This window comes from Chelon labrosus, assembly GCF_963514085.1.
Source record: "Chelon labrosus genome assembly, chromosome: 16".
Taxonomy (NCBI): Eukaryota; Metazoa; Chordata; class Actinopteri; order Mugiliformes; family Mugilidae; genus Chelon; species Chelon labrosus.
The window spans coordinates 7,335,670-7,404,906 of NC_140349.1; the positions used below are offsets into that span (position 1 = coordinate 7,335,670).

The 69,237-nt window shown below is 43.5% G+C and overlaps 6 protein-coding genes across 12 annotated transcripts in view; 3 read left to right on the forward strand and 3 right to left on the reverse strand.

The window, feature by feature from the left end:
• Nucleotides 1-14,854: 14,854 nt before the first annotated feature.
• Nucleotides 14,855-18,435, reverse strand: c19h1orf216 (chromosome 19 C1orf216 homolog). 3 transcript variants are annotated; one of them, XM_084562792.1, is made up of 2 exons: nt 18,126-18,435; nt 14,855-16,533 (listed from the first exon to the last, which is right to left on the reverse strand). In XM_084562792.1, exon 2 carries the CDS (start codon nt 16,509-16,511, stop codon nt 15,450-15,452), a length of 1,062 nt encoding a protein of 353 aa, XP_084418918.1. In that variant the 5' UTR covers nt 16,512-16,533; nt 18,126-18,435; the 3' UTR covers nt 14,855-15,449. The 3 variants fall into 3 exon arrangements, with proteins under 3 accessions (XP_084418918.1, XP_084418917.1, XP_084418919.1); XM_084562791.1 differs by having other exon boundaries at nt 17,998-18,435; XM_084562793.1 differs by having other exon boundaries at nt 17,751-18,435.
• A 6,310-nt stretch (nt 18,436-24,745) lies between these two features.
• clspn (claspin) lies at nt 24,746-35,807 on the reverse strand. Of its 2 annotated transcripts, XM_084563141.1 has the most exons (24): nt 35,456-35,807; nt 34,545-34,662; nt 33,523-33,950; nt 33,290-33,439; nt 33,148-33,204; nt 32,991-33,063; nt 32,785-32,887; nt 32,088-32,683; nt 31,805-31,993; nt 31,481-31,644; nt 31,185-31,387; nt 31,022-31,074; nt 30,417-30,610; nt 29,591-30,134; nt 29,380-29,413; nt 29,193-29,268; nt 28,963-29,108; nt 28,684-28,845; nt 28,413-28,534; nt 28,104-28,234; nt 27,857-27,977; nt 27,015-27,094; nt 26,498-26,659; nt 24,746-25,349 (listed from the first exon to the last, which is right to left on the reverse strand). In XM_084563141.1, the coding sequence occupies exons 1-24, from the start codon at nt 35,480-35,482 to the stop codon at nt 25,227-25,229; spliced, it is 4,056 nt and encodes a 1,351-aa protein (XP_084419267.1). In that variant the 5' UTR covers nt 35,483-35,807; the 3' UTR covers nt 24,746-25,226. The 2 variants fall into 2 exon arrangements, with proteins under 2 accessions (XP_084419267.1, XP_084419266.1); XM_084563140.1 differs by lacking the exon at nt 35,456-35,807 and having other exon boundaries at nt 34,545-34,993.
• Nucleotides 35,808-39,234: 3,427 nt separating this feature from the next.
• Nucleotides 39,235-58,139, forward strand: ago4 (argonaute RISC component 4). Of its 4 annotated transcripts, XM_084563333.1 has the most exons (19): nt 39,235-39,361; nt 45,993-46,167; nt 46,239-46,359; nt 47,147-47,328; nt 47,918-48,054; nt 48,676-48,810; nt 49,231-49,318; nt 49,434-49,581; nt 49,708-49,827; nt 49,987-50,148; nt 52,644-52,792; nt 53,283-53,467; nt 53,552-53,711; nt 54,028-54,199; nt 54,290-54,433; nt 54,588-54,722; nt 54,813-54,914; nt 55,140-55,339; nt 55,462-58,139. In XM_084563333.1, the coding sequence occupies exons 1-19, from the start codon at nt 39,343-39,345 to the stop codon at nt 55,568-55,570; spliced, it is 2,643 nt and encodes an 880-aa protein (XP_084419459.1). In that variant the 5' UTR covers nt 39,235-39,342; the 3' UTR covers nt 55,571-58,139. The 4 variants fall into 4 exon arrangements, with proteins under 4 accessions (XP_084419459.1, XP_084419456.1, XP_084419457.1 ...); XM_084563330.1 differs by lacking the exon at nt 39,235-39,361; XM_084563331.1 differs by lacking the exon at nt 39,235-39,361 and having other exon boundaries at nt 52,659-52,792.
• Nucleotides 58,140-62,557: 4,418 nt separating this feature from the next.
• cldn35 (claudin 35) lies at nt 62,558-64,370 on the forward strand. Its single transcript, XM_084563739.1, has one exon. The coding sequence runs from the start codon at nt 63,384-63,386 to the stop codon at nt 64,071-64,073; it is 690 nt and encodes a 229-aa protein (XP_084419865.1). The 5' UTR covers nt 62,558-63,383; the 3' UTR covers nt 64,074-64,370.
• Nucleotides 64,371-64,507: 137 nt separating this feature from the next.
• On the reverse strand, nt 64,508-66,871 carry airim (AFG2 interacting ribosome maturation factor). Its single transcript, XM_084563740.1, has 4 exons — nt 66,288-66,871; nt 65,589-65,768; nt 65,326-65,444; nt 64,508-64,886 (listed from the first exon to the last, which is right to left on the reverse strand). Exons 1-4 carry the CDS (start codon nt 66,554-66,556, stop codon nt 64,846-64,848), a joined length of 609 nt encoding a protein of 202 aa, XP_084419866.1. The 5' UTR covers nt 66,557-66,871; the 3' UTR covers nt 64,508-64,845.
• Nucleotides 66,869-69,237, forward strand: part of LOC311501750 (borealin-like) — a 2,883-nt gene continuing 514 nt past the window's right edge. Inside the window, exons 1-10 of the mRNA XM_084563737.1 lie at nt 66,869-66,920; nt 67,246-67,338; nt 67,460-67,588; nt 67,866-67,906; nt 68,043-68,118; nt 68,207-68,286; nt 68,389-68,471; nt 68,557-68,655; nt 68,770-68,899; nt 69,069-69,155. Of these exons, the coding sequence (XP_084419863.1) occupies nt 67,248-67,338; nt 67,460-67,588; nt 67,866-67,906; nt 68,043-68,118; nt 68,207-68,286; nt 68,389-68,471; nt 68,557-68,655; nt 68,770-68,899; nt 69,069-69,155 (816 nt within the window). The 5' untranslated portion in view covers nt 66,869-66,920; nt 67,246-67,247. The remainder of the gene's footprint in view (nt 66,921-67,245; nt 67,339-67,459; nt 67,589-67,865; nt 67,907-68,042; nt 68,119-68,206; nt 68,287-68,388; nt 68,472-68,556; nt 68,656-68,769; nt 68,900-69,068; nt 69,156-69,237) is intronic.

A 69,237-nucleotide genomic window follows, 5' to 3' on the forward strand; every position in this document is an offset into this window, starting at 1 on the left:
ATGTCACATTGTTTAACCATTTCTTCTATCTGCTGACTCATGCCTGGCCAAAACATAACGTCCCGTGCTCTGTGCTTGCTTTTCTCCACTCCAAAGTGTCCAGTGTGTATGCAGCGTAACATGTGAGGTCTGAGGCTGTGTGGAATGATGATCTTCTCACCTTTTAGAAGGATGCCCTCAGCCTCAGTGATTTCATCACGGTGGTTCCAATACTCACTGACATGTGGGTGGCACTTTTTTCTTGTCTCCGGCCAGCCTGACCAGATGACCTGCTTGAGAGTGGACAGTTGCTCGTCTTGAGCAGTTGCTGTTCTGATGTCGTTCATCCTGTCTGCGCTTACAGGTGCTGCACTGATGACTGTGTGTATCTGAGTCTCCATAGCTTCAGATAGTGAGCTGTCCTCATCATCCATGGACTTCCTGGACAATGTGTCGGCCACCGGGATTTCCTTGCCCGGCTTGTGGATGAGAGTGATGCTGTATTTCTGCAGTGCCAGCATCATGCGCTGTAAACGTGGTGGTGCAAGGGCTAGTGGTTTTCGGAGTATGGACTCCAGTGGTTTGTGGTCTGACTCCACAGTTACATTTCGCCCATAGAGGTACTCGTGAAACCTCCTACACCCAAATAAAACTGCATACAGTTCCTTCTCTATTTGGGCGTAATTCTGCTCTGTCTTATTAAGCAGCTTTGATGCATATGTAACTGGCCTGCCTTCCTGCATGATGGTTGCACCCAGGCCATTTTTTGATGCATCTACTTGCAGTGTCACTTCTTTTTCAGGATCGAAGTAGGCCAACACCGGCCCTGGCTCCGCTGTGATGATCTCCTTCATCCGCTGGAATGCACTCTCGTGTGTATTGTTCCACTTGAACTCTGTGTCCTCCTTCAGTAGCTGTCTTAGTGGTGCTGTTACCTCAGATAGATTGGGAGCAAACCTAGCTAAGTAAGTCACCATACCAAGAACAGTGTCCAACTCTGCCTCACTTTTGGGCTGTGACATCTCTCTGATTGCTTTCACTTTAAGTGGGTCTGGTCTTAGGCCGTCTGCTGTCAGCCTATGTCCAAAGTAGCTCACTTCAGGAACGCAGATGCGACACTTCTCGGGATTCAGTCTCATTCCTCGCTCTCTGGTCCTGCTGAGCATTGCTCTGAGGTTGCGGTCGTGTTCCTCCTTTGTTTTTCCAAAAACAACGATGTCATCAACTATCCCAGCCACGCCCCTAAGGCCTTCATATGTCTCATCTACTCGCCTCTGAAACTCATCTTGGGCTGATACAATGCCAAAGGGTAGCCTGAGAAAGCGATATCTACCGCATGTAGTGTTAAATGTGGTGAGTAGCGATGACTCCTCGCTTAACTTAATAGCCCAATAGCCTGATCTCGCATCTAAGATGCTGAAAAACTTTGCCCCTGCTAACTTGGATGTTACATCCTCAAGTGTGGGTAGGGGGTAGTGTGGCCTCATTATTGCCTTATTTAAGGGTCTTGGGTCCAGGCATATTCTAAGTTTGCCTGTCTTTGGTTTCTCACACACTACTAAGGCATTAACCCACTGTGTAGGCTCAGTTACTTTACAGATTATGCCTTCTCTCTCCATGTTGTCTAACTCTGTTTTTAGACGATCTTTTAGTGCAAATGGTACTCTGCGTGGTGGACAAACCACTGGTGCTACCTCTGGGTCAATAGTGAAACTACATTCACCTGGGAATGTGCCGATGCCTTTAAAAACATCTGCATACTCACTAAAAATGTTGTCTGACTGAGTGGTTCTCTCTTTGTCACTGCTCACTGCATATATTACTTTAATTAGCCCTAGCGCTTTACATGCTCTGAAGCCTAGGATAGGGGGGCCATTACAGTTCACTACATAGAACTTCTGGATGGTTGACCTCTCTTTATACCTCCCTTCTATGTTGCAGTAGCCTTTCACTTCAAGTGAGTGTCCCCCATAGCCTGTTAACCTATGATCTGGGGCTTTTAACTGTGTTTTGGGCATGAGCGTGGCAAAGACAGCGGCTGGGATTATGCTGGCTTGAGCTCCAGTGTCCAGCTTGAACTTCAGCTGTCGGTTCTGTGGTCCCAGTCCGATGTCTGTATATGCACTTTCCTCATCCTCTTCCTCTGCAGTAACAGTGTCCACATACAGCTCAGAATCGTAGTCCTCATCGACCTCTTCAACAGTGTGAACGTTCTTGTATCTTCCTCTATTCTGAGTCTGAGGCTTTGTTTTACACACTCTTGCATAGTGGTTGAACTTCTTGCACTTCATACACTGCTTGCCTTTTGCAGGGCACTCTGCTGTGTAGTTGTGGTTTCCTCCGCACATACTACAGGCTTTCTCCTGAGTTTTCTGGTAGTCATTTGCCTTGTTACTAGCACCTCTCCTGGCCCCTGGCTTTACCATCTTGTGGTGGACTGCATGCACTTGACATTCATTTGCCATAGCCTTTAACTGTGCTTGTGATAGTTCATGGGAGCGCGCTATGTCTATTGCTTTCTCCAGCGTCAGCTCCGGTCCGTTGCTAAGCAACTTCTCTCGCACTCTAGGTGAGTTGGTGGCGAACACTATACGGTCCCTGACCATTTCATCACTGTTTGCGTAGCCACAGTCCTTCACAAGCAACTTCAGTTCAGTCACAAAATGTTCAAAAGACTCACTGCTTCTTTGTGTCTTCTCATGGAACTTGTACCTGGCAAAGATGGGGTTTGCTTTAGGGGTGAGGTACTCCGTGAATCTGTCGTAGTACGTCTTTAACGTCTTCGCCTCGTCAGCCGTTAGTGTCCAAGTGTTGCTGATGTCGCGTCCTTTATCACCGATCCACAGCAGAAGAAAGCTGCATTTCTCCTCTTCTGACTTTGCCTTAAGTGGTCCGGTAAACATGAGCTCGACGTGTTGTCGAAATCTCCGCCATCCATCCGGTAAATTGGTCGAGTCCCAATCCATTTTGGGGGTAGGAACACCGAAGGCTTCCATTTCTTCTTACCGTTGTTTTTTTCTTTTCAGCTACTCTTTATTTCCTTCATCACTCCGGCAACAGTAACCATGGACATACATTTGTAACATTCTACTCCGGTACTGGAGTTTCAGAATAAAAGCATAGCATGGAACATCATGGAATATTACAGTATTTATTCATCTTTATAGGATATAAAATGAGGCTTTATTAACCTGTAAATCTGTAAGCTAGTTACTGCTCTCTGCTTTTGTAGCAGCGGCTGTCATAAATGTCCATTTCTGTTCATGAAGACAACACAGCGACAGATTCAGCGACACAATATCAGGCGTATTTTGTAAAACTTTCAGCTGAACTGTTTGGGGAATGTGTTAAATAAACCTTAAAGATCTTTATGTAAATTTAAAGAAGTGATCCACACTGTTGCACAGGAAGCTGACAGGTACATCGTCACCTCTTATACCCACCATGGGTGAGGAGGAAAAAAAAAAAACACCTCTGAAATAAGCTATGAAGTTAGATGTTTACCCCTGCTTTGAGCACATATGCTGACAGTATTTGTGCATATGAGGAAGAGGCACGGAAGAAATAATGAGTGTGTCTTTGAGTGTGTTGCAGCGAGCGGGTAAATCCACAATTTGCTCATGCATTTTAGGGCCGTGCAAAGTGTGCTCTGTTTTCTCTTTTTTTTTTTTTCCTCAGGTGCCATTTCATGTTTCATACCCAGCCTTCATTTCATTTCAGCTTTCAGACGCCTTTCTGCAGAGCACAACACTGTATTTTTCTTTTTTCTTTTTTGTATATTTTTAACAAGATGTTCGTGTCTACTTGTCATTATGAGTGAAAGTTACAAACGGAGTGAAGTGAGGAGCTGTCACTGCCAGAAACAGTTATTGATTTACACTTCTGCTGCTGCTGCTGCCTCCACTTCTGCTTGCTTTAGCTGTTGAGTCTGTTCATGCTGATTCTTTTAATATATATATTTTTTTGGGGAGGTTTTATACTCATATTCATGTGTCTCCCCCCCCCCCACCCCAATCTCTTCCCCTTGCTTTTCCTCTCCTCCTCTCCCCCCCCTTACATTTCACTCACGGCAGTTGTCGCTGGTTCAGCTTGACTGCTTCGTTAGGGCTCATCATTTGCATTCAGATTAATTATCTAATTACCGACAAATGTCCGGCGGCCACCCCACACTCCGGCTCGTCAGCTCTCAGCCTGTAATTATTTTAATCATTTACTTTCATCTGGAGCGTTCCTGCCATACTCCTGTGTTTAGAGGCCATTCTTAATTACCCTGCCAAGACACTCTTTTCATGAGAAAGGAGGGGAGGGGAGGAGATGGGGTTGGTTTGAGGGAGAAGAGAGCAATTGGGTGAGGAAACGTGTGTGTGTGTGTGTGTGTGTGTGTGTGTGTGTGTGTGTGTGTGTGTGTGTGTGTGTGTGTGTGGAGGAGAAAGACCAATGGGGATGTGATCCAGAGGCTTTGACAGCACAGAGGAAGCTCCCTGCTCTGCTGGATGCTCTTTCCTCTCTCTCTCTCTCTCTCTCTCTCACTTCTTTCTTCTTTCTCTCTCTCTCTTTCTCTCTCTCTCTCTCCCCCCACAAACACCCCCCCACAACCAACTTCCTCATCTCTCCTCTCACCCACCCACCCTCACCCCCTCCTCAACGCCCCGCTTCCCCCGTTATACTTCCTCCCTTTTTCCCTTTATCGCAAGCACACACAGGAATCGCCCGTGGGCTTCAGTGCTCTGACTGCTAATACACTGACACACACAGAAACAGGCAGACGAGAGAGAGGGAGAGATGGAGGGAGAGAGAGAGGGAGTCATGTGCCCTGTTTGTGGCACTCATCAGGATGCACACATCTTTCCACTATCTGCCTGGAAAATCTATACCCCTCTCAGCTCGTCTGTCTGCTTCTGTCTCTTCCTCCGTCTCTGCACGGCCGTCCCTCTCCATCCATCAGAACCTGCACGGCTCCACACAGCTGTCCCTCTCTCTCCATCTCCTCGTCTCCTCCTCCCCTTATCCCACTATTTGGACAGGCCCGCGTCAGGCCTGCTGCTGCCTGTCCCCCGACGAGGGACGACGACGGGTCATCTCTGTAGCCTCCCCCCCTTCTCCCTCTCCCTCTCCCTCTCCCTCTCCCCGTGACCACTTCATAATGATGCTCTCGCTCATCCCTTTAAGCCACTCACCCCCTCTCTCCCTGACTGCTCTTGTTAAGAAAAGCGAGGGTGAGGGAGAACGAGAGGGAAAGGGAGAGAGAGAGAGATACAAGCTCTGTAATTGGGCTCTTGAATATTTAAGTCACTGGGGATGAAAGTTTAATGAAAAGATGATTATCTACCAGTTTATCACACCACTGTTTCATATTTCATTTTCACATTCTCATTCCGAGCAGCATTGTCCGGAGTTATGATCCGGGCACATGTGCAAGGAAAAAGGAGGTACGTGGAGGTCTGTGATGCATAGGAGACACTTTCAGGAGATGCACGGGAGGCGTTTTGTCACTCAGGGCCCAGAGTGTTCACCCATTTGTTGGAGGGACCTGGTTATTAATGTTGATTTGTCACCCCGATCATCGTTTATTTCTCCTAAGAGAAACCTTGCTCCAGTACGTGACTCCATGAATCATCGTCATTAAACGAGGCTCCTGATCCCAGACGCACTGTCGTTTTTGGCAGACGAGGGAAAGCACGGAGAAGATGCGAGGCAGAGAAATGCCAAGGCCACGGCACAGAGAAGACATTTTAAGGAGATGTAAAGGGTTCAATATTCAATGATACTGAATGTAAGATGTTGAAATCTGTTAAAACCTGTTGTCCTGCGTGAAGATTCACATTCAGCTTCAACAATGCAAAGTGAGTTAAGACTAATATACTAATCAAATATACTAATCAAAAAAAGGGAAGAGATGCACAGAAGAGATGCACAGAAACAAAATATTCGGATCAAATAAAGCATAATTTTTAGATTTAATTTAATCATACTAATCCTAAAAGGCAGATTGCTCCTGTTATTGGGTGTTGATCCTAGAAGGAGGTGCAGAATGCATCACATTTATCATTTATCAGCAAACAAGGCTCAATTTGAAAATTCAGATTGTGTGCAGGTGTTAGTCTTTCTCTCTCTATTCTAGCTTGTGAATTTCTTTACATGAATGCTGCATCTTCTGTTCTGGCAATAAAGTTATGATCAAGTGTAAATCAACCCACAGAAACCCCTACGCTCCTGGTTCTACTCCTGGCTCTTGGTAGCTTCACATACAGATGAAACTTTGGATAATTTGGAGAACCTTGCCTAAACAGGTCTCTACGAAAACTGATCTGCTTCTGTTTTTTTTTTTTTTGGATCAGTCTTGGTACAGGTCATGACCTTTAATATAAGACAAATGACCACAGTTACATAAATAAACCCATAAATAAACTGCTCAGATGCGGTCCATTCATTTTTGGGTTTGTTTGAAAGATAAAATTGAAAGAAGAGACGATGCAAACGCTTAATTTTGTCCACTTGTAAGACAAATTTTTGTAGATATGTTCATCATTATTTTATTTCCAATGAGGTCAATGCACGCTCACATGAGTTATCAATGTAAGTGGAATGAAGATGTTACATATCATGACTTTAACTAAACAGCTGTCTCTGCAGTTGTGAAACGCATCTAGCTACAAGGTGCTAAATGCTGAGATATAAATAGTGCATACATAGTTAAAAATGTAGAATAAGTGGAGACGGGTTTCTCAGCTGTTTCTGCTACTTCAAGGCACATGGGCTGCTTTTATGATCTACATGTATGTTTCCTTTGTAAGTATTGGTTATTTCTTCTTTCAAATGTCATCTCTAAGAGCTGCAGATGGATCAAACCTTTTATTTAGTTCAAACTTGTGTGATATTTAAGATCCCACTGAGCATCAGTTGAGTCTGTGAAGGTTCTCGGTCATTCGGGATGTGGTAGATCGGAAAAAGAAACTGAAACAAGGTTCGACTGGACTTGTAGATGTTCTTGAAGACATTTCACTGTTCATCCAAGTAGCTTCTTCAGTTTCTGGAAGAACTGAACATTGCACACATCCCATACTGGCAGGTTGTCCTTTAAACAGTCCTCTATCTCCCTCTGCACCACCTTCAAATAAAACTCCAAAATGTCAGATTTTTTGCAAATCCCGCTTTTTATTTATTCACTTAAATGTTATATATTTTTAGTTAAATTTGTGTTTCAAAACCTCCTCCACATTGACACTTACTTCACTGGACTCAAAGCACTGATCTCAACATGCTGAGTCTAAAATATTGGCATTAAAGTGTAAAACACCAACCATGTGTAGTTTTTTTAAAGAGTATCTTGCACACTCAGATCTACCAGGTGGTTAAATATTACATATACAAAGACATACATACAATATTAGCCAAGCTGTGTCAGGTTTTTCATGACTTTTTTGCACATAAAATAGACAGAAACAAAATTGATCAGTTTAGACTTTAATAAAATAGGAAATCAGTGCCAACAGTTTGTATTAAAACATCGTATCATAACTAAACCCATTGACTTCACTCCATTTTGTCCCTTCTATACGTGACCTCCGCAAACACCCAGAAGACGTTTCAATAAAAAAGCACACGGACACTCTTCCCCTTTATTTAATGGAGTGGGCTAAACAGAAGACTGTTTATTATTCATTCTCATTATTCATAATGGTGAGGACAATAATCCCCCTTTTTGCTGGAAGACGGTGTGAAAAAGCATTGAGCTTTGTGCCGCTTTGACATGTAGCACTTTTTCGCCAAACCCCAGTGGAATAGCGGGGACTGCAGAGTTTTAAAGGAGGGGGATTATGTTGAGGTCCCACACATAGCCTTAGGCCACAGTTTGGAGAGGAGACACAGTTTGGACGGCGGAGATTAGACACCGAGGTTTGGTGCAAAGAGGCCGTTTCCAGGCAAAGATACGGCCAGCGTGGGTCAACGTGGGGGACGACTGTCTCCTTTGATAAATGCATTCTGGTAATAATACTTTACTGTGAATGCATGAAGATAAGAGGTGATGATTTCATGAGGGGAAAGTATTCGCATTAGAGGGGTGGTGGGGTGGGGGGGGGTTGCAATTTGCGATTTCTTCGTTATATTGTTAAATCTTTTGGCAAAGTTGCGGAGATAAATTCATGAGGTGCATTATTAAAGAGCTTCTGCTGCGTCTGGAGGCCGCCATATGTTGAACTTCAAAAATCTAAAATCCAATAACCTGTGTGAAAGAAGCCTCTGGGGACTACAGTGAGTTAAACAGTGTGTTAACCCAGCCTTGGCATTCATTTAGTCCCATAAAACAGCCCCCCCCCCCCTAAAAAAATGCAGGATCTGTATCATTCTTCTTTGCTTATCAGTTTAATCCACAATTTCACGGCGCTGGGGCGGAGACGACCCATGCAGCTTGTCGCTTTTGTGGACAGGGTGTCACCGTTTAGCCCTATCTCTGCGGCTCGGGAGGTGGGAGTTGGAAAACCTGGGAGACCAGCTCCCTCTCTGTGTCGGGGTGGGAGGGAGGGAGGGAGGGGAGGAGAGGGAAGAAAAAGAGCAAGTCAAATGGAAGTGACAATCTGCAAACATTCCTGCCGGCAGCTGCGCAGCATTCTCCATAGTTCACCACCCTCCACACGGTCACCGGACCCCCCGTGACCCCCCTACGTTTGGCACACGCACCTGCCGCTCCCAGCCGGGCTTTCACCGACAGCCAGATAATCTATGGGCGGATCCCGGCCGGGGCTCCTCTCAATGCGCTCTTGAGAAAACCCCTTATGCGTGAAAAAGCCCCCTTTTGTTCCCAACAGTTTTATGGGACAACATTGGGCATTATGAGGTTTGGGGGATTTTTCACGGGACTCTATAGAAGGGTATAATCCTTTCAAGCACGGGACGAATGAAAAAGTTTTAACCTGCTGTTTTCATATTTATTAGCTGGTTATAGCGGACGAGGCAGCTGAACCGTTGATGCACCCCTCCTCCTCCTCTGACCCACCGCACACAGGCTTCAAGTCCTGGAATCAGAGACGCTGCAACACAATGGACCCGATGGCTTCCACTGAATCAGTCAACAGAGTCAAGTGGCTGAGTGACACCGGGGTCATGAAGGCCTCAGAAGCTGAGAGGTTTCTGTTCCTGTCAACAGGTTGTTCAGTCAGACATGTTGGTCCATCAGGGTTTGACCTGGTCTTGTCTTCTCAAGATAATGTTTAATTTTATTAACCAGTTTCTATTAATGTAACATTTAGAGAACAGTGGGGAACAGGAGATCTATCTATCTATCTATCTATCTATCTATCTATCTATCTATCTATCTATCTATCTATCCAATCCTCCAATTGTCCATCCATCCATCCATCCATCCATCTATCTATCCAATCCTCCAATCGTCCATCCATCCATCCATCTATCTATCCAATCCTCCAATTGCCCATCCATCCATCCATCCCTCCATCCATCCATCTATCTATCCAATCCTCCAATTGTCCATCCATCCATCCATCCATCCATCCATCCATCTATCTATCTATCTATCTATCTATCTATCTATCTATCTATCTATCTATCCAATCCTCCAATTGTCCATCCATCCATCTATCCAATCCTCCAATTGCCCATCCATCCATCCATCCAACCCTCCAATTGTCCATCCATCCATCCATCCATCCATCCATCCATCTATCTATCCAATCATCCAATTGTCTATCTATCTATCTATCTATCTATCTATCTATCTATCTATCTATCTATCTATCTATCTATCTATCCAACCCTCCAAATGTCCATCCATCCATCCATCCATCCATCCATCCATCCATCCACCCATCCATCATCTATCTATCTATCCAACCCTCCAAATGTCCATCCATCCATCCATCCATCCATCCATCCATCCACCCATCCATCATCTATCTATCTATCCAACCCTCCAATTGTCCATCTATCTATCTATCTATCTATCTATCTATCTATCTATCTATCTATCTATCTATCTATCTATTTGTGTGTTATTTCTCTTCTGACGACAGGTCTTTCTATCCAGTTCATCATACGCAGGCCTCGGGCCGCAGCCCACCCTCACCCCTCCTCACCCCACCCTCTCCCTTCATCCCTCCCTTCCCTCCCTTCCCTCTCCTCTCCCTCCCTCCCTCCCTCCCCACCACCACCACCACCACCCCCTTTCTGTCAAAGCTGATTGTTTCCACGCCAGCAGAGTGCTGCGGGCGAACACACTGTCACACTACATCAGGCAGCGGGAAGGAGGGGAGAGAGAGACCATGATAGGGTTTGTATGTATTTCTGTGTTCAGAAAAAAAAAAGAGCCCGACACAACAAGCTAAAGCCGCGGCTGCAGCAGGGACTCCCGAACTTTTCCATGTCAAGGGCGTCTGAATACACGAGACCTCCGATTTTGTCCCGAGGAATCTGAGTCTGAAAGGACCAGAGTGACTGTGTGAGGCTAATGCAGTCAGGAAGGTAAATCTGACAGCAGGAAAGAGTAAAGCTTTACACAACTGTGAATCCACAAACATGAGGGAGGGCTTTCAGTACAGTACAGAAACGAGGTGAATCCAAGCAGAAGACATCACCTTTTTACTCATATTTATCAATGTGCAGACAGAAAATAAAAAAATTATCTAGTTTAGAGAGGCATTTTTAAACTTTTAGGCAATTAATTATGGAGAATGTGAACCCCTCCACAAACTAATGCAGCAGACTAAACATCACAGGGAGTAAATTGACCCAGTTAGTGTCAATACAGATAACAAATAGGATTTTTTACCCCCTTAAATTGGGTTATTTATGCAAACTGGGTCAGAATATTCACACAAAAGGCTCAAGTTTGCTCTTAAAAGTGTCTCAAATGAAGTAGATGCTCAAAAAATTGTGTTTGTGGCATTTAAATCTGCAGCAAACACACACGTTAGTAACAGTAGCAACAACAAACCACAGTTTGAAGGGAATAAAAATGTGGTTATTTGAGTGTTACTTAAAGAAATATACAGTTAGATGAATAAAACATTTAAATCTGCCATGAATGCACACATATTCATAACGGTAGCAACAATAAAAACAAGTACTCTTTAATGTTTCCACTCAATTATGATTAATTTGAGTGTTAGTTCAGGATTTAACTTAAAACTTCCACAAATACACTGTTAGATTAAAGAAAAGGCACGAATAAACCGTTTAAATCTGCAGCAGATGCACATATAATTAACAATAAGGACAATAAATCACTAATAATTAGTGACATGTCAGTTTAACTTCAGATTTTAACGGGAAGATTTTGTATAAAACAATGAGGAGACGGCGTTAAAAACTGCAAAGGATTCACATATTGCTAATAAGCTGTAAAAAACACAACATATAAGCTTAAAGAATTTGTTTTAAATTACTTATTAGAGGCTCCTATTATAATTTAATTAAACACATTCCAGTTTGGGTGTAATGCAACAGTATTAAAGATAAACAACCTAGAGTTTGGGGTGGTTTTCTTCCCACTGATAGTGGGTAAATTCAGCGCTTGGTAAAATGAGATCCCTGGATTATATATATATATATATTTCTTATGGTTATTTTGACACAAAAATGCTCAGGTGTGGCACAAAACCTGTCGAAAACAGTTAATTTGTGTAAAACAATGTACATATTACAATCTAAAACGGTCACAGATACACGTATTAAGTTACAACCATAGTTTTAGTTTAAGTAAATAACCCAACTGTGATATAAAAAAAATCATAACACAGGGTCAAAGTTCTCTTTTCTGCGTGTGTGTAGGGAAATTTGGCTGCAGAACTTTATTTTAAATTGCAGTGTGTGCGTACGACACATGTGTGCTTCTTAAGTTTAGAAAAAATATAAGTAAAAATATTTACCTCAGTGTAAACATCATAAAGCTTCAAGACAAAGATGGAACAAGCTAGCCCGCTATCAGATGTTTAAATCCATTTTTAGTGTTAAAATTTCTGTAAAATTAGGAGAAAAAAATAGAATTGATCGTGGATTACACAGTAGCTTTAAGCTTTTGTTTCTTCTTTCTTTTGAAGCAAGTTGAAACCTCAATTTTTTTGGTATATTCTGAAATAAAAAACATGAAAAGGAGTCTTTACAAGCAACTATACTCATAAATCAACCACTCTCCTATATCAATTCAACCAAAAGTGAGTTTCCTAATTTCCCACAGCAGCAAAATGAAAGATTAAAGTTTGAAACTGTCCTGTCTTATTCAGCATGTGGTGAAAAACAATCCTTCTCCTCCCAATGGGAACCCTCCACCTGATCCCAGGTGATTCCCCCCCGTTCAGCGCGCCACCTTCTCCGTGTGCACGCTGCTGCCCCCTGGTGTCAAGACACGGAAACGGGCGCAGGTGACAGTGTGGTCTGTGAGGTGTGTGATGGAGTATCGCCCCCCAGTGGAGGCAGGGGTCTGAAGAGAGAAACCTCTGCGAGTGGTCTGCAGGTTAAACGAGTGTGTATCTGGGTTCATGAAGGCGAAAGGAAAAGCAGCTGCGCATATTTTCAAGGGGTTTTTCATTTCTTCTTGAGAAAGGTCGGTTAAAGGATGTTGCAGTTTACACGTCAACCCATACAGGTCTTGTTAAGTTAAGAATAAAAGCTAAAATAACTCAAATGAATATATAAATTACAAGAGAACCTCTATTTTAAGTAGATAGTGTTATTTTTATTTTATTTTATTGCTTCATCAGGTGAAAATATTGCACTTTTGTGTTGTCCCTCCACATTTTTGATCATATAATATGTATTGGCAATTGATTAGTTGCAGGTTTCACCTTATATTTGTTTATTATTTTTCCTTGCACAGTGAATTGGTGGAGAGAAAAAAAAATAACCATGCTAAAGAGTAGAACAATGTTTTTTTTTTTACGTTCACGTTTTGTTTTAACGTGATAAAAATAGGATTTATTATGATTTCAACCTACTGTCGTCAATCAATAGGCAGATAGATCAGGTATGAAACATATTAATAAGCTAGGTAAACGTTTCTGTGAAAGGAATAACACGTGTCTGTCATTAGAATATATAAAGATGGCACCAAACATAAAAATAAAATAAAATAAAAACACTGTCAGATTGTTTCTTCAGTGACACCTGAGATTAGAAACCCTGAAGAACAATCCTTTGTCTGACACTGACACTTTGCGTTTTTGAGCTGTCTGTTGTTCTGAGACACAGAAGGTGAAGTGTATTACAAAACAAAATAATACAAAATAACAAAAAATGCACACGCTCCTCCTAGCGCTGCATGTCGCCACAGGGGTGCCACAAGGCCCAGCTGTGCGCACCCCCTCTGCTCCTCTGGAAGTTTAGCTTTGGAGAAAAAAAGGAAACACAATACCTGTCATTTCCATGTCTCGTTTTCGTTTTTCTTTCTTTTTTTATTTTTTTTATTAACTGACTGAATTAGCAGGTGTGCAGAGCTGAGACAGAGGTGTGCGTAATGCTCCTCTGCCAGTGCGCACGCAGCAGGGGCCCAACACCAACACGCAGGAGTGTGTTCATGGTAAAGAAAGTATACAGTTTATGATAGCTGAATATAAATACTCATTTTAAACTTGCAAATAATTGCTTTCATTTTGATTTATACATGCATTTTATAGCTGATAAAAAATAAAGTGACCTTCAAGTTTTAGAAGAAAATGCTGGAAAATGTTTATAATTAACAATTCACTGTAAAAAAAATGTGTTGATTTCTAATAATGGATAACCTACTAACCTTTGCTATTACAAACACTTATTTTGCCCTTATTTCTTAACCTTATTATTAATTACGCTGCTTAATAGCATCCACGTCTGCAGGTTTGATAACATAATGGCATTATATTTTACCTACTGAGGCACCTTGAAGTGTTTCTGAACACTTTTAACACAAGCCTATACCGTTAGTTAACTTCTAGACTAACATGCCTGCCACCAGAGGATATTGTATGACTAAAATATTTCTAAAATATTGTCACATGTAGTAAAAATACTCCTATATCTTGAGGCGAGCTCCTATTCTTCTTGCGCGCCCCTGCAGCAGCTTCCTTTATCTTATTGTTTCATGATCTCTGAATTCGTTTATTAACCCTAACCACCTTGAAATCACGCGTCAAAGCCGTGTTTGTTCCTCTGTGTCGCTTTGTGAGAGGTGGTTTTTCCTCATACCGCGTTGTTTACAAGTCACCATTCCGCTGTAAACGTGTTATCCGCTCAGCTTAGACGCCTCGCAAGCATCCACCTTCAGCCAGCGAACAAGGGATCAATATGTAAATTGACTCAGACTTTCAGCGCGATGCCTGCGTCCAAGACAGGCGATAAGCTTCGGAAAATAAACGAGAGTTGGTTGCGAGGCATAGCCGGGGATTATCCCAAACTTGCCGCGGGGTTTGGCTGCATGCGCGCAACCGGACCGGCGTCTGTTCGCAGCGACCGGATAGGACCTGCAGGGCCCCGGGGCGCAGACTTGACAGACTCCCCGGGGGCCCTACTCCGCGGCCAGGGTCCCCACGACTCGCTCAGGATGGAGATTATAGGGTGGCAGCGCGGCTGGTATCTCTCTGAACACACACACACACACACACATATATATATATATATATATATATAGAAAGATGAGGTGAGATGATCTCGGAGTGCCCGGCGGCGGCAGCAGCAGCTCTGCCCATGAAGATTGACGCTTGAGCCTCACACGGCTATCACACACCCCACAGAACACACAATCCCCAACCCTTGTGATGAGCAGATACAAAACAACTTTGTTCATCTGACAAAGAGGCAATTGTGCACTCAAAGGTCATTCGCCGGGGGGCTCGAGTACAGAAAGTACATCTAGAGAAGATAAAAAACTGCTCTTCTTTAGTCACATCTACTCTGAGTGAACTTTGATAAACCGGTTCCTTGAAACTACCATGCTGATCTGGAATGAAAAGAAGGATCTCCTAAAGTGGGACAAATCAGCCCTGGATGTCTTCTCAGATTAAAAAAAATAAAGAAAAACTCTTACGCATAGTTAAGATTCTTCATTCTTTTAATTTATTATAATTATATACAGCATCTCAGGGTATAAATCTTCTCTAAGACAATTAAATCTGTGATATTTTCCAATGCTTTTTGATGTTTTCTACTCACAGGTAAAGACAAGCAACAGCAGCATACACACGGAGATAAAAACATCACATCAATTTCATGGTCAAGTGTTGAAGTTTGACCAGAATAGATCCTAAGTCATTTGGGATTTTGGGTTTGGTCCAGTTTCTGACGAGAAAGACATTTATTGATGCTCTGGGTGGGGCACCGGAGAATAAACTCGACAAAAACACAGGGTTTTTGTGTCATTACAATCAGCAACATGAGTGTGGGGCTTTAAAAATGTCAGACAGGATGAAGGGACACAGTTGTTTTTCAGAGGACATGGCTTCTTGATGGAAACAAACTGAGCAAAAGAGTTTCAAGTGCCTCTCTGTTTATGATTGGCTGACAGCGGTGGCAAGAGTGGCGTTGGCCACAGCGTTGGCCGCGCCCATTCGCAGCAGTTCCTTCCTTTGAGTGAGGATGACATCGAAGGTGGACTGGAGGCGGTCCTGCTGCTCCTGGACGCGGCTCTGCAGAGTGCGGACCCAGCGGATGAGAGCCAAGCGGCGGTACATGGTCAGCTGCACCTGGTGCTTCTCCATTTCCTGGGCCTTGAAGCGCTCGCGGTCCCGCAGCGTCCATACGGTGTCCATCAGCTCTGGCATCTCGCCGTCTGAGTCTGTGGATCGGTCGTCATCGTCGTCTTGTTCTTCCGTTCCTTCCTCCAGCAGGTTTCCCAGGTGGCTTCCTGACAGGGACTTGCGGCTGAAGCTTTTTTGCCGCGGAGGTGGATCTCTGTTGATGTTTCTGGTTGGGTTGCTTTCCTGGTGGTTGGATTTTGGTTCCCCAACTCCGATACGGTCCCAGCCTCCCATGAGCATCCCCTCACCTCCACATTCCATGTTCAGGGAGGACATGCTGCCACCAGACCGGAGGCTGTACTCGGACTCAGAGTCGCTGTCCCCCCATTCGTCGTCGTCCTCCAGCGGTATCTCCTGCTCCTCTTCTTGTCTTCTCCTGAATCCAAAGCTCCCTTTCCTCCTCTGCAGCTCCCCTTTCTCCCTTTGCTTCTCATCATTATGGCTCATCATCATCCTTCCCTCCTCTTCCTCCATCCTCCTTTCCTCCGCTCCGTCAGGAGGCACTCGACCGTACCCGTCTTCAGTGTTCTCGATTTCGGGTAGGGGTTCCAGTTGGCTCCAGCAGGGCATGCGGGAGCGCGGCGAAGTGACCCCCTGGTTTTGGTGATAACCAGAAGATGGCGAGGTGTTCGGAGGGTCGCGGCCCATCGGACCCAAGTTTCGGGGCCGCATCTGGTTTCGGTTTTCGTCTCCGTTTCCTGTGAAGTCCTCGTCATCTTGGCCTGGCAGGAAGTTGAAGTTGCCATCTTTGTTTTGGAGCGATGAGGAGCCTCCATAGGCAGAGTTCAGAGCTTGGTCCTGATGGTGAAGCATCACTGACCTCGACTGAGCCTCACTGAAAAGAGAAGAGGCGTAACATGAAAGTACCTGAAGGGCCATCCATTCATTTGCGTCAGATGACTTATATTCAATCTATAACACATAACGCTTGCACGTGCTCATGTTTGGACTCAATTTAACATCTCAGAAGTTTGGCTTCTTTGTTAAATGAAAGAAAGGTTTAAGTTGAGAAATGTTTCGATTATTCAAAGGAAGGTTTAGTTTCGAACACGGCACCAAACATTAGGTTTTGTTTTTAAAAAAGCGGATCCAGGGTGAACAACGGTACAAAAGCGATTTTAAAGTCAAGTCAGATCTGTTTTATTTGTACAGTTTTGAAGTCTTGTGGTGTTTGTATATGCTGTTGCCTGGGTGACACATATACAAGTCTTCATCTGGCTAAAAAGCAGTGGTATACTTTAGAAAATGTTCAGTGGCGTCATAAAGAATATGCAATGTCAGCTAAAAGACAATATAAAAACAATAAAACAGGACAATTAAATCCAGTTTCCACATTCACACACTCACTAGTGTTTCTATCTTTGCCAAGACTTTTCATTGACACAATGCATTCCCTAGCTACTAACCCTAACCATCTCAGCTAAGTGGCTAACCGCAGCTTTATTGTAACCTTTGCCCTAAAACCAAGTCTCAACGATTTTTAAGCAAGAAAAAGTTGTGGTGCCCAGACTAATGTCCCCACAAGGACAACATGGCCCCACAACGTAAGAATTCAGCAAGAGTTTGGTCCCCAAAACTTAATAAAAACAAGCACACACACACACACTCCTTGCTTATATTGTCTATAACTACAGGCTGGTCTGCGCACTCCACTTCCATTAACATCAAATATTTACATGTCTCCTCAGAATGGAAATTTCTCTAATCCTGACTTCAGGCTGCTGTCAATCAACCACCCCACCTCCCACCTCCTCCCCCCTCTCGCTCTCTCCTCGCGCGTTCACGTGGTGCTGAAGGACAGCGACAGTGGCCGTGCCGGGAGCGCGCTTGCAGCAGCAGCAGCCACATACTGATGCTCGACGATCACGAGAAGTAAAAAAACAAAAACAAACGGATTATCCGCTTTAAATCCACATATTTCTGGATTTTAAAATAAAAATATCCTAAAATAATAATATTTCGTTCATGACTTATTCTGTTCTTGCTGTAAATGTTTATATATGGTGCAAAAAAACGGATCTAAAGCTATGAGATAAAGGTGAAAATGAATACCAAAAGAGTCCTGCTGCCGGGTGGATGTGTGCCATCTTTAAAAATGGATGCCTGTGTCTGCACGAACGGCTGCAGAAAACATATATAAGGCGACCAGTGGCGCTGAGTGGCTGCATGTTTACGCCCAAACACGATCGGTTTTACAAATTAATCCATCTACAGCGAGGTATTCAGTTAAAAAAATTATAAAAAATGAAGACACAAATGCAGAAAGCGGCTGATCTGCGCTGCGTTACGTAACGCTCACCCCATATCAGTGCTGCCTCCTCTCTAGTCCTTCTCAGATTAAACAACCTCAGACTCTTCCTCTCATCTCCTATCTGCCGCCTTCATAAGTCTGACCGTGTCAACGTGTCTGCATGAGTTTGTTCTTACCTATTTCTGTTGCCGGTTTTCTGCTCGCTGGAGAAGCTGGACACTGCGCCCTCCCAATTTTTTCCCCCCTCCTCCGACCCTTTCCAGTGTGATGTTTATCTTCCTCCTCCTCCTCCTCCTCCCATCCTTCCTCTGCGAGTCCGGGAAAGAAAACATAGGGTGACTAATAGGACTTCCTAAACTGGGCTGGGACTGGAGGAAAAGGGAAACCGTGGAGAATGGAAAGAAACAATGTGAGCTCAGAGATGGCTCTCATGTTGTTTGTTATTTAACCAGAATGCCGGTGTGGAAATTAAACAACAGGCCTATATATATATAAATATATATATATATATTTATGAACACATGACGGTATGGAGGTTGTCTCATTACATTATGTTCTGGGAAATAAATCACTTTATATTATTCTCATAGAGCCCTAGCATTCATAAACACACACTGTAAATATGTCAGAAAGCTGTACAAGTACAGTGCCTATAAGAAGTAAAGATTTGTTTTTTTCTTATATTGTTTTTATAAATTCAAACATAGTTAAAAAATTTACAAAAATAAACTCACTATTGTGAAAGTGAAAACAGGTTTCTACAAAGTGATGTGAATTAATTAAAAATATATAATGTAAAATAAGTGAGCGCATAAATATTGACGCAATTAACGTCGGTATTTAGTTAATTTGCTGACTTTGTGTGGATAAGTCTCTTTAATTTCAGGCTGAACAAAACTTTTCAAGTCCAGCCCAATGCAATCACTTATTTCACATAATATATATTTAATTTATCTACAATACTACAATACAATAAAATATCTTTTTATAAATTTCTGCCAAATAATATTGATCACAAATCCTTTTATATCACCGAATTCCTGTTTTTAAAGCAATAAAACGGGGAAACGTCCGTACTTTTTACAGTCACTGTACATCTCTAAGTGCACAGTATTTGCCAACATCTCTTTTATGGCGATATATCTTCCATTTTTGCAAGTGTTTTAGTTTCTACATTGTGATTTATGAGCTGTTTATGCAGCAGCCTCCACTCAGTGCCTATAGGAGGATTTTGCAGTTGACTGTGTGTGAATGTGGAGAAGATCCAACTACACTATTAACTTGAACACCTTTAAAAGAACACATTGTGGTACAGTTTTTAGCCCAGTTTATGAGATTTATGTACTATATCTTGATCTTGTGGTGAATGTGGTTTGTGTACAAATATCCCTGTAAGCGACAAATATCTCTGGAAGATCATCTCCAGACAGTCGATTCTCGAGATAGGAGCTTTGAATTTATGATAAATGTTCAAGACTTATCTTAGAACATGTTTTCCCTTTCACTGTGAAGTTACTGAGATAGATAGCTGGGGAAAAAAAAACAACACTAATTTAATTCATTTAAAATTGAATCTAAATCCAAAAAGTGAAGGCATCTCATTCACAGGATGCTTCACTTAAATTATGCTGTAAAAATTCTTGCTAATACTTTTAATCTGTGAGAAAGTCTATGTCTCATCCTTCACTGGGAAGCCCATACTTAGCATACTGCATGTAAATGAGTTTTTATATCACATTGATGTGCAACGCAGTCGAATATTGGATCAATAAATGGCACAAAACTTGTTGAGATACCACAAAATCTTACCTATTAACATCTTAGACTTAAAGTCGGCTCAGAAAAACTACTTTTCCAATTCAAGAAGACAGTCTTCTCATACTACACATATACAAATTACCAAATGCTCACTATAAACTCCTAAAAGTAAAGTAAAACTGTAAACTAAAATAGTTTAAAAACAGATAAAGTTAGAAATGATTGTTTAATTATACTGTATATTGTATGTGAAGTTATATAACACATCAAACCTAAACAGATCTTGGTTTGTCTTCCTTTATGGGACAGAGGTTATAAATGATCGCCCATAAGAGCAGCAGCTACAATAGCTACAGGCTAAAAATGCTTCAACAGACTTGTGATCGGCGTTAGAAAACAAGCACTGTGACCATTTAAAGTACTTTATTTGGAAATTTACATTTTCTGTTAGATTCTACGTTTGATCAATGTTTTAAATTAGTTACACAGAATATAAACTAATGGATTATGATGCATTATATTAGATTCGGTTAAAGTAGGTATAATAAACCTGCTATATGTACACATGTGAACATTTTATCCCACTTATGTCATCTAAAGCAAATCAACAAACCAGCTCTACCATATATTCTACTTTTACGGGGCCCTTGGGTGTTTTAATAGTCAAAATATTAGGTATGACTTATTATAACACACTAATATACTGATATCTGCCACTAAAACCTATGAATAATAAAGTAAAACTTCATATAAACAAAAAAAAAGTGGAATTTATTTGATTTAACTTCAGTAAAAGAAGTATTTCTTTCACCACCGGGCGTGACTCACATCATGTGCTGCCTCTAACGTGACGACAGTGTCACTGTTTCTGCTTCTTCTTCTTCTTCTTCTTCTTCTTCTTACTGACTTCAACAACAAACAGTGTAGTGCCCATCTCCTGCTATTTGCCAGAGAGCATTCTGGGAAATGGAGGAAATCAGCCAGCGAACACAAGGTGGAGGAAAAACCAGGTAGGAACTGAACGCGCCGCCGTCAAAATTTACAACACTGGCTTTTCGGAGAGTCGGGAGGACGTGTTACTCGACTCTTTATCTCACCACTCATCTCAGGTGATCCATAATGTTACCCACAATGCAACAGTGACAGGCACCGCCATGGCTCCAATTTTAACAAAAGGGGGACGGTTGCTGCAGGATTTGTTGCAGTGTGATGCGTCTCCCAAAACTGGTGACTTTATGATTGTCAGACTGGGATCAGAAGGACACGGCGGTTATATCTGTATATGATGTGTGTGTGCAAGTGTGTTTTCTGGAGGTGTGTGTGTGTGTGGTATGGAGAGGCTACATCAGACAGACTTAACAAGTGTTCGCTGTCTCTCTCCTCCCTGCTCTCATCCCCCTGACATGTTGTTGCTGGCGGCAGAGAAAAGAAAAGGGAGAAAAAACTCACCCTACCTCCCCCCCTCCACACACACACACACACACACGCTGCTATCCCTTTCCCTCCCTCCCCTTCTTTCTCCTTCAACAACATCCCCATTCAAGTGCATCAGCTCCAGGCGTCCGTCCTCCCTCCCTCCCTCATTCCTCCCCATCGTTCGCTAGTAGCCTAAGCACATAAAAAATACATCAAACACAACCGTCCGCCCAAGGCCTCGTCACACGCAAAATCATCTCTCCCTCCATCTCTCTCTCCCTCTCTCTCTCTTTTTCCAAAAGAAAAGAAAAACCCAAGTTACAAAAGACAACTGCAGAGGACACTGATAGAAAGGGAGATAGAGTGAACCCAGAGAACTCAGATGATCGGAGGCCTCCTGGGAGAAGACAGATTATTGTAATGTTAACACCCTCTTTGACACAAATGAGTGAAAATAAAAATAAAAAAGGAGCATGACTTACCTTGCGCATAATAAGACCTTGTTTGAATTGTGCACAGCCTGCAGCGCCGTGACCCACTTCCCTCAGTTCAGCTCCGCATCTGCTCCGGCACCAGTCTCGGGCTGTGACAGTGGCCGACGGCGGCCGGCAGCACCCACGGGCTACGCTGTCAGATCCCTGGTGCCGAGATGCGCGGAGAATCTGTAAAGGGAAAGCTCGCTGGACCTCCAGCTCACAGCCAGGGCTCTTAAAAAAAATAAATAAGAATTAAATAAAAAATCAGCCAAGACGTGCTAAATTGAAGCACAAATCCAGCACTTTGCACACTAATTACACACTTTTATTTTAGGCACACACACACACATATGACACAAGTGCACACAAACACCCTTGGGTGCCACAGCTCATGTTTCTCTTCAATTATTCCACCCTCTGCCCTCTCTCCTCCTCATAATCTGAATAAAGCCAGATCTGTGTCCTCTAGATATTTAGAAGCCGGGCCTCGATGCCAAAACATGTAACCTTCCTCCTCTTTCAAGTGTGGAGAGAACGGAGAGTTCAGGGGCTTTTGGCTTTACTGCGCTGACCTCGTAATTTCCTCTCGGGGGGTTAAACAAAGTTGTGAAAAATTCAGTCCGGAGAAGCGGCGTTGACGGCGTCGAACGCAGAGAAAGAGAGGAGAAGACTTGGGAAGACATTATTCCTATTAAAGTCTACTTAGAGTTGACTTTCTGACCCTGCGAACAAGCCCTCGGGACTTGGAATCAAATCTTTATCTCGATTAATTGCTCAGTAATGACTCAAAACAATAACGATAGATGCGGCTCAATGCCAGCGTCGAACCATTATTCACCCAAAGCCTCTTAAAATCCTCCAGTTCTCGTTTTAGACTTTCATTTATAAAAAAAAAAAAAAAAAAAAAAAAAAAAGCCAAACAACGCCTCTGACAAAGGTAGAAATGTAATCTCTGCTCCGGCGCCAGGATTAAACTGGGCCTCCTGCCTGCAGGTACAGCAGCTCGGCATTGGCGGGGCCCTCCGTGGGGCTCATCCCAGACCCTCCTGGCGTTGGCCCCTAATGATGTGTAATGGGGCCTCCTGTGCCCGTTCCTAACCCCGGGACCCGCCTCCTAATCACCGTGGCTACTAATGAGATGGAGAGACATGAGAGGGCTCGTTAGAAGACCATCCCTTTAATGCCAGCCTATTATTAGCCACTTATCAAATCATTAGTCTCTAAACTGCAATTATGCTTCTTTTTTTTTTTAAAAAAAAAGAGGAAAAAGTGAAAAGAGTCAGAAGAAGAAGTCCCGCAGAGTGATGATTTAGAGATGGAGTCTAGTGGACAATCATACGTGAAGTGGAACAACATCAACTAAATTCCTCTTTGTTTCTTGATCTCGAAATGGTTCCCACTTTTATTTATTTATTTTTAAGTACGTGCATCATCACAGGGTTTCTGTTCTCACGAGTTTATCTACTGCAATAAACAGATTTTTATCATTTGGACATTTGGAAAGCCATTACTGCTCGTATGAAGGTTTCTTTCATGAGAAGGAACAAGCATCAACTCTGAGAACTGGTATTTCCCAATTTATTGCAACTGCTCGTGCAAGATCACTGCATTCTCTGCTCTGGGCTTCTCTCATTTTTAATCAAGGGAAGAATTTTTTTGTATTTTCTCAATAATGAATGGCGTCTTTATTACCCGAGACAAGCGGGCGACGTTACTCTGCGTATGGGCTCGAGCCAGGGTTCGAGTTTTAATCTGAGCTCTGTGCAAATCTTTAAGATAACCGACGTCAGGGTGCCACAATTTCAGTATCGTGTCCCCGTGTCAGGGCGTACACATACACACAATAAACAGTACTGTTCATGGTTCTGAAACAACAGTAGACAGCGATCCATTGTTTTGACATGTGTACCATCAAATATTGCGGGTTTTTATTTGCCAACAGAGCACGAAACTGAGATCAGATCTCAAGTGGTGGCCTGAGACGATTGTGGAGACGCATTTTAATCGCAGGTGTGAACACATGTTCTTAAAGCTGGTCACTTCTGGTCCAATAACTCAGTTCGCATGTCACTACCAGGTCTGAAGAGGGTAAATTGGTGACAACTGGTGAAAATATGAAACCAGACACAAACTGATATCCTAGTTTAGAGCAGTTCCAAGCCGATAGCTGAGAACCACGGATCTACGAGTAGAGGATTCTTGTGCACGTTTTTAATTTTGATTAAAAGAAACGGCGAGGTGGTTAGCACTGATGCCTCACAGCAAGAAGAACTGGGCCCTTTCTGTGTGGAGTTTGCATGTTCTCCCTGTGTCTGCGTGGGTTCTCTCCAGGTACTCCAGCTTCCTCCCACCGTCCAAAGACATGCTGGTTAGGTTCATTGGTGATTCTAAATCGGCCGTAGGTGTGAGTGTGAATGGTTGTCTGTCTCTCTGTGTTAGCCCTGCAATAGACTGGAAACCTGTCCAGGGTGTACCCCGCCTCTCACGCCATGACAGCAGGGATAGGCTCCAGCCCACCCCGCGACCCTTAACAGGACAGGCGGTTACAGAAAATGAATGAATGAATGAATAATCCACCTTTATAAACACATGTGGCGTCATCGAGGAGCCTCTCCGGGACACATACAGTTGTTACAACATTAATGATCGTCTCAATGTCCCGCAGCCATGACAGTGAGTCAGCATGAAACTGAAGCAGCAACAATTGAAGTCCTGTCGAGAGAGTTGTCCTACAAACACACTGTACACCAACTGTTTAGTGTTCAAGAAAAGGCGAGAATAAGGGCAAAGAATGAGTGGAATCTGAGATGCATCCCCTTTACACTATGAGTGAATCCCTGAGAAGGTTATAAATCCTTATATTATGGATTTATAACTGTCCTTCATGAGTCTCAGTATTAAGATTCAAACCCCTTCTTGGTAGACTAAACTTTAATAATAGTTGCTTTACTATGAATTTGAAACTTTCTATTGGATGTAACTTAGCAGTGGAAGCAATTTCTGTCTTGAATTACGCCCAATATCAAATAACTTTTAAATAGAGTAATTTTACGTTAAACTGCACCTTCTGCACCTTTCTAAACGACCTAGGATGACCCTGAATCACACCTGCAGCTCCACGTCTAGTAAAACCAAAGCAAACAGAGTAAAGTCTTAAAATACGCTTTTATTTACACCGTAAAACAAATACATTTCAGTCATTATACAAAAAATAAAAATCCCTAACTAATAAAAACAAAAACAAATCAATCCTATTTACATGATAAAACATTTTTGAGGGCTAGACCTCAATCAAGCGGCTTCCCCCAGATTAAGATGAACGCCTCTGATTTTTAAAATTTAGCTATAATAAGGTTCATTCAAGGGCCCTGCGAGTCAGTCGTCCAAAAAAAACAAAAAACAAAAAAAAAGGTGCTTCAGTGGTGTGATTTAATTTGCAATTTTTAGGCTTTGTAAACATGCAAACCCACGTGACCACCTGTTTTTCTGTGCGCCCGTAAAAGGAGACAAATGCCAGGACACCTCACCGGTTTTGTTCTTCAGAGTCTTATCGGCAAGTAGGAACATTAGACGGTAAAGTCTACCTCCTGCTGCTGATGATTATCATTCAGGTAGTGCGTTGCGTCCTCAGTGGTCCAGGAAGTTGAAGATGCTCCTCTGGGACGCTTTAGTCTGTCCCACAGGTTTGTTCTCCCTGCACACCCTCTTTGCTGCTGGGTTCACCGCGTCCAGTCCCCTCTTCTTCATCATCTGAAAAATCAAATTTACAGATCCAGAGTTTACCACCACACTGAACAGAAATGTGCAACAAGATATTTAAAAGCTGTATGAGTGTAGTTTTGGCTCCATTTATGAATGAGGCCTGCACACTGGGCTTAATGGGATCTTAACGCGAGTCAGTGTGGACTTTGGCTCCACCTAGTGTCGCACATTCAGAATGAGTCCACACGTTCACATGACTCTCACACTGAGCAGGACTCTCCCAGCTGTTTGGAAAATATTTTGTTTGTGTGCTCCTTTTTAGAACAGTGAGATTTTTTTTTTTGCCAGAGAGAAACCAGACAGGGATTGAGAAATCAGAAGAGCAAGTGAACGCCAGAAGAGAAGGAATTTAAAATACAGAAGAACGCTTTAACCGCTGCTCGGGTGGATAGCAGGGTTTTTAAGGGTGTTTTAAAGGGATGCAACTTGAAATGGAACAGCTGTAAAACAGATAAAAGGCGAGCTGGTTTAATTGTGACGATCTACACTCTGATTAACAGGCTCCTTTCGTTCACGGCACGCTAAACCACTAACGTTAGAGCCTCCTTTAAACCACAAAACTAAACAAAGCAACATTTACCTCCCATTTGGACACACAGGGAATCTAAAAGGCTGCTCTCGTTTTCTCCTGACGACAAAAGACTTGACACGCTGCCTAAAAATATCTAAACGGAGTCTATAATGTCTTGTGATTTCACCGAGCGACTTCAGAGTTGTCACACTGACCTTCACGGCCGTTTACAACCAAAGAGAACCCAATCCAAACCTAATTTGTCCCATCTGTAGCCTTTTTAAGACCATTGAGAGACTATATTTAGGGATTTAAAAGATAATTCCAAGGACCCGTGATTAAAAATACCTCAGATGTTTGAAAGCGCACCGTACAAGGTGAACTAAGGCTGAGCTCAGACTAGAGGAGTTCTTAAATCCTACCCTAAACTAAATATCTGATTAGAAAATAACAGCACAACAGAAACTACAGGATATTATTTAGTTTATTGTGCCAAATCAGGGAGCACTAATTAGTTCATTAATGAAATGCTAAACCTATGAACGTACATAAAACAGGGACTCAGTGATTTAACAAGTAAACCCGAATGTGCTTCACTTTCATTTTCTCACACCGTTTCATTCACCTGTTTCCGAGGAGCATCCGACGCCGCGTTGGTCTTCTCCGGAGAGAGCGTCTGAAACAGGAACCCACGGCTGTTTCTAGGCGCCAGAGGATTCCCCTCGGAGATCGAAGCCAGTTTCTGGAGGACAGACTGAGGCTGGCTCAGTAGAGAGCCTCTCCTCACCTGGAAGAAATCAACCAATCGATTACACTCACGCCTCTTATTCTGCCACAGTTTGATCATTTTTGCTGGGGTGTGTTTTATTTCAATTGCAGAAATGTTAAACTCTTAGGAAGGAATTGCAAGTGACAAACACACACTAACAGCGGCTTTACCGACGTCTGACCGAGAACAACGAGACACTGTCGACGGATAAAACCAGATGAAAAGCTTCAGGCGTTAACTGACAAGCGACGAGCTATTTTTAAAAAAGTCAGATGCTACTTGATGTAAAAAAATAAATAAATAAAAAAATGTTAAGCGAGAACGTCCACCTTAAAAACATACAATTTAGGAAATAAAATAAAGAATTTCTCACCTGTAAAGGCTGTGATGGTCTCTGGAAGGGATTGAGAACAGATGTCGCCTTCTTTTCTGGCTGTGGTGCCGCCGGGGGCTCTGGTTTGAACATTTTGGACAGTTAGGTTGACTCTTCATCAGGTTATTAATGACACACGTTCCAAAAAGTGATTAATGTGCCACTTTAAATGTGAATTAAGAAGCCAGTACATTCTTTTGTTTTAATTTCCTGGAACACAGAACTCCTCAACGCTTAAGAAAAGAAATGAGCGCCGTTAAGCAACTTCACGTTAAGCAACTTGCCGTTAAGCAATCAGAGGTACTGGCGGCAGTTTCCCCCTTCTGTGTCTGGTTTAGTTTAGTCTGCGGGCACACGTTTGGTGCAATCTGTGTTTAGCAATTCTGCTCATCTCTTTAACTCCGTCTGTCACGCATGAGTAGAATCTAACAACTGGCTGCATTAAGTAGATTAAAAAGACTTCTTCGCCAAGATCAGACCGTGTCCCTCCCTCCTAAATGGTTTCCTATTGCAATGCCGTGCTCACTGCAATTAATAATTGCCTCTCGTCGCTTGTGCACGCGACACGAAGCCAACAAAGAGCTGCCACGTTACAGCTTCTGCACCTGTGTGAAAGGAAATAACTCTTCGTACCAGCAGGTGGCAGTAGTCTGTATTCATCATTAAAAAAAAAGGGGAAACGGGAAGTGCAAAAGAGCTGACAGTGTTCATAAACTTCTGACAGACTGTATAACTATAAATACCACTTTTATATAAATGTGTTTTAATGTTTTGTTTGCCAAGACAAGCCCCCGCTCCCGACTGTAGCTGGTGCCGGACAAAATCTTTTGTATCAAACCAACCTTTTCTCTGCAGAGTCTTGGCTGTCAGTTTCTTGGCCAGCTTCATAAAATGACTGTCTTCCTCTCCAATCTTCTCATCATCCGCATCCAAATCCTCCCCTTTCTTGGCTTTCTGTTCAGACTGCGAGAAGAGAGACAAACAGAGAGAGAGGAATGAAGACAAAAAACCGTAGCAGCTCGCAGAGGATGAAATATCGATTAAGGCGTCACTGGAATGAAAATGTATTTTCTTTCCCCCGCGACATACCTGTTCTCGGAGCCACTGTTCTCTCTCCAGTCTCTCTTTCCTCCTCTGTACCTCGGCCTGATCCACGTCCTCATCTTCCTCCACCTCTTCGTCGCCCTCCTCTCCCATCCTGTTCACGTTGAAGCCATCATCTGGAAGACGAGAGATTAAAAATAAACTTTAAACGGAGCTGAAATAACACAGCTTTGAGGTCTTTTTGGAGAAAACACACCAAGAAATTCTTGCAAAAATCCCACAGATCCTACATCCAGAAAGGATTAGCAGTACTTTAGATTTGAGGGCATTTATTTCCTCATCCCGTAAACTCACCAATATTTCTCCAACGGAAGCGGCGAGCTCGCCCTGGGCCGTCCGAGTGCAAGTCGCCATCAGCAAGGTAGCGCTCCTGGTAGATCCTCAGACGACGCTTGTCATCATCCAAAATGTGCTTCCTTTAAAAACAACAGGTGCATTTTAAAACTTTTAATCCAATCTGTTTGCGGTTTCCCGATTGATGTTTATCCCCAGTGGTTCTCTCTCAATTTGCATTCTAGCCAAAAGAGGTTATATATGTTTGATAATCCGATGAGCTGTTACTCACATGTGGATTTTGTTAACTTGGTCTTGAAGCTCTTCGTCGGAGGGCAGCTCTTCCAGAAGCTCCTCTTCTTCGTACTCACTCTCTTCGTCTCCATCCTCGTCGTCGCTGCCCACGTCGCTGCCCGACAGCTCGGCCTCTGACTCCAGGTAGTCGGTCAAACGCCTGCGAACGGGGTGAAAGGAAACCACTTGAACCTACAAGTAACTACAAGTAAACAAATATCTGAAATAAAAGTGTCTGTTTATACGTTAATTAAGTTCAGTTTGATCTTTCACGTACATTTTCTTCTTTTTCTTCTTCTTGATCCGATGCGGCGCGAACACACCCTGCATCTCCTCCTCTTCCACATCATGGTCCTCCTCTTCACTGCCATCTGCTCCATCCTCCTCCTCCTTGCCATTTTCATCTCCATCCTCCTCCTCCTCCTATATATCCACAATTCATCTGTCAGTGTTTGATACATGCAATGCTAAAGATAAACCTCAATAAACTAAGTGTCGATCTTTTACCTGCTCGCTTTCTACATCTGAAAGGAGTCTGAACTCGCAGTCCTCTTCCTCCTCCTCCTGCTCTTCCTCCTCTTTCCTTTACAGAGAGAAATGATCATGATGGTCTATGATTCCACTTTAAAAAAATGCATTGACTTCTTAACGTCTTTACTGATTTAAGAGGATGTCTGAGATCTTTATCCTTTACCTGTCTTGTGCTGGTGAAGCCGTGTGAGTGGAGCCTAAAGTTGGAAACAAATGAGACAAAGTATTGCGTAAAGGGACCGACAACTACCTATCCACAGCACTATCAAATCCACAGCATTTTAAATACACAAAAATATGAATTTGTATGTTATCATCTCATCTATAAATCAATCTGCAGCTTTACGTTTGTCACAGACAACACACGCTCTTACCTTGACTTGGAAATTTGCCCGAGCACAGCCCCAGCAGCTGATCCATGGTGTTGTCAGTATCTTCATCCAGTCCTCCCTCTTTCCTCTTCTCCGTTTCCGTCTGCTTCTCTCCGGCCTGAGTCGGAGGAAACGCTCCCGAGCACAACCCGAGCAGCTCGTCCTCCTGCGACGCTCCGAGCCCCTGACCCCTACCGGAGCTGCCGCTGCTCTCCGCCTCCCCAAAGACACCCGAGCACAGCCCCAGCAGCTCCCCCATGTTGGCGTCCATCGCATTTTCATCCAGGCTGTCCAGGAGCAACTGCCTCTTGTGGGAGCGGGGAACGCCGGGGCGCGGCCCCACGTTTAGGAAGCCGTCTGCGTCGAGTAACTGGGAATGGGTGTCGTCCTCTAGGGAGAAACGACCTTGGGAGTCTCCTCCCAGACCGGGACCAGAGGCCGCTCCACCCAGGGGACCAGAATCTGCACCGGGGGACGTGGGTGCGTAAAGGTCCTGGGAGTCCTCAACAGGGAGGCAGAGCGAGGGCTCGGAGAGTTTCCCTGAACTCTGATGGGAAAAAGTAATAAAATTAAACCACTTAATTAAATGATTTGTCTTTTTATTAGCTTATCCCACTAATCATTCCTGGTTTTTAGGAAAGGTCTTAAACTTTTAGCTTCATACCACACTAGCAAAGGTCTTTTATGCTGGTTTTATTTCACCAAATAAAATTCTGACACTAAATAGTTAAGCCTTTTATCATAAATGGATTTTTCCATGCATCTTATTAACTGGACCGAACTCCAATCGTCCAACTACAGATAAAATAAAAATAAACGTCCATCTCACCTTGGAGGCAGAGCCGAGGAAGCTGGGTCTGAAGAGGCACGGCGAAGGGGAGCGGAAAATGGAGGAGTTGGAGATCCCTCTGCCTGTGGAGCGCTGGTTAGTGACGGGCTGGTAAGAGGTAATCATGGATCCCACGAGCTCAAAGCTGCTGTTGTGGCTGTTGTCCTTCACCAGGGACAGAGAGTCGTCCTCTTCTGGAGACGAGAGGGAGAGGAGGAATGAAGTTTGTCTTTAATAAGCAGCAACATCGTCTATGAATTGGAAGAACTTATTTATTTAAGAGCCAGAGACTCTGGACTCGAGGTATAAATGGGGGGTGAAACTTTTTTGGGGGACAGATGTTAAGGCTGATTTGTAAATGGACAGAAAGTTATATCTCAGTCCACCTCCCTCGTGCAGAGAAGGGTTTTCAAATCTGACATAACAGTCTTCCTTTAATCCGCTTTCAAACCATCTGCCCCTAAAATGTGGGGGCTGTTGTTTCCAAAAGAGTGTCCCTTGTCCTAGTTGCGCCGAAGAGCTGGCTCAGCAATAACGTCACTTTTATCTGCACCCAGCGTAAAGGAATACGCACAAATTGAATGGAGGCCGTAAACTTTACCCACCCATCTTATTGCTGCTGTCGTGTCCAGAAGGCCCAGACCGTCTGATGCCGTCTCTAAAAAGGAAAAAACAAAAATTATATGAAATGCAACACATCATTTACCTGCAAAATATATATATATATATATATATATATATATATAAAAAAATAAACTCCAAACACACCCAGTGCGAGAGCAGGAGTTGCCATGGAACAGCATTAGTGTGGAGTCTGTGTTAGAAGTCGACGAGGGTCTGCTGAGCGCAACAGGAGAAGGGCTCCTGATACTCTGGGCCAGACTGCCTTCATCTTCCTCCTCCTCTTGACGCTCCTTCTCTTCTTCTTCACCGTCATCATCACCACCACCTCCCAGTAAATCATCTACACCCTAGGAGACAGAAGAACGGGCGAGTTAAAAATGCTAAATATGAAGTCATTTGATTGCCCCAAAGCAACAAGTAACAAATCCTCGACCCCTTACCTCTTCTTCCTCTGACTCATCCGTCATATCCTCCTCCTCCTCTTCCTCCTCCCCACACTCTTCGTTGTCAAGGCGATTCAGCTCGGCCTTGCGCGCCCTCTCCTCCCTCCTCCGTTGGGCCATGGCGAGCTGCAGGCGCTGCTTCAGCGTCAGCAGCTTCTCTCCTACAAAAAGAGGAGCAGAAGGAGTTTATTTATGTCCGGGAGGTTTATTATTTCCAGTAAATGCACGAGTCCGTTTGCCTATATAACTTATTAATCACTGTTAACAGTCTTAATTACGCCAAACTTTAAAACCACATGATGTATTTCTGCGTATCCAGACCTGGTTTGGTGGCCGCTGGCTCCTCTACTGCCTCCTTAACAGTGACAGTAACAGACTCCGCGTGCAGCTCCTCCTGGCCGGACGGCGTGCTATCTTTGCGGATGATGCTGAGCTGCATTGTGCGCTCCCCTTGGGGGCGTGTGGGGGCATGAACGTGGCGAAGGTAGCGCAGCCTCAGGGCCTCCAAACCTGATCAAAGAAGAGAATTAAAACACAAACTCTCAGTGTAACCGTGGGAAGCTCTTATTTTGTTTTCGGAAATCTGAAAGGAGTCGCGGCTCACCGGGGTTTTGCCGCGGCGGCTCGAGATGCACAAAAGCTCCATCGTCTGGACACAATTTAGCGACAGGTGGGGGGTCCAGCCCCAGCTCCTTCAGTCTGGCCAGTTTGTCCTTTTTCGTCTTAGTGGCTTTTTGCACTGAGACCTCTGTTGCAGCTGAATCAGCACTCTGAGGCTGAGGTGCTACTGGCTCCACCAGAGTCCCACATAGTGGCTCTGTTTGCAGGGCCTCCGATACTGCTGCGGTCTGGCTTTGCTCTAGCGGTGCAGCCGAGGTTTCATCTCCTGAATCAGAAGCAGGTTTCCCCACAGCATCTGTCGTCCCCGACTCTGTCAGACTCTCAGAGAGGTAGAGCATAGGGCCCGAGTCCTGCTCAGGATCTGGGGTCACGGTGCTTTCTCTGGCCTGGTTGAGGCTCTCCTGCTGCGGGGACGAGGTCGCTGCAGGCTGAAGTAAGGGCTGGATCTGGGTGGATGAGATGTCCAGAGAGGGAGGAGAGTCCTGCTCTGGGGACGGCTGCTGCGGTTCGCTGGGTGGGTTTACAGAAGGTGGAGGAGCTGATGGTGTCTCCAACAACAATTCTGAGTACTTTGTAGATCTGAAAGGAGGAAGGTTTTTATTACTTAGATTATCAAAACTGCACACATGTGAAATTAAACTAAATCTATACAATTTCTGATATGAAATATTTGTATTTACTTCAACAATTTCATGGCAGGACCCTCTGGCCTGGCTCTCTTCTTAAAGAACTGATCGATAGTCTTGGGTTCAGGGATGTGGTAGGGCAGGCCCAGTGTAGACTCTACAAAGGCAGAAGAAGAACACGTCGAAAAACATCTTGGTTAAGCTGTAATTAACAGAAAAGAGCAGCAAACATATGAAACAAGTGCCTTATAAACACAGACCTCGGACCAGCCTCTGAGACTCGCTGTGGAGCTGCTTCATGGCGTCTTTGCTGGCGCGTGCTGCCTTTCTCTCCTGCAAACACGAGGAACGACAACGATAAAGCTTTCAGCTATCAACGCACACGGCATTAAGTAAAAGCACTTTGGCTCAGCTTACCACACGATGGGGTTTCTCAGGTGCCTCTTCATCTTCCTCTTCATCCAGGAGAGGATCCTGCAGCAACATTTAACAGTAATTATACAAAGACTGTCTAGCATCTGCAGTGTGTCTCACTCTTTTCACCAACACTGTTCTTTACCTTGTGTTTTTTCATCTTCTGTTTGACAGCAGCTCGGATGGCATCCAGTGACTCTTCCTCTTCCTCCTCATCGTTCAGACCGGTGTCGAACAGATCTGTGTCACCCAGCAGACAGCCACTGTCATTCAGAGCCTGAGGAAGAGGCGTCTCCTGAGAAATAGGAGTACAATACTATTATTTGCATACAGTACAGTAGTACAGTAGATGTTAACTTTTTTTATTTGGTGACTTACTTCATTTCTTTCAGAAAACCTCTCCTTCTTCTTCAGCTTTTCCACCGCTCTGCTGTGCTTCTCCTTCTTCTCTCTGTGTCTCTGGCTCTTCTCTCTCTTCTTACGCTCTTTCATCGATTTCCCTTCCTTCTTCGACTTCGCCTTCTCCACCTCCATTTCTTCACCTTCCTCCTGCTCGGGCTCACCATCATCGCTGTCGACGGGAGCCCGGCTTATTCTCTTGTTCTTCCGCGCTCGCTTTTCCTCCTGCTCGGCGGCCTCCCCGGTCTCCATCTCCTCGCCACTGGAAGCGGATAAGACGAGCGCCTCTGCCATGTGTACGCTGGTCTCAGCAGCCGCCGCCTCCTCTTCCTCACTGTCGCTGTCTCGAATGGCGTTGCGGTGGGGCTTTCTGTGAACTGCGATGTCCTCATCGTCATCATCAGAATCTGAAAAAGAAAAATGTTGCTTCAAGAACTTTGTAGCACAGTGGACCTTCCTACTCAAATAAAGACTCACGTGTGATGCAGCATGATACTAAAAAAGCTGCAGAATCAAAACAAATATGAACACATGTAGCAGCTCAGGTGGCAGAGCAGGTTGTCCATTAATTACAGTGTTGACGGTTCAATCCCATGCCAACTGAGCGTCCTTGGGAAAGACACTGAACCCAAAGTTGCTCTAAAAGCAGTTTCCGCTATTGGTGTGAGAGTGTATGTGAATATTAACCACTGTAAATCATTATATAGTTGAAATTTGCTGCATTTCCTTGCAGGTATAATCTCAATCTCTCTTTGCTCCTTCATATTTGGTCTTGAAACAAATGTGGTTCTTCATAACAGTATTTTTTTTCAACCTGCAAAGTACTTGCAATGAAATCCTTAAAGCCCATTTCATGACATTTAGAGAAACTACATCACACCGACTGCCTTTCAAACAGCAATTTACCCGTTTAAGGTTACAGGCCTTCGCATAAATTGCATGCCCCATTTACACACAACCAGTCTCCAGCTACATCAACATCTATTGTTGTGCTACTTTACCTGGCAGATCTTCTCTTTTGTTTGCCGTCTCCGTTGCCATTTCCTCTGCTGGAGAGCCCACGCCGCTGTCTGAATCGCTCTCGGTGGCTGTCTGGGCCACAGCTGGGAGCGCCTCAGCCTTGGCACAGAAACAATACATCAAAAACATTTATTTTTATTTTGTTTGTAGTGTGGAGACACTATAGTTTACTCTAATGACTGTTTGCAGGGACAAAACACTAAGGCTGCATTGTAATTATAACGCTGAGCAAATCTAAAGAATACACTGGACACATTTTAATGTTGAGTGCTGTAATCATACACTTATATGCAATTATACGGTACCAGGGGTTTATTATTTAGTTTCTATTAGTCTGATTTGGGTTTAAGCAACTGGATCTGCTGCAAAAAGTTAGCCAAAATACCAGTTGTTGCATGAGTCTATAGTTAGCAAACCAACTCTGATTATTATTATGTTTTTTTGCAAGAGTAATGTGAATCATGGAGGTGGACTGTGTGTGTCAAATGGCTGCAGCGCCTTTCAATAAACCAAACAATGAGAGCAGTTAGCTAGCGACATGGCTTCCTTTCAACGTTTAAAAGTTAGCTAAATGTGCTTTAAAGTTAATGGGAAAGTCACAGACACACATGATTACTATCTGAGACCTCGATCTACTTTTATATAATATTTTAAGAGTGACTTTAAATACCATTGACATGTATAAAATCGATAAAAGTCACCAGGCCATGTCGATAACCACTCCATCTGGTTACACCTAGCTAGCTAGCTAACAGCTAATGCTAGCAATCTCCAGAGTTAGCATGTCGCTTTAATTGGGAAAACTTCTACCAGTTAATACTCACACTTTACGCGTTATTATTTTATGTATGTCAGTTTGATAATGTCACTTTGTAAAGGAGTATTTCCTCACCTGTTGTTGAGAAACGACGAGGCTCATCTTTGTCCGCTGCCTGGTTTTTTACTCTCTCCGGTGAAATAACCCGAGCGGAGACGACGCTTCGTCAAATCGCAGCGGCCACGACAGACGCAGAAAAGCAAACTGTCTGTGTGACAAACGCTATTTTTAGTTTTTTTAACGCACATTTAGCTAAGAGTTTAGCCGGGCAGCTACTCTTCCTCCCGCCTGTTCCGCGCACACACACACACCGAATACGAATTTTGATCTTTCGCGCGTCGTGACAGCTGGCCCGCAGTTTTTCGTCACCGAGGCGTCAATCTCCCGGTTCTCGCGTTCCTATTGGTCCGTGCGGGACGTTTGCTTCCGCCTTAAGCTGACGACACAGCTCAGTGACGGAATAATGTCTACACCGGGAGGACTCGGGCGGGCGGGGACAAGTGGTGTTTGCCTGATTGCAAAAAGGAAAGTGGGTTTGGAGAAACAAGTCAACACTAAACTTATCTGAAAACGTATAAATAACATATTTTAATAATAAATAATAAATCATTGTGGATATCCTGAACATAACCACCCACTTGCCAAAATATTAGGTACACTCGTGCAAATGAATTTTTATATTACATTCCTGCACTAAATCCTTATTCAGAACTATTAAATTAAATGTTAAAACAATATCAGAAATGTGGTAAATCAATTTAAAGGATGTAGTTTGTGCTGCTGTTAAACCATAACGTGTTTCTGTTATTTAGTCTAGCCCAGTGACTAAAATTAGGATGTCAAAATAGACTTAAATTTTAGACTTAGACAGACTTTATTTGTTTTTTAGATTTCCATCAAAATGAAATTTCGGTACAATGGCTCAGAGTACAGCAGAAGTAATTGAACAGAAACGGTATGTACAACAGAAACGTTATGTACAATTTACAGGAACGTATATACAAGAATAGAATAAATATACATCTAAAAAACTTAAAATGTAGATAAATATTATTGCAAATGAATTCTTATATTACATTCCTGCACTAAATCCTTATTCAGAACTATTAAATTAATGTTGAAACAGCATCAGAAATGTGGTAAATCAACTGTTTAATCAATTTAAAGGATGCAGTTTGTGCTGCTGTTAAACTATAACGTGTTTCTGTTATTTAGTCTAGCCCAGTGACTAAAATTAGGATGTCAAAATAGACTTAAATTTTAGACTTACACTTTATTTGTCATTTAGATTTCCATCAAAATGAAATTTCGGTACAATGGCTCAGAGTACAGCAGGAATAATTGAACAGAAATGGTATGTACAATTTACAGGAACGTATATACAAGAATAGAATAAATATACATCTAAAAAACTTAAAATGTAGATAAATGTTATTGCACATTTTTAATTGTAGGGTAATGGGAGTGTGTGGAGGGGGGTACTGTTTATAATGCGTTGAGCAGTCTTATGGCATACAGGATGCAGAAACTGTTTAAGCAGAAACGTGTTGGTTCAACACAGTACAATTCAATAGTACTACACACCTCAGCATGTAAAATGAAAAGACAGTTGGATCTCTTCGATTCTCTCAGTTATTCTGATCAAATGATGAATACCAGAATTTTCATGAAGTTAAGATTTAGTGCAGTAGTAGTTTTGCACCTAATGGACTGGCAATCAGACTCAGAATCAGCTTTATTGGCCAAGTATGTGTGCACATACAGGGAATTTGACTCCGGAAACTTTTGCTCGCTTGTACAGAAACACACGAAACTTAAATAAGTGTAAAAAATAAATCTCAATATCTAAGAATCCAGACCATATGCTAATACACTTCAAATTTGTCCATAGGATGTATCTCACACCTAGAAAGCGACATTCTGTGAAAATCATTTCATCTCCCAATTGTGATTTATGTTCATTATGTTCATTAGGTGTCCTTGGATCCTTTATCCATATGTACTGGGAATGCCCAGGGGTGGCCGAATTCTGGGCAAAAGTTTGTCATACTTTAAGCGACATACTTGGAGTTAGGGTCCCACTCTCGCCATTGTTGCTCCTACTTAATGACGACTCCCCTCTAGATCTGACCCTGCAACAGAGACATGTTCTATGGGCGGGTCTCACTGCCGCCAAAAAAATGTTGGCTCTAAGATGGCAACCACCACATTCCTTGACCTGGCAGCAATGGGCCAACACCTTTCTTGATATAGTTTTGATGGAGTGTTCTGTTGCCCAAATACATGGAGCCAGCGTTAAAACTCTTGGGGAGGTGTGGGAGGTGACTCACAGACTGGTGAAGGACAGAGTGCAACCTGACAGGCCGTAAAAAGTGTGTCTTATGTGAGTGCAGAATTGTTCATGGGGTGTGGGTGTTGAAAACCGAAAATTCTATGTTTGATTTCTGTATTTTGTCTTTATTTCAATAAAGAATTGATCACAAAAAAATAAATAAATCTCAATCTGTACACATAACATTGAGGAGTGAGTGTATTTTAAGACATTCACTTAAAATATGTGTAAAGGACTGGGATAGGCACCCTTCACAGGACAAGCGGTTACATATGATGAATCAATGAATGAATGAATATGCATACTGAATAGTAAGAAATATTTTATTAGTATAAAACAAGTAACTACAGTTCTCCCAGATAAATATACTTAAAAGTGTAAGTTTTCATCTGAAGTATACTATAGTAGACATATAAAGTAGAATAAACATACGCACTTGCACGCGTCACATACACACGCACTCTTAAAACAGAAGTACCATAGAAATGTAACATGCAAAACAGGTTAATTGCTATGTTTCCATGGAAAATCAAAATGATGTTTTTTTTTGTTTTTAAAAAAATGTGTTGTAAACAGTAAATGTCAGCACTACCAGCGCAAAAGAATGATATTAATGGTGGTCCATAATACGGGACACCGTTTTTGTGTACCAGGAGATGGTTGAGAGATGGGAGACACCAAATGTTGGCATTTGCGTCCAAGTCATTGTACTGTGCTGGTTCCTCTGGCTATACATTTGGCTAGATGAGATGCTATGACCTAGCCAAAAAAAAAGAGTTTTTTTTCTTTATTTATAACAAAATGTTTCACAGTGGTTTGTCACAAACACCTTCACACCCACAAAACTACACGCAGTTACATAAAGATACCGGCGTTACACCAAAATATACACCCATATCACCTGACCAGTTCAAATTTCAATACATTATTAAATAAATATTACCTTTTTATCATATTAGATGCATCTATAGGTGCAACAAACAAGATTAATTTGGTTTAATATCAAAATAAAGACTATTTCTGGTCCATTTTACCCAAATATTGTGTCTATGCTCAAGAAAAGATTATACTTCCTAACATATTTTAACTAATAAATATTTAAGAGACCTAGTTCAATAATAAAAATCTCATCAATAGCTTGTTTGATGGTTTTGTTAACATTTATCAAAAAGTCTCCCATTTTACCAACTTAACTGAAAACTGTACTTAAGTGTAAATAGATTTAGTTTTTAAAACTTTATTCATACTCTTTATGTCACTTGTTGTTGGTAAATTAATGTATAATGCGGTTTTGTCTCATATTAAAAGGTACAGTATATTATATGAGTGTCCTGCCGCTTGTTTTCCTTCATACATTAAAGTTTTATCTGCCAGTGCCGTACAGCAAATTACGCATGCGCACAGGAGGCCTCCACTGCTTGTAACTGGCGCATGCGCACATACAAATCCCCAGAACCAGCAGCAGGAGCGGTAGCTCGGGTCGGTCAGACCAGTCAGCAGTCATCCACGCATCTATCTATATTCCCTTTTTCTTAAATTAGCCACTTTAAGCTTCGCGATACCGCCCCCAATTTCAGCGCCGGTACGGAGCCGCCAGGCCGGGACAGAGACGGAGAGAGAGGCCTCGGCCATGGAAGCGCTCGGACCCGGTAAGACATTTAAGAAAACGAGCGAGCGAGCGAGCGAAGAGCGGGCAGCGCGAGCCGTGTGTGGGGCGCGTGTGCGCAAATGCGTCGCTTCACTGGGGGCCGCGGCTGCAGCGAGGCCTCGACGCGCTGACGGGAAAACAAACCGAGGCCCAGCCCGTTCGTCTGTGTAGATATGTACGTGTTACTTTATTTACACCGAGCGAGGCGCCCTGTTTCCGGTTTGTACGTTGATGGCGGTTGTTTTTAACGGTTATCCGGTAGCGTCTGCTCGGTTTTATTTATCCGAAACGCGCACGGCTCGTCGTGTCGGGGCTGGCATTGTGTGAGTGGGGATTTAACTGGGACCTTCCTTCCTCCTTCCTTCCTTCCGCGTCGTGGTGTGTTTACGTTCATGTTTGTTCTCGTTGCGTTTCTCCTCGGCCGCGCGAATACGAGCCGATTTCTGCGTTTAAGCCGCACGATGCCGTCGAAATTTAACAAATTACGGTTGATTTTTTTTTTGTTGTTGTTGTTTTTGCTCCCATGTAAATTTTGCACCATCGCCATCACTAACGGCACGTCTCCTCGCGCTGCCCCCGTCCGAGATGACAGCGATGGGTGGAAAAAACAAGATGAATGCCAATAAAACGCGTGTTAGCGGCGCTGAATGGGGCAGACGTGCCGTGTTGTGTGCTTCGTATTTTACTGTTTTTTTTTTTTTATGCGAGGGGCTGTCACTGGGTTTTTACGCGCCTCTCCCTGGACAGCAGCAGCAGCAGCAGCAGCAGCCATGCGCCTCTGCGAGCACACCAGGGATGTGGATGGCGCTTTTATCGATCACATCTACAGGGCCAGCTCCATAATATTCACCTCCTATATGATAACAAAGCCACCTATTCTGCAGCGATGTAGTGCATGCAGAAGGAAGACACACACACACACACCTAGCGACACAATTGTGCAGCAACAACCTGCAAAATGTGCATTTTTTTCATTCTTGCAAACGCAAAATATTCATGTTATTAAACAAAACGCGCCCTTTTATACGTGCATCTTGCAGAATAAATTACCTTTACTGCGACAGGCATGATTTATTCTTGTTGACTGGCTGTATATATATCCCTCCCCCCCAAAAAAAGAAAGATGGTGGCATAAAGGAAACCTAGATGTATTATTTAAGCAGGAGATTTGCTTCGTAGCAGCCCTAAAGTAAATGTTAAACAGATGCAAGAAGCTGTGTGAGACAATATTGCGCAACCGTCCACAGGTGTGTGTGTGTGAGAGAGAGAGACAGAGTCCAGGTAGCATGGTTGCCACATATTGTGATTGCAAGCCATCACCTGTTAACACTGCAAATTAAATTCATTTTTTAGCTGCTTTAGTTCTTACAGTCTTGCTGCAGTTTAAGTTTCGTGGTTTATTTATTTTAAGTGGAGTGGGTGCGGATTTTTTTACCAGCAAAGCAGCTTTTAACACACATTTGTAATGATAAACACAAACAGGAGAGTTAAATGTTTGTGGCTAGTACCCATATCTGACCTATTGAACTCACACCGAACCCTGCTAGAATGCCGAAACTTAAAAAATGCTGATGCAAAGCAGGGTCATCGTGGTCAGGAAAAAAAACTAAAAAAAAACCTGTGGTCGTTGCCGTTTTGACGGCAAATTACACTTGTGAATAGCATTTGTCTGTCTGCTTACATGCTGCGGTGGTGATAGTTTAATATCAGATACAGCTATAACTTCAAATATTTATTCTGTGTGTGTGTTTGCTTTGCTTCCCAAGTGGAGCGTGGCAGTAAAATAATTCACACGCACTCGCTTATAATGATAAATACTGAAAGTGAAATTAAATCTTTGTGGTGAGGGCTTATCGTTGACCTACTGAACCCACATTGTACTCTTTTCTGCGTATCATTTTTACACACTTGAGTATCCCCTGCTTTGATGGCAGTTTGATATCATACACTGCATAAACGTGAGTCATTTATTCTGTATATTTGGAGTTGAATTGGGGAATTAGATGACACCGATGTGGTTGTCGGCCCCAGTTTAAGTTGTGTGTAACATTTAACGGTTGCTTACCTTCCTAAGTGGAGTGTGGACACAGATTTTCCATCAAAACCTTCCTCAACACACATTTTTAATGCTGAATATTGACAAAGGAATTAAATGTTAGTGGCAAATACCCACGTCTGACCCATTAAACCCAAACCTGACTCTACAGAATGTGTGTTTAAAATTAAAAAGTCTAGATGCAAAGCGGGTTAATCTTTAAAAGGATCCGACAATTGATTGCATTGTTGAATAGCATGCTATCAATGTGGCTGGAATCCTGGACTGCTCTGCAAGGCGCCATGCTTGGGAAAAACGTGCTCTTTTGTTTTAACATTTTAGTTTGGACCTCCAGATTTGATGCCACGTGAGCGTGACTTTAACCTTTTCTCATTTTGTAAGTTCAGCCTGTTTAAGTGGTGTTTAGACTGAAGCAAATAGTCTAAACGACACTGTGGCAGGAAACGCGTAAATAGAGACCAACAGACAACGGTTTGCTGAGGTTGCTGTGGGCTGCAGCAGAGACGAGTCCAGTCAAAAGGCGGTGTTTCAGATTGGGTGGGAAAATCTTAATTGGTGAAAATAAAGTCAAAACCAACGGCACCTAAAGCAGTGGCTAATAATTAAACTCCCATACCCCGATATATGAATATTTCCACCTTGTGAATGGTTGGTAAGCCTTTTCCACGGTGTAGTACATTAAGCCAGGTGATTTGCAGGTGTGGGCGTCAGTGCTCTCCCTGCTCGGTGCTCTCAGTTTCTGACTCACCACCAGGCCAAGCCATCATCCTCATGCTTAGCTTAAGCCAGCCGCTCTCTCTGCGTGATCACACCGTGGTTACTAGGGACACACGCTGCATTAGTCGGCACTACAGTGCATGAGTAGCAAACCCTGTTAAAAAAAAAATAAAATAAATAAGTGTGAGTGCACTACACACTAACCGTTTTTAAAACATTAGATTGGTGAAGATAAAAAATGGGGAAATACTCTATACTGGGGTTGCATTGCATTGCTCCTTGGTCACGTTAATAGTTTGCGTGCAACCTGAGTGAAGCATACAGGCTACGCAAGGAGCAGAGAGACTTGTTTGCCTCCAGTGCATCTGTCATTTTCACTGCCAGGAGAAGCTAATTTCACTTCCTCTGTGACTCAAAGTAAATGCAACGCCGTGTCACTTGGAGCAGAAGCACAAAATTAAGGAGGAAGCTCGCTCGTTGTTAAATCGAGGGCTAAATGCGAGGCTTTGGGTATGTCCGTGGCGCTGTTTTAAATGTTTTATTGATGTTGTTCTGGCAGGGGAGAGAGATTCAGACCTGTTTGGATTATCACCTCTGTGTTGGGTAATAATGCATGACCAGATGTATGTAACACGCAGCAGGCATTAAAAATTAACCTGTTTTATTGAGACTGAGACACGGAGAAGGACCATATTTAGGTAAGAAACCATCTTAAAAACTGGTATTCAGCTTTATTTTCTAATTGAGCATATTAGAGAGTTATGTTATATATAACTTTCTCAGATTTATCTCTCCTCCTTTTACCCACGGCAGTCCCTGTCCAGATAAGGGCACCAAAATATCTTAATTTGCATGAATGGTAGACAAGGTTGGGTTTTTCGTTTGTTGTTATAGCTGCATCATAAATTTCCAAGTGAAAGGAGTGGGAAAAATGCCAGACCGTGTCCAGTTTTATCTTGCATTATCGCTGTCTGCTTTACCATCTCATATGTCGTAAAAATTGTGGATCATATTTAGGTTTTGGTTTGTTGATTGACAATAGTAAAGCATTTTTAAAGAGTAACCCTGGAGTAATAATTAACTATGTCTTTGGCATTTAATCAACTTGACTTCGGAGCAGATTAATCATTAATAATAATAAAAAAGAAAAGGATGTGGGTTTGTATTTTTCCCCTTTTCACTTGTTGCCAACTTGTTCTTGCGCATAAACTGACCAGAGACGGTGTAGAAGGAAGCAAAAACAAACAAAACCAATCAACTGAATATAGTAATCTGAACCAATCTCGAGCTGAAAGAAGTGGTTTGTGTTCTCGCTTGTGAAATTTTGCCTTTCTTTGTCTTGGTAAACACAACAAAACCAGCAGTCTAAAGATACCAGCTTGCTTTTTTTTTTTTTTACCACAACACCATGTCATTTTGGAGACATTTAACGAATTGAGATCTCCGTTTTAATTCAAAGACAGTAGTGGAGGGTGGAAGTGGCAGCGGCGGTGGCGGGGTTCACTGCGGTTAAGTAGGCTGGCTGTGGAGGAAGGATGGGTGCAGGCATTTCACGTTGGAGACGTTTCTAAGTGTAGTAATGTGGCAGCTGGGAAGGCTATAAATAGTTAAAGCTCTGTTTTTGGTTGTAGAGGAAGAAGTCAAACTCGGTGTGCGTCATGTGGAGACTAAAACCCCTTCTGTGATTAGGTGCATGCACACAGTGAGCAGAACAACAGAGAGTCTTGTACAACGTCTTAAAGTGTTTATTTTTTTTATTTTTTTTACTCTGTTGAATAAGTTTTTGCACAGCTATAGACAAATCTTGTGTTTGTTACTAGTGGATTATTCGTGCAGAAGGCTCAAGGCAGAGTTTTGGTCCACTCCTGCTGGCAAACATTGAATTTCTCATAAACTGCAACTGCATGAATGAATCATTTTTGATTAGTTGGGTCCATACATCCATTTTCTGCTGCTTTTTATGCAGGCCCAGACACAGATTGAATTAATTATATCATGAGGAATTATTGTTATGTACAGATGTGAAGTGCAGCAAAAATGCGAAATGGCAATAAATCATTCTAGACCATGCAATGCTTTTGTTTTCCATTATACATTAGCGCTGAATGCTAAATGTTTTCTGCCTTCTAGTTCTTTTAGTTTTTTTTTTAAAAGTCTAAATAGCTAACAGCATAGATCATTCTTAAAATAATAATAATAATGTCAGTTAAATATGGTAGCTGCCCGTCCACGTGCCGGTACAAGCGAGGACAAAATGTTACATAAACACCTTGTGAGACTTTCCATACGTATCAGGACAAAGGACCCGAAGCGGAGGCATAAATGAAGCGAGTTCGCTTGAAATACTATGAAATAAGAATGCACTTGAAACCCTGTAGTGCACTTGAGACGCACAATGCAGTTACGTAAACACAATTTGCTGTTTTCAACGTAGCGTGCAACACTTTTTTATTTGCCATCAGTAACAAGGCCAGTGGGACAAAGTAGAATGAATCATCAGATGATTTTTTTTTTTTTTCTTTTTTAAAAAAGATGTTTTTTCATCCAAGTTGTGACAAAGGGGAAGCAGAGGAGCAACAAATGGTTTCTTAATCGAGTCTGCACCGTAAACAATGATTTAGGAAACCTAATGGCTTGTATGACTGAGGAGCAGGAGGAGCAGGAGCAAGAGCAGTAGGGGGAGGTGATGTGATGTGAGGCCCAGGCTGGATGAGGGCATGTTGGGGAAGCGTGTTTTCAGGAAGCGATGGGGAGGGTCCCGATTGTCCGTGCTCTCGCGCTTCAGTTGCTAACTGGAGCGTGCGGGGTGCATGGAGTTCAGGAGGACCCCCACAGTCCCTTAGCTGTCAGTTAACAAAGGCATTGAGCAGCCTCCTTCAGTGCCGACACTGTATTGTTTTAACTTTGACTATGAATACGTTTTCTAGCTTCTAATTCAGCTATCAGTCTTCTGCATGATTATGTCCCAGATTAATTAAAAGAACAAAACATTTTTCCTGTGTTTAGTTAAATTTAGACGATCTATTTAATCTTTTAAGCATTTTGCAGACACATTTGTGCAAAGTGATGAATTGAAAGCTGCAATACCAGACGATTTTGGCCGAGCGAGCATCACGGTTCCTGTTTCCTTCATGCTAATGTAAAGTAGCACATGTCTGGCACCTTTAATCTACGCCCGGCGACATTGTGCGGCTTTCGGTGACGCCGTACGAGGCTCATGTGGCAACCGAGTTAGATTTATGTGCACATGCATGTTTCCTATTCACGTATGTAATGTGTAAAGCGGGTCTGATGGGTGTGTGCGGCGTGTACTGTGCGTAACGGTAATCCCAGACTCCGCGTGGCACCCCTCCATATGGCCCTGCTGCTGTCTGTCTGAGAGGAGCTCGGTCTTTGTCTCGGGAGTGAGGGGTGGGTGCCCCGTGTGTCTGGGTGGAGCCGTGGGCGGGCTGAGGGATAATTGGAGGTCATTGTTTCGCCAGCCCCTTGTTGACCCATGTAGGTCAGGGGCCGGTTGTTGCGGATCAATCGATGCGTGTCTGCGCCCCTCTGTGTTCGCGAGGTCGCTGCGGTGCATTCAAGCAGGTGTCACTGATGAGATAGTTTGCAATGAGCTTACGCCTCTCACATTCATCCCCCAAATTTGACATTTAATGGAAAGATAAACGCTTTCACTGTCACCGCCTTGTTCAGCTTAATAAAATGCCAATCGTGCTTTAGTTGGAGCTTAAATTGACCGTTACGTTTGCACAAATGAGACTTCTCGAGGTGGTGTGTTACACTTTTCTTCTAGAGAAGTAACTGCTGTGATATGACGTATAAAAACAATAATATTTCCACTCCTTTCTTGTCTCTCCAGGCCCGCCCGCCCCTCCTACCTCTCTGTTCCAGCCTCCACGGCGTCCCGGCCTCGGCACGGTGGGGAAACCCATCCGGCTCCTTGCCAACCACTTCCAGGTGCAGATTCCCAAGATTGATGTCTATCACTATGATATCGACATCAAGCCTGAGAAACGGCCTCGGAGGGTCAACAGGTAAAAGACATCTGCAGCGACCTGTGAAGAAATCACACGGCCTGACCATCTCGTCTCCTCTGTTCTTCTAGGGAGGTGGTGGACACCATGGTGCGGCACTTCAAGATGCAGATCTTTGGAGACCGGCAGCCTGGCTACGACGGGAAGAGGAACATGTACACAGCACATCCACTGCCAATAGGGAGAGACCGGGTTGGTATTTCAAATAAATAAACAAACAATCAGCTCTAATGATGCTTAAAGGCAGAAGTGGGTGCCATTAAAGCGATTACCTCAGATCATATTTTAAGAAGGAAGTGCCGGGCGCGTTAAATGGGTTTCGTGGATTGGGCAGATGAGATGTTTATGAGTGGAAAGTTGCCAGCTGGATTGTCTGGGAAAGTCTGGGCCAGGAATGCGAGATCTGTGCTGGTGTCTGTGAAGATCCCTTTTTTTTTTTTTTTTTTTTTTAAATAAGACCTCTTTGCATATTTTTCCATGAACTCAGAGAACAAAAAAAGGTCTGATGTGTTTCACCAGAACTGTTATTTAAGGCCACATCCTGTTTTTGCTTTTGGTTTTTATTCATTGAAATAAGAAAGATTAAGAAGTAAACTTTTAGCGTGGAATTTTGATTGACTCGCTTGCTCCTTGACAAATAATGATTATAAACACGATTATTTACTTTCTGCTTTAGCTTAGTGTCCTCCATAGACGGAATTAAGTGCCTTCTCTCTCTGTCTCGCTTCTTGTTTACACCTGTTGACTCCGTGGAGGCGTGCTAATGAAATGTTTGGCTGCTGACTGAGCTTCTGTCGTTTGAAAGACAAATTGATTTCACCAAGGTTTCTTTCTGTGACGTTCCGTTCGCTCAGTCTGCTCTGCCCTTGGGTGTTTATTACGCGCCGTCACCGGTTCCTCAATCAGTTTCTCTCCTCCGATCTTTTGTTTTGTCCTTCCACCTCACGTCCTCTTTCTCTCTTTCTCTCGCGGCCCTCAGGTGGATCTGGAGGTGACCCTGCCTGGCGAGGGGAAGGATCAGACGTTCAAGGTGTCTTTGCAGTGGGTGTCCGTGGTCAGTCTTCAGATGCTGCTGGAAGCCCTGTCGGGTCACCTTAACGAGGTCCCCGAGGACTCCGTTCAGGCCCTGGATGTTATCACACGGCATCTGCCTTCCATGAGGTACACGCAACACCTCTTTATTCTGCGCTGTGGTGGAGTTATTGCTATTTGTTGGTGTTACTTAATATCCTGCCTTCTTCTTGTTGATCAAATCTCGCACTACTCATTATACAGCACATGAGTATCAGTTCCCCCGACAGCACACGCTCTTCCTGATACATCCTCCTCTTCTGAATTAAATTTCTCATCTTTGATTTGGGTATCATATCACTCCAAACCTTTCGCACAAAAGAAAATGAGGAGAACTTATTAGCATTTTTATTGTTTTGTATTGACGCTAGATTGCTTTTCATACACAGACGCTTAACTGAACCTCCCGAGACGCTTTTATTACATTTATTACCCTTTTCATGTTAATCTGAAAACCATGAGCAAACAAGAACTTAACATTTTGGTTTCTCTCTTCCGTGCTCCCATGGTTTTTCATTCTCTTAAGTGACTTAGTGCCTCATAATTATCTGTGTAATTCTCATCTCTGTGTGAAGCACCTTGTGTGTGCCGTGCTCTGCTGTCGAACCCAATAATTTTACAAACTAAACTTAACGGGGGGAGATTTTATGAATCTCATCGTTCGACTGGTCACACACAGGTACACTCCAGTGGGTCGTTCGTTTTTCTCCCCTCCGGAGGGTTACTATCATCCTCTGGGCGGAGGAAGAGAGGTGTGGTTTGGTTTCCATCAGTCCGTCCGTCCTGCCATGTGGAACATGATGCTCAACATCGACGGTAAGATCTGACGTTTAAAAAAAACCTCCGCACAGCGACGCTTATATTTAAGCCTGACAAGGAGAACATTAAACTGTCTAACGGGATCTCTGCATTCCTGTTTCTGCCACCTCAGCCGCTGATACCTTCTAATGCCGGATTGCAAACAATAAAGTGTAGATGTTTTACGTCTAGCACGGCTGCTGCCATAAACGTAGTGCTGTAGAAAAATGGATTTCCTCGAGTTTCTTTCATGCAGAAGAAAAATAACCACGAGCTGGACATATCCGTCATATATATTCAGATTAAAATATATTATTATTACTGCATTAATATGTGTGCATCATTAATTATAGCCACTTCATACACTGCTGAGCAGCTAAATCTATAAAGGTGCATCATAATTGATTGGTTTGAATGCATATTAATAATCTGAATCTGCAGCGTAGACAAAACTTAGTTAGTTCAGCAAAAAGTGTTTCTCTCTGAAATGTGGCTGAGTAGAAGTAAAATTAGATCATACTTGAAGGTGTGTAATGTTCCTTAAACTACTACTACTACTACACATCTTTGAGGAGTTTCTAATTTATGCGTGGAAGATTAAATAATGTCGAATTAAATCTCTTTTCATTACCCCCACAGTGTCAGCCACTGCTTTCTACCGTGCTCAGCCTGTCATAGAGTTCATGTGCGAAGTGCTGGATATCCAGAACATCAACGAGCAGACCAAACCACTGACGGACTCGCAGCGTGTCAAATTCACCAAGGAAATAAGAGGTGAGAACGCGCAATCGACGTATTCGCCGGTGAAGCCGTTTAGCCGGCAACCAAGAGCAGGAGACGTGATTAACACAGCTCCTGTGACTCAGTATTATTCCAGTTCGCTGCAGAAACGTGCGTGTAGGTGTAGGCCTGCAAGGCACACACATGTTTGCTTTTAGTCCACTCTCTAGATTCATAGTCGTGTTGTGCATGCACCACAGATACACACTGCTTAGCCTACGCCAAAGCTGAGTACGTATTCTCACGCATGGTGGAAGAAATGATTGAGAATGTTTCTGCATTTGATCAGAAAGCGTAGCAAGATAAATATCAAAATATATGAAGTTGCATTTTTTTTTGTTGCTTTTTTTTTGGAGAAGGGTCCCGCTCTTTTTTTTATTTAGCAACTAGTCTTCTCTGGTGTATTTCGAACAGGCTTGAAGGTTGAGGTCACACACTGCGGACAGATGAAGAGGAAGTATCGAGTGTGCAATGTCACGCGCCGACCTGCCAGTCACCAAACGTAAGTTGTGTGCGTGTGCGTGCAGTTTAAAGCACCAGAACGCCATAAAACTCTAAATACATATTCAATGCAACGCCTGCTTTTTACTTTTCTTTACATGCTCATTTCTCCACAGGTTCCCCTTACAGCTTGAGAACGGTCAGGCCATGGAGTGCACCGTAGCTCAGTATTTCAAGCAGAAGTACAATTTACAGCTCAAGTATCCACATTTACCCTGTCTGCAAGTAGGACAGGAGCAGAAGCACACCTACCTTCCCCTGGAGGTGAGGAAGAGTGTGCTGTGTTGGACAAATAAATGCCTTAAAACTCTTTGTTTTCCCCCCATTGTTGTTCCCTCTTATCTTATCTGATCGATTTTAATTCCTGAAATGTTTTTTCCTGCCTTGAAGGTCTGTAACATCGTAGCAGGCCAGCGCTGTATCAAGAAACTGACAGACAACCAGACATCCACCATGATTAAAGCTACAGCTCGCTCGGCCCCCGACAGACAGGAAGAGATCAGCCGACTGGTGAGTGCTGATTCCCTCTGGGGGTGGAAGTGGGAAAGGGAGAGAAAAAAAAAAACACTTGAGTGTGTTTTTCTCAAGGTTTGTTTTCTTTCCGTTTTAGTGATTCATGTTAACGTTTTTCTTCTTCTTCTTCTTCTTCTTCTTCTTCTTCTTTCCCAGGTCAAAAGTAACAGCATGGTCGGGGGCCCGGACCCTTACCTGAAGGAATTTGGCATTGTCGTGCACAATGACATGACCGAGGTGACAGGGCGTGTTCTCCCAGCGCCCATGCTACAGTATGGGGGCCGGGTGAGTACAGACACAGGGAGGGACTGTGGCAGGGTGAGTACCGGGAAGGGGATGCACACTGGGGGCGCGAGTCTTGACTGGGAACGCACGGGGGGTGGGCTGGGCGGGGGCGTTACAGAGTGAATGCTGGGAGATGGAGAGAGCGTTCCAGGTTTGCAGTGGTCTTCCGTCGGGACGGAGACGGATTGATAATCGGACAGATTGTTGCAAACGTTTTGATGAAGAAATTGGCTCAGGACAAATTTTAAAGTATTTCTGCAAGATGCAGATACAGACCGACCTGTAAGACCTGGAACTCTCCCCATGTTATAATCCTGTGGTGCATCTCAGCAGTCGTGTGTCTTCCTTTACTAACGCACCTCCTAACTTTGTAAATATCACGGTGCTGGTAAATAACAGTCCTGATATTTCAGTACTCTCTGTGTAAGTGGACTGCACCGTGGACTGTTGAGATTCACCCACTGAATCACCAAATCAGCCATTTCCGTGCCTCTAGGCATATCGCAACTACAGTTTTGTGATGTTGATGCATGCAGGAGAGAGGTGTGAATGTTTTTATGCAGACTCTGCAATACAGGATGTACATACAAGACGTTAAGGGTTAGTTTGACACCTGTTATTAGTAGGTGTGAGAGGCTGAATTGGGATTCAAGGATTGTGTGTAAGGGGGGAGAAAATGTCATATTCTGTCAACAGGAGGATGATAAGACTCTCGGCCACCCAGCAGTAGTAAAGTAGTAAATCGGTCTAAAAGATGGACTATTTCAAAGCCCGTGGAGTGACTTTAAGTTTTTCCCACCAGAAAATTAAAATATAGACACTCAGCAGTTCTTTTAAGATGAAACTTTAATGATCCCTGCGGGGATGTCGGCTCAGTGGCTTTTCCTGCACTCTCTGCCTGAACTGTACGTTGGTTAATGAGACCCAGGATCCTATCAGAGCGCTCTGTCTGAAGGACTGTGCCACTCAACCTGCTGGGACATGGAGTCTAATCATCTTCCAGTGAAATGCTCTTAAATGTGGACTGAAAGCTTTTCCCATTTCTCTGATCACGCTGCTATGAATGAAATCCAAACACCTTGGGTTTTATTTCACTCGCATGCTGATGATGTTGGCAGTTGGCGTACAGTTGCAGCAGGGTATCATGTATACTTCCTGATTACTGTATGCACAACATGCGAGATGGGAAAAGGTGCCGTCTATTATCCGTGCATTGTCATGATTAAGTTTTGTAATTCTTCAAGCTAAATATTTAAACCAACTTGTAAAGAGAGAGCAACTTCTTCTTGGCGCTCTCTCCCAAATTGTTTAGTGCGGTCACTTGTTTTGGAGGATAAAACTCTTAATGGTTTCTGGCAAATCCTGTTAACTGAGTTGAAAGTCACTGCCCTTTCAATCTGTATTCACAACCGCACTCAAACCAGGTGCACTCACATAATAATGTCTGTTTGAGTCGATGCAATAACCTCGTTCGCGTCACGACTCCTGATATGAGACGCTATTAAAAACCCAGATTTGTATGTGCAATGAAACGACTGAGCATTTCTCCTCTAAACAAGCCTCGTGATGTTTGAATGAACGCCTAGAATGTGTTTTTATAAAAAGTCAGACTATTAATACAACACTCCTGCACTAAATCCCCCCTGAATGGCTGTTATATTGTTCAGTTTATGTTGAAACCGCGTCAGAAAGGTGATAAATCAAGTGTGTGACCATTTTGGAGGATGTAGTTTGTGGTGCTGTTAAACTGGAGCAGCGGCTGTAAGAAGTTTGTTCTTGCTTCTAGGGCTGCGAGAACAAGGGAAGTCCTCATAGGGCCCTCCCACTTCAGCATACGATACACTTAGCATTGTGGGAGATAGATGACCAGAGGCAGTTTTGACGACCGTGTCTGTGGGATCACGCCGTTTATTCAGCATGCCGATCTCTACCCAGGATAGATTAGCGGTCACACTACAAATATTAGCATCTGGGAGCTCACAGAGTGACATCTAGCTTTCCTGCTTTTCCACATTAACCACGCCCACTTTCAATTTCTGACCAATCACATGATTGTAACTGGGAACCCCACGAGAAAAAAATTCTGCCGAGTTGACGTGTCGAGAACAAGCTGCGAGAACAACCCAAACGAGGGCTGTAAGAACAAACCTCTCGCTTCTTGCGGAGTATGTAACAGCCTTTATCTAGCAAAATAACAGGAACCGGTGTTGATATAACACAATACAATTCATAGTACCACAAACCACAGACTCCAAAATGAAACCAAATGCTGAGTACCATAACCTTCATGAAGATTATATTTAGAGCAGGACTGTTGTATAGGAATGCGTTCACTTTCACTAGCTAATCAACTGGCAAGTCAGTGTTTGTCAGAAGCTTTACAACATTTGTCTAACAATGAACGGTGTGTGTGTGTACACCAGCTGTGTGCGCTCTAATTCAGTACGTTTGTGTGAATGAATTCAAAGTGTTTGCTGTAGTATCTTTTGTATTGGCTCATCCAATCGGGGGGTTCACTAAGAGAGTAGGGACTCTCTCCGCAGAATAAAACCGTGGCCACGCCCAACCAGGGCGTGTGGGACATGAGGGGGAAGCAGTTCTACGCCGGCATCGAGATCAAGGTCTGGGCCGTGGCCTGCTTCGCTCCGCAGAAACAGTGTCGGGAGGATTTGCTCAAGTAAGTTAGGACCGTGAACCTCATGTCAAACGGACATTTGATGCAAAAAGGCAAAAAAAATAATAATTAAATCTTAACATTTTAGACTGATTAAATGCTGCTTGCATTATGTTCTGTCCAGTTTATAAAACTTATTAAGACTAACTAATTGGAAAGTTTTTGCAAAAACATCCTGCAAATTTGTAAAGAGGAGCATTTCAATGCTTTTCATGCATATATAATTTTTGCAATATTAACACTAAACTACAAATTGAGTGGATGTTATAAAATGAGGATGAGAATGTATCTTGTGCAGCAGCATCATAGAGAATTTAATGAGCCGTCTTTGCACAGCCGTCTGCATTTTATCCGCTTCTGTGTGTCTGATGAGGGAAGAATCCGTGTCTTGCTCCGTCTCGTACGCGTTGCCATGGTTTTCCAAGTGATTTGCATATTGTATACATCAGTGCCGATATTCTAATGAGCCTCTTATGGTTGTTTTTGTAATTAGGAGCTTCACAGACCAGCTGAGAAAGATCTCAAAGGATGCTGGCATGCCCATTCAAGGCCAGCCATGTTTCTGTAAATACGCCCAAGGAGCCGACAGCGTGGAGCCCATGTTCAAACACCTCAAGATGTCTTACGTAGGTCTGCAGCTGATTGTCGTCATCCTGCCTGGAAAAACACCCGTCTATGGTAAGACGCTGAAGTTCAGAGTTGTGCATATTTGCAGAATCGAGGAAAGCTCGTTTTGATGCGCATCACGTTTGTCCTCCACAGCTGAGGTGAAGCGGGTGGGTGACACGCTCCTCGGCATGGCCACCCAGTGCGTGCAGGTGAAGAACGTGGTGAAGACGTCCCCGCAGACCCTCTCCAACCTCTGCCTCAAGATCAACGCCAAGCTGGGAGGCATCAACAACGTCCTGGTGCCTCATCAGAGGTCAGAAAGGATTTTGGAATTCCTGCGCAGGAATGCATATGGGAGGCTGGAACGCTTCTTGGCTTTGAATTATGCAGATTGCTTGAATGCTTACTGGTGATCATGTGGTACAGAACAATCTGTGATGAAGTAATAATCACAAGTTTCTTGTAAACGTTGCCATTCTTGGCATTTATTTTCGCGTGGTGCTTAAATTCGTGGGTTATAATGTTTTAAGTGCTTTTCATAGTTGTGTTTTTTGTCTTATATGGATTCATAGATGATCTAAACTCTTGATCTCACCTGTCTTGTGTGTGTTTTTCTGGTTTTTGTTCAGGCCCTCTGTGTTCCAGCAGCCCGTCATCTTCCTGGGGGCCGACGTCACACATCCTCCAGCGGGTGACGGGAAGAAGCCGTCCATCGCGGCGGTGGTGGGCAGCATGGACGGCCACCCCAGCCGATACTGTGCGACCGTGCGAGTCCAGACGTCCCGACAAGACATGTCCCAGGTCTGACATACAGACGTCACAAAGTTTACCGTAAACTCCCTCCTGGGTTCTTCGAGTCTAAATCAAAAATTGTTTCGTCTCGTATTTCAGGAGCAGCTCTTCAGCCAGGAGGTCATCCAAGACTTGACCAACATGGTGCGGGAGCTGCTCATCCAGTTCTACAAGTCGACGCGCTTCAAGCCCACGCGCATCATCTACTATCGCGGCGGTGTGTCTGAGGGACAGATGAAGCAGGTGAGAGGTGGAAGTGTTTACATGCATGAAGAGACAGTCACAACCTTGATTTAAAGATGACATGCTGCTTCCACAAACCACCAATTCATTTGAAATAAACACAGAAGAATTATGTTTCATTGAATACCTTGCGTGTGAATGTTTTGTATTTCAGGTGGCATGGCCGGAGCTGATCGCCATCAGGAAGGCATGCATCAGTCTGGAGGAGGACTACAGGCCGGGCATTACCTACATAGTGGTCCAGAAGCGTCACCACACTCGCCTCTTCTGCTCTGACAAGGCTGAGAGGGTGAGTAGGCGTTCACTTTTACCTCGATGTGAACTACAGCATTCCTTGTGTCCTGACTGTAATCTGAGCGACTTTCTTTTTAACCCACAGGTCGGGAAGAGCGGTAACGTTCCTGCCGGCACCACAGTGGACAGCACCATCACGCATCCGTCCGAGTTCGACTTCTACTTGTGCAGCCATGCTGGGATTCAGGTGAGAGATAAAAACATAACTTCCTAGCCTCTCAGCTAACAGTAGCTTTTTAGTTTTTTTTTGTCTTTTGAATTGACTACTGCCGCCTGCTGGTATGAAGGAGGTATTGTCTTTTTCAAGCGGGTGCAGAAAGGTGTTCAAGGGCAGCAACGTCCCAGTCTGCCTTCATCTCCAGGAGTTCTTTGTTGTCTGGGTCTTAACGTGTTTCGTTCCCTTGTCCCCCAGGGAACCAGCCGTCCCTCCCACTACCACGTCCTGTGGGATGACAATTGTTTCACGGCTGACGAACTGCAGCTCCTCACCTACCAGCTGTGCCACACCTACGTCCGCTGCACCCGCTCCGTTTCCATCCCTGCTCCGGCCTACTACGCCAGACTAGTGGCTTTCCGGGCCCGTTACCACCTGGTGGACAAAGACCATGACAGGTAAGGCGGCGCTGAACACCTAGTGGTTCATGTCTTTGCATTGTTGATTATGGTTATTGTCAATATTAAACTGAAGATTCAGTCAAAGTTAATCATTTTTTCTTTCTCTCTCTGTCTTGCAGCGCTGAAGGAAGCCATGTGTCGGGCCAGAGTAATGGCCGGGACCCCCAGGCGTTGGCGAAGGCAGTTCAGATCCACTATGACACCCAGCACACCATGTACTTTGCCTGAGCTAGCGAGCATGTCAGCCAGTCCACCTGTGGATTCTCTCTCTCTTTTTTTATTTTATATATTTTTTTTAATCTCTCGTTTGCCAGTTTCTCTTCTTTTCCCTCGTCTCTCTCTCTCTCTCTCCTTGTAGTCTGTCTCTTATCTTCATACTGACTCTACGTTTTCTGAATCTGTACCAAAGCGGCTCACAGAGAGGTGGGTGTGGGACCTGCTGGACGTCCAGCAGCTTCTTTTTAATGGGACAATCTCCAACCAGCGTTCCCAATCGAGCCGCCTTTTCAACCAGCAATCGAGCACTGCGAACCCAAGAGGGTTTCCAATGCACAAAAGGAAAAATAGCGAAAAAACAAAAACAAACCATACACACACACACACACAAACACGTACTACAAGTTGAGCCATTATTTTTGAGTTTGTTTTTGTTTTTTCTATTTGAATGTCTGCACTCATGTGTTTGTAAGATACACTGAGCAACGGAGCGGGCTGGCACAGACCGTGTCGGCGCAGCTCCTTAGCTCTCCCAGCTAAGCAGGACTCTTATCTACTTTTACCTCAAAGCCCCTTTGGGCGAAATCTGTCACAAGGTCTTGGGTTTATCGGGTGGCGGGGAGGGAACTCTACACGAACAGAGATGGAGGGGAGCTGACCTTTTGAGAATGATATATATATATTTTTTCCTTTTTATGAGCGTGTGTTTTAACTTTTTCTCCTTTTCGGTCTTTTACAAGCGAGGTGACCTGGGTGTCCATGCCCATTGCTACTTTCCTCCCATCTTTAGCGAAGAATATGCTCTTTGTGTGTGTTTGTATGAATGCGTGTGCGTGCATCTCTGTATATACATGTACTGCTGTATGAGTGTGTTTGTGCGTGCATGTGTGTTTTCATGGCAGGCCACTGAATTGTAAAGGGAAATCAAGGAGATAACTGCTGTAAATGCCTCAGATTTGTTGTTTTTATATTCACACATACAGTACATATAAGCATATATTTACATCTATAGAGCAACTTTGAGACATATGACTTAAACAGGCCTCTTAGAGGCTGGTGTGGGTATCTGTAGCAGTCCTGGGTCACTTATTAATTGGGATGGGTTACGTTTTGGTGCGCCAGCTTGACGCTGGGGCGAGGTGCGTGGTTTGGAGGCTCCTCGGCGCCTCCGAACATCGTCGAATCCCGGAGTAAATTAGTAGCTTAATTCATTTCAAGTAGTAAATGAATCCAGGTCTGATGTGTAGCAGTAGCAACCGTGGTCTGGCCTGTGACTGGCTCTGCATTGGGACCTGTTCAATAGCTGAAGGCATTAAACACAGAGTATGGTTTTATCAGCCTTGCTTTCTGTGTAAAAAGCAGGATCTTATTTTTCTTTGGACCTGATTATATGATGACACTGCTGGATTTGTTTATTTTTTTGTTTGTTGTAGTAGTAGTAATAGTTTCAAGGGCCGGAAACCAACACGAGTTTTTTTTTTTTTTTCTTTTTTTTCTTTGAGGTCTCCTTTGCTAATATTGGCCAATTCATTGCACTGACCCGGGACGCTAGGCAAGCAACAGAGGGCACTCTCTCAATCTCTCTTAACCTTTATGCATTTATACATACGAATCAACAAAGCAGATTTGTAAAAGTTTAATATAAGATGTTTTGTGGTTATCTTAAAAAAACAAAAAAACAACTGTTGTTTAGGATTAGTAGTTTACCTTCGATGTCGTTGTTGTTATCGTTGTTGTCAATGTTGTTACTATTGTGATGAAATTTTAAGGTCGGCGGCGAAGCCAGTTATATAGTTACTAGTGCGACTTCAGGAATAGACTTCAGTTGTTGAGCTGCAGGTTAAGAGGTAGAGCTTTGGGTTGTATTTTTTTTTTTTGTTTTTGTTTTTGGTTCTTTTTTTTGTAGCATTCTGGTAAAATGGTGAGACGAAGGATGGATGAAATCGTGCTTCTGCTGCAGTTTTCTGATGCGAGTAAACGGCGGTGGCAGATTCGAGGTATTGTGTAGCACTCGGCGGTGCGCGTCGCCTTGGTTTTGATCGGATAGATGGAGACAATCAGGACTTGGTGATCAGAATGATTTTAAGGATTTGTTTTAAATATATATAAATATATTAAAAAAAAAAAAGCGGTTTGGCAATGAGTTGAATTTTTAGACTTTTTAAAAATGGTTTATTATTAATCTGTGTGTATTTGAAGTATACCCATCTTAAAGTATTTAACAGTGTTTGTTTCATATTTTTTTAAATGCGTTTTTAACACTGGATTAAATGAATCGACAATAAGCATACGCACTGCCCTCGGACCCCCCTGCGCGGACACATTGCGCGACTGTCGCTCTAGTTTCCAGTTCGCACAAGTGGCGCCCCCTGGTGTTGCGATCGGATAGCGAAGCGAGGCGAGGCGGGAGGGGGTTTCGGAGGAACCGTCGGCGTGCACGCCTCTTCAGGGGGGGGACAGCTCAGCGAAAACCCTTTTGTAATAAACCACCCGTAAAGCAGCAGGTTTACTATGAAATGAGTTTGAGCACCTTCCTGTTGAAGGCGTGGGCGCTGGCGTCGGATAGAGAAGCGGGAAGTGAGGAAGGCTTGGGGAAAGGGGGGGAGGGGGATGGTGTCCAGGCATTGCATGCAATAAGTTTTACTTTGTTTAAAAGGGGGGCAGATTTGTTTCTTTTTTTTAAACGTGCACTACCAAGTCAAAGCAGGCTGCGATTGAATATTCTCGAGGCGTCTCCGCGGAGAACGACGTTTTAAATCCCAATATTTAATCACTGAGCTCCATTCAGATAAAAAGGATCACTCCCTTGTCCGTGACATTACAAAGCAATATTAACCCAGTTTTCAAATGTGGAAGAGAGAAAAAAAAACGAAGCTATAATTCTACTCATTGTGGTTGTCGGTCTATTTTTGGCTATCGTGTGTCTTTTTTTATTTTGTAATTTTAAGTTTCTCTGGTTAATTTTGCTTGTGTCAATCAGTGGGAATGTGCATTTGGTGGAATAGTTATTGTAGGCTTTAGACGATTTTTCTTTTCATGTAACAAAACGTAGACTTTGCTCGCCTGCATGCCAGAGTATTGTCCTTTTAAAAAGAGAAAAAAAAAATTAAGAAAAAATGTTTTTGGAATCATATTTATTATGAGAAAGATAAAAAAAAATATAAACACTTTTTTTTTTTTTGGAGGGGTTGGGGGATGGGGGGGGTAAATGTTTTATCAGTTTAGTGGGACTGTTTTTAGGCTAGCAATATTTGTCCAGTCTCTCTAAGATGTATTTTAAAGATTCCTACACAAATGTCAGTAAATCGGGAGGTACAAGCTGTCTTTGAGGCGGAGGGGGGAGGCGAGCAGCTCTTTGCGTCGCGTTCAAATCCAAACGAGGTACTTTCTTCAAACGTGGACCCGTTAAAGACCGACCCCTCCCCCCTCTCCTCTCTGCCAGGTTACTGTAGCGAGCGTCCATTTCTTTTTTTTAATTTTTATCTTTATTTTTCGTCTCCTCACTCCTGGTTTGTACCTGTGGCCTCCTTTTTAGTGATGCGGGTGGGTTGGTGGATGGGTGGGGGGGGGGGAGGCTCTCCCGTTTCCATGGCAACTCCGCTAACCTCCCCTTCCCCCCACCCTCACAAAACGCACTTCCTCTTTGGGGGTCCCCACGGCGTCGACGGAGCAGGATTACCTCTTTTTAACCTTTTTAGAAAAAGAAATTTCAAAAAACGATCCACGATTCTTTCTGTGCCCCGATAGAAAAGAGAGCATGAATTATTTTTAAATTCCTCTCACTTTGATATCTTGTTATATCTCGACAGATTTGTAATTTGACATTGTGTATTGTGTAATTTTATTTTGTTCTTCGGTTCCTTTTTGATTTTTTTTTGTTTTGTTTTGTTTTCGGGGGTTTGTTATAGCTCTGCTCTGTTTCTTTTGTTTCTTTTTATTTTTTTCTGCTAGTGGTCTCTGAAACTGTGTGTGTGCTCGTCCAATAGCAATAGAATCACAGAATTGGAGCGTTCTGATTCTATGAATGGAGTGTTCCGATTGTGTGAATGAACGGAACCCTTTCTGATTGGTTGTGAGGGGCGGGGCGGGGCGGGGCTGGGCGGTGCTCTAGCCCCGCCTTCAGCAGAGGGCCATTCACTTGCTGTTATTGCTATTATGTGACATGTTCAAATACTTTCTTTTTGTTTTGTTTTTTTTGTTTTTTTGTTTTTTTTTAGCCTGCAGGGAATTCTTGTGTTAATGTGCAAAGTAATAAATTGGTATTTTATGCCTATAACACACCTGTGTGTCCTCGTACTTTATCATTTGGTGTATTAATATTAATAATTTTCAAACAAGGATCTGTTAATGATCCCATACTAGCCCATAAATAGAGAATGAATAAAAACCTAATCTAAAAGCCACTTTAAAGATGGTAAAACTTCCATTTGCCTTTGTTTCAGCTTCAAATCAACACCACTTGATATTAAGGCCATTACGTGCTCTTGTTTTGTCACTAGATGGCATTCTTTACCACAGTAAATTGGGTTAAGCAGAACAGTAAAATATTAATGATGTAACTGTTTCCTTACTTTGGTGACTACCAGATATTAAAGTGTGAACAGAGATCCTTATCTACCTGAGGCACCAGGAGGGGAGAGGCTTACTCTGTTTTTCCAGGATCAGGATGTGGACATCCTGTATCGAGTACAAAAAAACAAAGCTGCATTATTTATTTATTTATTTTTAGTTGAAAACATCTTCATGTAAGTAGATTGCTGGCAGATATAATATTTATTTAATTACAGTAAGAACAGACCATTTCCTCCCAAGGCTGTTATGTTCTCACAAAATTAAAATCATTTAAGTTGTTACACTGAACACTGGCTGTACTTTTGAGTCTAAACTAGACTTGTAAAATAATTGATTTCATTAAACTGTATGCTGATCAGCCACAACATTATGACCACTGACAGGAGAAGTGAATAACATTGACCATCTTGTGACAATTCGATGTTCTGCTGGGAAACGTTTGGGCCTGGTATTCATTGGTGTGGATGCTACTTAGACATGTAGCACCCACCTAGACCAGACCAGGCACCCCCACCCCATAGCAATGACACTCCTTGATGGCATCCCCAGCAAGATGCAGCCTGACACACACAAAAACGTTTTAGGAACAACTCAACTGTTGACTGTTGACCTGGCCTCCAAATTCACTAGATCCCAAACTGATAAAGTATCTGTGGGATGATCCACAGAGGCCCCTCCCCTCAAACCATAGGACCCAAAGGCCCCCCCACTTTCAACATCCTGTTTCCAGACACCACAGGACACCCTCAGAAGGTCCATGTCCATTCCCTGATGAGTCACAACTGTTTTGGAGGCACAAGGGAGACCTACACAATATTAGGAAGGTGGTCATAATGTTATGCCTGATCAGTGTAAGTGCTGTACATTTGTTAAGCACCATTTAGCTTACAGAGGAAGGAATGGGCTGGAATAATCCTCTCGTGTTTGTCAGCAGCCCACTTACATGAAGATGTTTTTTAGCTAAAAACGAATCTAAGAAGAAACTTTGTTTTTTGTACTTAACACAGGATGTTCACATCCTGGAAAAACAGGGTTAGGATGTGTGCAGCCTGTGCCTCAGGTAGATGAGGTCAAGAATACTGAATTTACTGCTCGTGAATAAAATAATTTTGGATATTATGCACAAGTGTCGAGGACGGTCAAACTCCAATCATCCTCGCTAAATTGAAAATCCAAGAAACATTCAAACGGGGTGTAATTTTACTCCGCGGGAGGGGAGCCACACTGATCTGCATTCATCCGTTCACACTGGACAGCCATCATTGGTATGTGTCACCTTCCTGCTCTTCCCTTTTGTGTATCATCGCCTCTCCTCTCCCGTTTCCTGTGTCCCGGCCGGTTGCCATGGCTACCGTTGCCGAGGAGAGCGGAGGCTACAGAAGAAAGGAAACCTGAACCGCAGATCTTGATGCCACGATATTTAATTCATCGGCACAATGGCACACTAAGGTTGTCCGGCGCGGAGGGAGTGGGAGCGGCGTTTCCTCTGGTAGGAGAGAAAATATGTGAATGTGGAGACAAAGGGCTGCTGTCAGATCCTCCTGTCACACACTGGGTCCAGTTTATCCTCCTCTAGATGTGCATTTAACACATTTAGAATAAATAAGCTGATACAGACCTGACATTTAGAGTCCTAAGTATCACCCAAGGAGGTAATGTGAAATAATTTAAGTAAAATATATTAAAAAAAGACTCCAAATTCAGTTTTTTTATTGTTTGTATGCAAAAATAAGTGACTCTTTTTCTACACATGTGACCCGTTTATTTTCCCTGCAGCTTTTCAGCACTTTACCTTCAGTCATTGTTAAAGCAAAGACAACTATGAGCCCCCCCTTTGTGAACCCACTTCTCCCTTTCACTGCTGTGAAAAGGGCAAGTGAAAGCTAATTTTTTTTTTGTGAAAGCTCCTTTAAAATGCATGCAAGTTTGCGTGTAATCCCCATTGTAGAGGCCCCCCCTCCCCATGTTGTCTTTGTGTTAACTGATCCACCTCCACGCACCGCTCCGTCCTCACTCCATCCATCCCTCCCTCCCTCCTTTTGTTGTCTCACCCTCTTCTGCCCTCTCCCTCCTGCATTTTGTCCCCCCCCCCCCCCCCCCCCCACCCTCAGTGTTGCGTCGCGCAGGTTCGGCAGCAGTGGTGCTGAAGACGGGAAAGAGTGAACCGATGCCCTGCGTCCACAGACGTCTGGCTATGCAGCTCTGATTTGTTATTTATGCACTTGTTGGAACTGAACTCACCCTTTTAGGATCCTTTCCTAGCAAAGGAAGCCGCAAAGGGGGAGGGTGGGGGGTGAGGGCGAATCCGAGCAGGAGCTCCGGTCTGAAGTGGCCTCGTCAAGGCTTGGACCTCAGCGCCATTTATTGTCAACACTTCAGCCGGCAACAACAGCAGCAGCAGCAGCAGCAGTGTCTGATGATGAGTTCTGCTGGCTGTTTTCATCTGCGGGGATTAAGAAAACCTGTCGCTTGTGAAGCCTGATGTGGATTCTTAGAAGAAATAAGCGACTGGAATAACCTCTTCCGTCCTATATCTGGACTTTACTCTGGATTGAACGCCGTTTTTTGTTTTTTTTTGTTGTTGTTGTGTGTAATCGAGCATCACTATTTGCGACCTCGCTGTGACAGGATACACTCACAGCAGCATCAGCGGCCTGAGTCCGGGTATCAGGTTATGTCAGTCTGATCCATCCAAGTAAGGCTACACCGAACAAGGAGAGAGATACTGAAATAAACAGCAGCTCAACCGTTGGCCTAGAAAGCCAGAGTTAAGGGAAAAAGAACAACTTTTCAAGCAAAGAAAAATAAAATCTGTCAGCGAGTCAGGGCCTGGACTGTGGAGACTGATCGATCCTGCTTCTGCGGGCTGCCACAGGTGACTGCACAGCTATTGAGCTGCTCAATAATGCATTGACTCAAACTCAGGAATGAAAAGGAGGAGAAAGTGTGTGATCCCTTGAAAAGCTGGACGTCTGCGGAGAGAAAGCGAGCGATCACCTCAGGATAACCCGGCGAAGCGAGGGCACGTGGAAGTGGAAACTGTGGGCAGATGTTGAAAAGGAAAAGGAAAAGAGAAGAACATGGCTTCTGACAAAGTGACATTAGGCCGAAGACCTTAGGAAACTTGGCCAAGCGCGGAAGGAAAGAGACGAGTACACACAGAAAGAGCAGACTTGGTGAGAAATAAGAGAACTAGCAAGAGTAGCAAAGACAGAGAAACTGGTGAGAAGAAGTCCGAAGCGGTGTCGTCATCATGGTGAACACTGGCATGCAGCTGATCAGCTTCACCTGCGCGGTGACCGGCTGGATCATGGCGATCGCCGTCACGGCCCTGCCTCAGTGGAAGGTGTCGGCCTTCATCGGCAGCAACATCCTGACCTCAGAGATCAAGTGGGAAGGCATCTGGATGAACTGCATCTACCAGACCACTGGGCACATGCAGTGCAAGACGTACGACTCCATGCTGGCCTTGCCTCCGGACATCCAGGCGGCCCGCGCCCTCATGTGCCTGGCCATCTTCATGGGCTGGCTCTCCTGCACCGTGTCCTGCTGCGGCATGAAGTGCACCACCTGCGCCGGGGACGACCGCCGGGCCAAGGCGGGCATAGCGCTCTCCGGCGGGGTCCTCTTCATTCTCACAGGCCTGTGCGTGTTGATCCCCGTCTCCTGGACTGCCAACACAGTCATCCAGGATTTCTACAACCCCAACGTGCCCGTGATGCACAAAAGAGAGCTGGGTCAGGCTATTTATCTGGGCTGGGCCTCCGCGGTCATTCTCATGATCAGTGGAGCCGTGTTGAGCAGCACCTGCCCCCTCATGGAGAGGGGGGGCAGATACCGAAGGGGCTACATTGGCCGCAGCTTTGCTAATTCACCCGCTACCGCACCGGATCCCCCAAAACCCATCACCTCTAATAATCTACCCCTGAAGGAGTATGTGTAGGAGCAGACACCAGCTGGCGGAGGGAGGGGAAAGCTTGAGAGTTGATTCTTTTAAAAGTAACTCCGGTTCTTCCCTGAATTTACACTCGCTGTGAAATGAAATCTATATATTTATTAATTCACCATATATTTTGTATATCAGTTTGTGATGTTTGTCTTGAGTTCTTGTTTGTTTGAAGTTTGACTTTGCACTGAGACTTATAGTAGTGCCTGAAGAAAGCCTTTACTGTCGAATCGACACCGTTCACAGAGACGCGTGGCTTGTGTACGACTTGTGGCGGCTTTTATGATGGCTTGTGTTGTGAAGACTGCAGTGATTTGTTAATCAGTCGCTCTCCGACGAAGTGATTACCTCTTGATGTGTCACGTAATGCCTTGACTGACATGAAAATTGTGAAATAAAAAGAGTTTGGTCGAGTGTGCTTGACATACTACGTTGGAAAGGTCTTCCTCTTTGTGTGTGCTGGATTTTTATATTTATTTTGGATCACTTTGACCATCACAGACAAGAAAAATACAGTGACTTCCTCCATATCAACATTCAAGTATATAATAATGCCACAGTGTCCTCTTATGGATAGATTCATCTTTGTATATGTGGTAATTCTCCTCTTTATTCACAGTCTGTGGCGTGCAGATAGTTCAAGTCCAAGAACAGATGTGGGAGCGTTGTACTTCATTGTATAAAAATCCAGTCTTTGCCCTAACATCCGAGCGTCCGTTCATACCGTATTGTCAAGTCAGTTTGCCTTAAAATAAGACTGCAACCGTCTTCACTGCGATTCCATAAAGAAGGACACTTTGCAAAGTGTATCTGAAAGAAAACAGAGCAGTAATTAGTTGATCTGCAAATCCTTAACACTAATAATGCCAGCTGATGAAAAGAACAATTGCAGATTTGTACGAGCCCTTAAACATACCCCTGTTCTTGTGTTTAATATTATATATATACTGGCCCTGAAGTTGGGTCCCTTTATGAGTACTCATAAAGTAGAAGAGTATCTGAAAATTCAATATTTCATGGACATCCTAATCCTTATTTTTGCTTTGGTTTTAGAGTCAGACTCCACAACAGACATCTTTACACAACTTCATAATGTGGTGTGTCATTAATGGTGTGACTGAAAGATCTAAAATAAGGAAGAAGAAAGCAAGATACCTTGTTTCCATCAATAAGAATAGGTCTTTCATTTATTAGTAAGTTATAACTTAAACAGAGTAATGTTACAGTGGAGTCATCTTGGTCATGTTACCTGTGATGCGGTCTTCTGCACTGGGAGTCTCCAAGGATTTCCATCTCTTCGGAGCAGATTCCAGGAGCGTCAGGTCATCCGCTCTCAGCGTCTGAAGCAGGGTTTTCCTTCTCAAGAATCTGAACGTGAGTTGAGGAGGAAAAAAAACTACCTAAACATGATGAAAACATCCATATGTGGATAGAAAGGATATGTTTTAGCTTTGTGTTTGCTATACTATGACCTGGGTGACTGACAATATTAACAGACAACAGAAAGGATACTGTTGCCGATAGTGCCGCTCGGCATCCTGAAGCCACTCCAGCATGTCAGAGACTGACGGGGTGATGGCGGATCGCTCAGTTACAGCGAGCAGATCCGTGCTGTCTGCGGTCTGCTCGTAGAGCTGGAGGACCGTGGAGACCTGGTTACTGATGGTATCTTTGACAGACTGTAGAGATGACCTGGAAGAAAGAGAGATGGGTGAGATCTATACATTTGTGTTTAATAAAAACAACACACACAATGGCTATCTTTTGTGGGGATCTTGTCAAAACATAATGAAGCTGCTATCTAACATCTTACAAGTGCCAGGATATGACATGGTGCTGAAAGAAAACATGATTTCACATATGAAAATGAGTCTGATTTCATGCCGCTCTTGTTTAAGCGGCATAAACCGACATATGGACTTATAATTTATATTTCACTCCTTTGATTTGCCAGTGGAAGAGTAGCAAAACACGAGGACACAGTTTGATGGTAATAAACTGCACAAGCCTTTGAAACAGGACTGTCAAACTATTTATAAGCTACAAATAATAGCAGTATACAACAATTAGCTGTGACCCATCACTGCAAAAGTCAGTATAGTCTGGTTTTATTTTACATCTCAGGGCAAGACAACCATATATGAGTGTCTTGCAGCATTACAGCAATCGGACAGTCTGTCTTTGAGTAACCCTATACACCCAGTCACTCACATCTTCTCATTGAGTTTTCCCAGTACTGTATCCGTGGCTTCCGAGAGCTTGAAACGCAGCCGCTCTTCCAGGTCAGGAAAGTCTCTGAGCGGCGTGTTTGAGATTTGGACGTTGGACAGCGCCCTCGACTGCTCTGCCAAATTCCCGAGAGACACCATCAGAGGGCTGCACTCGGCTAACACACTCTTCCATACTTTATGATTGCTTTCAAGAGTCACGAAGCTTTTCCTCAGCGCCTGATGGAGTGAAGTTAATGCAGGTTTGGACATTTCAGGTCCCGGTTTTAGAGGTTGGTTTCCCCCAGTGCTGTGTAAAAATACTCCAATATGCGTTTATTTCTTAATTTTAGCTAAGTTTAGGCATAAAAGCTGCATTATAATATTAAAAATCCTCCCCGTTAAGAGCATCACATTTCTACCATGTTGCCTGTACCCATTTCCGCTCTCCTGATGTAAACAATGACGTAAAGTGACTGTGATAGGTCGAGAACCATTTCCTAGCGACGTAAGGGAAACGCGCGTCCTAATTGGCTGGATCAAGTAGTTGGCCCCTCCCCGCGCGAAGATTTGAAAACGGCTTTGTAAATTTAAAGGAGGGGGAAGTCGACCGGACGAGAAAGAAAAGTAAAAACAGGTAATGAATTTGTAATAAAATATCTATTGCTGTGGCAGTTTGAATTGTTTGGAGTAATTAGGTGAATGTTTACGTGTGTGAATGGAGCTGCCAGCGAGGAAAAGTCAGGCAAATTGCCGTGCAAGCTCGTGCTCTTGTTAGCTAACTAGCAAACAACGTCGTTAACTGTTAGCTTGCTAACGTTAGCCTCGATACCAGTTATCCGCATGTTGGCAGCTTTTTTGAAAGAAGGCAGGGAGGTAGCTATTGTAGCTTGATAATGCAGTTGTTTAATGTTGTATATACATACATACTTACATTAATTTCGCACCGTGTGTCCTTGCAGACATGGCTCCCAGGAAGAGAACCACCAAACAACCCAAGAAAAACCCCAAGACCGAAAAGCTTGAGGCCTTTCTGGAGGATTTTGACAGCGAGGGTGATTATTTTTTTACTGATCTAGCATTATGCTGTGAGAAGTATTTGAGTCTGTAGTTTCTGCTACTTGGTAGTTAATGTATATCACTGCATGACTAACAAGGGAATATTATCTTCCACAGTGAAGACCAGAGTTGGACAACTGAACGAGAAGATGTACCAGCTGCTGAAAGATATTGACAACAGCTACAACATGGCAGTTATTACTCTTCCCATGGCTGTAAGGCAAATGTCCTGGTTGGAGAATTGCAGTAAGTTAACATATCTCATTAGTCTAGTGAAACACGAATCCTTAAACATACCCCTGTTCTTGTGTTGTGTGTGTTTCCGAACGTCAGACTCGTCAGCTTCTCAGATCTTACTGTCCATGTTAATAACTAAATTTTAATTGCTAATCAGTTAAAGAAATCCTGTGTTAACATTGCCAGTGTTTGGGAAAACAGTACTCTGTATATTTTGCTGCTATTTTACGCTAGTTTTTCCTTAAATCAACATTAAGTGAAAAGCATTTACGTGTATTTTCTGTAGGACCCGCAAAACCAAAGTCACCAGAAGAGGATAAAGTAAAGGTGAGTTGTTTATCTACCTCACAAAACGTTTCATGTTTCACACTGTGTCCAAATTTCAGATTGTCTTTGTTGGTGCAGACATACCCTGTACTGCATTAAACATTTAGTTTTTGGATTCATGTCTGTCTGTTCACAGAGAGAAGAGAGAGCTACAATTGCTGAAGGTGTTGTGGCTGAGGAGAATGCAGTTCTAATGAACACAATTAAGAAAAGTAAGTTTCCTTTTCGCCATTCTTAAATGAGATTTAATTTGTATAAAATTATCAAATGTTTGATGTTTATTTTACCTTGTTTCTCCAGTCCAGTCCACGGTGTCAAAGAAAAAGGTTGGAGCAAAATCTGTTTTAGAAGATGAAAACACCCCGGGCACAACTAGGAAGGTAATGGCTGATTTTCTTTTAACCACAGCATCAGTGATCATTAATTTGGGAGGCTGACGCCCATATTCTATTGTGTTGTTTAAATACTACTTCTTATTTTAGGGGAGAGCTACCAAAAAGCCCCCAACCACGTCAAAAAGAGCAAAGGCGCTAGCGGTAGGCAAGCAGAGCACCGCCATCAGACGGTATGTCTTTTCTTTATTTCTTTGTTGCCACTTTTTCCAAAGTTGTAGCCCATTAATGTGATGGTAAATGTGTGTCTGGACTCAGATCGTCCAGGAAGCCCTTGATCACTCCTGCCAGGAGCATGTTGGAGTCTTCTTTGATGATGGGACCAACTCCTCTTGTCACCCCACGCTTTGACCCAAGGTAAGACTGAAAGTTACAGCTGTACTGTGACAGATTTCATGCTAAAGTAAAACTACTAGTCTGCTTGTTTCATTCCAGTATCTGTGTCGTCACACTTTTCTATGTTTTATTCAGGCTTCCCAAGACCCCCGCTGTGAGAGTTCCCCGCCACAAAGAGAGGGTCTATAGCATTTCAGTCAACGGTTCCCCCATTGCAGCAGGAAGTGAGGATATTGTCATCAATGTTCCCATCGGAAATGGAGAGGTGAGCACATAGTTAGCTGGACTCGGGAGTTCTGGATTTCAGCAGATTTGTTGCTGTTGACGTATGGACTTCGTGCCTTTACATTTCTAATTTTCTAGCAAATATGTGTATTAAGGACAATAGAGTAGTCTAATTTACCAACATCCTCCTCTGTAATCTGTTGTTCCAGAGCGTTCAGCTCCTGGCCAGTCAGATGGACTCAGTGGACCTGTCAATGCTGGATGAAACCGCCCTGAAGAGCATTCGGCTGCTGCAGGTATGTTGATCACTTTTTATATTTCTGGATAATCACTGCCCCCTTTTCGATGCAGGATTTAGGCCAGCTTTTAGTGTGAAGT

Bases quoted from the DNA above. Each gene is read 5' to 3' on its own strand.
- c19h1orf216 (XM_084562793.1), bottom strand. From the start codon at position 17,866: ATGCAGCCACTCAGCGCCACTGGTCGCCTTATATATGTTTTCTGCAGC. The intron at 16,534-17,750 runs GTATTCATTTTC...TTCTCTTTTCAG, and splicing joins CCGGCAGCAGGACTCTTTTG to TGAGGCTCAGTCGAGGTCAG.
- clspn (XM_084563140.1), bottom strand. From the start codon at position 34,692: ATGTTTTTGATGTATTGTTTCTGTGCCAAGGCTGAGGCGCTCCCAGCT. The intron at 33,064-33,147 runs GTAAGCTGAGCC...TCGTGTTTGCAG, and splicing joins CTGAGAAACCCCATCGTGTG to GAGAGAAAGGCAGCACGCGC. The intron at 31,388-31,480 runs GTAAGGGGTCGA...TCTGTCTCCTAG, and splicing joins ATGAGTCAGAGGAAGAAGAG to GGTGTAGATGATTTACTGGG.
- ago4 (XM_084563333.1), top strand. The intron at 53,468-53,551 runs GTAAGACGCTGA...TGTCCTCCACAG, and splicing joins TGGAAAAACACCCGTCTATG to CTGAGGTGAAGCGGGTGGGT. The intron at 53,712-54,027 runs GTCAGAAAGGAT...GTTTTTGTTCAG, and splicing joins GTCCTGGTGCCTCATCAGAG to GCCCTCTGTGTTCCAGCAGC.
- cldn35 (XM_084563739.1), top strand. From the start codon at position 63,384: ATGGTGAACACTGGCATGCAGCTGATCAGCTTCACCTGCGCGGTGACC.
- airim (XM_084563740.1), bottom strand. From the start codon at position 66,556: ATGTCCAAACCTGCATTAACTTCACTCCATCAGGCGCTGAGGAAAAGC. The intron at 65,769-66,287 runs GTGAGTGACTGG...TCTTTCTTCCAG, and splicing joins GGAAAACTCAATGAGAAGAT to GTCATCTCTACAGTCTGTCA. The intron at 64,887-65,325 runs GTAACATGACCA...GTTTTCTTTCAG, and splicing joins TGCAGAAGACCGCATCACAG to ATACACTTTGCAAAGTGTCC.